At 38.5% G+C, this 72,089-nt stretch overlaps 3 protein-coding genes, 1 long non-coding RNA gene and 1 pseudogene across 5 annotated transcripts; all 5 read left to right on the top strand.

Moving 5' to 3' along the window:
* Positions 1-44,706: 44,706 nt before the first annotated feature.
* LOC143556763 (uncharacterized) lies at positions 44,707-47,989 on the top strand. 2 transcript variants are annotated; one of them, XM_077046013.1, is made up of 3 exons: positions 44,707-44,861; positions 45,512-47,523; positions 47,606-47,989. In XM_077046013.1, the coding sequence occupies exon 2, from the start codon at positions 45,551-45,553 to the stop codon at positions 47,486-47,488; it is 1,938 nt and encodes a 645-aa protein (XP_076902128.1). In that variant the 5' UTR covers positions 44,707-44,861; positions 45,512-45,550; the 3' UTR covers positions 47,489-47,523; positions 47,606-47,989. The 2 variants fall into 2 exon arrangements, with proteins under 2 accessions (XP_076902128.1, XP_076902127.1); XM_077046012.1 differs by having other exon boundaries at positions 45,512-47,989.
* LOC143556749 (akuammiline synthase 1-like) lies at positions 47,923-48,898 on the top strand (annotated as a pseudogene).
* A 3,394-nt stretch (positions 48,899-52,292) lies between these two features.
* LOC143556762 (putative monogalactosyldiacylglycerol synthase, chloroplastic) lies at positions 52,293-56,005 on the top strand. Its single transcript, XM_077046010.1, has 7 exons — positions 52,293-53,130; positions 53,212-53,384; positions 53,922-54,083; positions 54,170-54,311; positions 54,401-54,688; positions 54,802-54,876; positions 55,490-56,005. The coding sequence occupies exons 1-7, from the start codon at positions 52,603-52,605 to the stop codon at positions 55,724-55,726; spliced, it is 1,605 nt and encodes a 534-aa protein (XP_076902125.1). The 5' UTR covers positions 52,293-52,602; the 3' UTR covers positions 55,727-56,005.
* Positions 56,006-57,842: 1,837 nt separating this feature from the next.
* LOC143556747 (uncharacterized) lies at positions 57,843-60,923 on the top strand. The gene is made up of 3 exons (XR_013139433.1): positions 57,843-58,023; positions 59,909-60,058; positions 60,710-60,923. It is a non-coding gene; the product is annotated as an uncharacterized LOC143556747 (long non-coding RNA).
* Positions 60,924-64,640: 3,717 nt separating this feature from the next.
* On the top strand, positions 64,641-71,739 carry LOC143556761 (zinc finger CCCH domain-containing protein 22-like). Its single transcript, XM_077046009.1, has 4 exons — positions 64,641-64,815; positions 69,366-69,725; positions 70,432-70,492; positions 70,615-71,739. The coding sequence occupies exons 1-4, from the start codon at positions 64,684-64,686 to the stop codon at positions 71,607-71,609; spliced, it is 1,548 nt and encodes a 515-aa protein (XP_076902124.1). The 5' UTR covers positions 64,641-64,683; the 3' UTR covers positions 71,610-71,739.
* The last annotated feature ends 350 nt before the right edge of the window (positions 71,740-72,089 follow it).

The following is a 72,089-nucleotide window of genomic DNA, read 5'->3' as shown; positions in this document are numbered from 1 at the left end:
TGTTTTCAAATATGGTGGGGCCAGTGCCACACATCATACTCCCAATCACATAACCTTTCGATACAAACTGGACGGGGAGACGGACATTTCTACTTCATGCATTCCGCATGTCTCGAAGGATGATGGATGGGCGGAGAGTGAGCTATACCAGTTTACTAGCCAGGACAGACAACAAAAATTTGGTATCAAGTTCTTGCTGAAGGAGCGAATTCCTTTTCTGGACGAATTTGCGTTTGAAGGAATTGAATTTCGACCCTTTGGAGGGTGTAAGTAAAATTTAAATTATTAGTTTGTTCACGTTGATGCTGAAATTTCTGTATAGTTATAGTTAACCAAATTCGATAATGGTTTATACATTGTACAGGAGACATGTGAAAAACAAGGTGAGGAACAATATAAGGTGGACATAAATTTGGAGCAACTATTACCAAGTGATATTACAGATGTAATCAAGTTGTCAACAGAAGTTATGCGATGGACAACCAATAAGGAACTTTACATTCTTCTTCGTAAAGGGTTCCTTATCCATGGTGAAAAGGTAGTCATATTCCTTTCCTAGGCCATGTTTTTGAGCTTTTTTAAAGGAGGGAAAGGAAAACTAAGGATAGTTAAAAAATGGATGTTTTTGAGTTTTTTTAGGATGGAAAGGAAAGGAGTAGAAGGAGTTAGGAATGATTAAATTAATGTATTTTCCCAATAAGTTATCCTCCCAAAAATGGGATGATTACTAAGGATAACTATTTTTTAACATAGTTATCCTTTCATTACCTCTAATTTCCTTCCAACTCAAGAACACACCTAATTAAAAAAATTTTCCTTTCTTTCCCTTTCCTTTCTTATCCTTCCATCTCCTTTCATTTTCTTTCCTTGATTAAAAAACTCAAGAACAAGGAATGTTAATTAGTTAGGCTTAGGAGTTTTGATAAGTTGGATTTGGGGTGTTGTTCGGGTTTCAGGTTTTTTTGGGTTGAGCCGTTTTGGTTTTTCCCCCATAAAAATTCGGATTGGTCAGGTTCGGGTTCAAGTCGAGTTGTTTGGCGGGTTGATATGTAAAATGAAAAACAATATTTTTATTCACAAAATATGATCATGCTACCAAATAAATATCATAATTAGGGGTGTGCATTATTAGGTCCGGACCGAAAAAAACCCGAAGAACCGGCCCGAAAAAACCCGATCCTGAACCGACCCTAATTTTAGGGTATTAGATTCGGTCTTTAAAATCTAGTCAAATCGGTTTCGGGTCAGGTCGGTCTTTTGCCCGTGCAAATCTATATAAAACCCGAAGACCGATATTATTATCCCTAAAAAATTGTAACGTGGGATCATGGGCCATAATCCTAAAAGCCCATGCCGCTGTAACTTGTAAAATCCAATTTAACCTTCTATTGCAATCTGTTCAATCATTAGTTTGGTTCTCCATTCTATCAAAATCAAAATGCTACTGTATCAAATCACCATGTAACAATATTGATCGATCAAACAAATAATTACCAAGGAAGTTCATTCAGTCAATTCATCAAACAGTTGATGGGCAAATTGAATCATACGGTAAGTCTAAGCTTTTACTGATCAATTAAATCCCAAAATTGAACAATCGAATTATACTAATCAATTAAATAAGAAGATTCGTGGATCTTAATGAACATACACTTCAAAATTACACTGACATGCTAATCAAGCATGAAAACAATTGCATTAAAACTATGAAAATTTATTGTGTTGTTTGTGGATTAATCTGTTATCGTTCATAGATGAATTTGAATTGTATCCAAAACGTTTCCCGCATGGTTTAGACAGTATCATACCTTGCAATTTTGACCTTTGGAAGATGGAATATCGGTCTCGGTTATATGATATAAAATCGATGAACCAACCACATGTAAGACCGAACCCGATTATTCACAACTGGTCCAATAGTCGGTCTTCATATTTCAGATGCGTCGGTCCTCGGGTCGGTCTTCTCTCATGCCGGGTCGGGTTTTGCACTCTATGCACCCCTAGTCATAATATCCCCCATTTGTGACCTAGTAGTAGAAAGGCTTGGGTTCTCCAATGGAGACCCAAGTTCGATCCCGTCACACCCGGACTCAGGGCTCAGACGTATGATCAATAGTTGGTACTTGTTTTGTAAATATATCATAGTTACATTCTTTTAATGGAAGTCTTTAAAATATTATTTCTTAAAATGTCGGGACTTAAATACCCGTATGATAATACAAAACATATATGAGAAAATATAATTGACATTAGTTATAATTTTAAATATCTGAACATATATCTCCAATCTCCTATCATACCTTGTTTGTCTGGTCTAACCTTTCCGATTTCCTATAAAATGGGTTGGAAAATATGTAAGCGATATGCTGGTGAATCATTAAATCCAATTCATTTTTATGAAATATTGCTAAAACACAAAAATATAGTTTTCTCTACAGCTCGGCAGTCCTGCTATATTCTTGGGGCATACCACAAACATACACACATAAGTCAACAGTAACTCCGGGATATGCGCCTATCTAGAGATATGGTTTGAGACTGACGCATAGCATACCTAATACTTATCAATTATGTTTGAATCCAGACACATGTGCAATTAGTTTGATTACTTTTTATTTTCTATCTTGTGTTATAACGTTTTATAAATGTTTTCAGACCCAGTAAAATAAATAGTGTATATGTCTTTTCAGCTTTAAGACAAATACCATATTTATCCTTTCAAAGTAAAATCAGCTTTAAGAAAACTAAGAAGACAATCAGTTCAATGATTATTTTCCAAAGTGAGACACAAGATACAACTCTTTTAGCATAGGATACAAACTGTCAAAGCTCTTTGTTTGAGTTTTAAACCTTTTAATCTGAAAAACTGTATTTATATTATATTTATTTGAAAAATAATTAAATAACTTTATACGTGTAAGACACTCTTTATGAAAAAGTTTGATTTATGCTTTGTCATTATCCTATGTTACTATTAGGTTACTATTTATTAGAGCATTCTCATCCCATTCTCCATCCATATCTCTATAATTACACTAAAAAACACTACATTTCTCTCTCCTGTTCAATTAAGTAATATTTTTTATACCTTTATCATTACAGTTTTCTCTCTCTTCTACTCACAACCAATCTAACAAATATTAAAAAATAAATAGGGGCAAACAATGTTCCCCAAATGTTTCCCCAAATTTACAAAAAAATCACTACATTTCTCTCTCCACCCTATAATTTACACTCACAATCACTCACAACCCCACCTATAATTTGCAAACTCCCCACACATAATTATAGGGGATGGGATGTGAATGCTCTTATTAATTTAGAGCATTCTCATCCGATTCCCTATATTATGTGTGGGGAGTTTGCAAATTATAGGGTGGGGTTGTGAGTGATTGTGAGTGTAAATTATAGGGTGAAGGGAGATGTGTAGTGATTTTTTGTAAATTTGGGGAAACATTTGGGGAACAGTGTTTGCCCCTATTTATTTTTTAACAATTGTTGAATTGGTTGTGAGTAGAGGAGAGAGAAAACTGTAATAATAAAGGTATAAAAAATATTATTTAATTGAACATGAGAGAGAAATGTAGTGTTTTTAATGTAATTATAGAGATAGGGATGGAGAATGAGATGAGAATGCTCTTATTCAATGACCATCGTCTTCATTTTCTCCGTAATACATCTCAAACACCACACCACCTGTTGCAAATATCAACAGTGGCTACCAGAATAAATTCTGGCATATATATTTTCACTCTTTTCCTTTTATCTTAACGTCTCTTTTGCAACAATTTAAGAGGACCAAATCTCTTTACCGCGCCGCTGCTGCTTTTTTTGGCCGGAGTTTTTCCGATTACTTACTTCAATTTTCTCTCCTTTATTTAAACTCGGTTCGGATATAACACGAAAACCGACGTACCAAAACCCGGGCCGGCCGAAACTGAATGGGCCATCAGAGGTCCTGTCGTCGGTCTTAGTTTTTAAAGAAATTAGGTTCTCGGGCCGGGTCAGGTTTATACCGGGTCGGTCCGGTTAATTCACAATGATCACCCCTAGGTATATTTATCTTTTCAGCTTTAAAACAAATAACATGTTTGTCTTTTCATAGCATAATCAATTTGTTAAACAATTAAACATATTCACTTTTCGGCTTAGCGGTGAATCTATTTAAAGGTTTTCATGTTTGTAAATCTGTTTTGACTCTTATGAGGAGAACATCGATTTGTTCCATAAGAGTATGACCATTTGATAAGGGGAAACATATTCACCTTTCTGCTCTGTTGGTGCTCCGTTGGTGAACTGATTTTGGTAATATTTATTTTTCATATGCTTAACCTATCATAAATAGATCTACATAAATACATGGTAATCTTCTGCCATGATCCAGCTGCAGACCATACCGGTCTGGTTTTATTGTTTGAAACCTCTCTTATAAATACTAATTCAGTTTATAGATTCAATATTTAATTTTCTCTGAAATAATAAATTTTAGCTTGAGACATACCATATCATAATGAGACGTTCCGTATAAGTGTGACAGGCCGTCACAAGTTGAGCCTTTTGACCCATATCAAAATTTGGGATGAGACTGGTCGTCACATGATTAGACGGTCTGTCAAATCGTTCTTTTTGGCCTAATAAGGCTAAAAATTATTTTGGCATTATTCCAACGTTTGTTTATATGTTATAAGACTTTATACATGCTTAAAACACTTATAATTTCTATGATTTGCCATGCTTGAGGTTTGATCGATAATTTACTGGATACTCGCTTAAATATGATAAACAAGCTTAAACGAGTGTTAGAACGTGCCTACCTTACTTCCAAGCTTATACACGACCTGGTGATGACTTGTTATATCTTCTTGCACGACTGGAAACACTAGGTCAAGGCCTTGCTTGATCAGATTCTTCTTTTGTTTGAACACCACCAAGAACATCAACAACATGCACATAATTTTGTGTAAACCTAACTGGTCTGTGAAATGATTACGGGAGTGTTGGTACATGATTATGGGAGTGTTGGTACTCACTTTTTCTACAGTACATATCACACTCGATGTCACACCCCAATCTAATGTGGAAATGTCGGGGTGTAAGCTGATTGCTCACAGCTCTCAAGGTACTGTCATGCAATAATTAAAAATGGCAATATCTATTTATTAAATTTAAATATTTAACAAATTCAAATAAAACAAAGTACATCATTCATAAATAAAGCAAAAAAGATAATAAGTAGTTCAAATTTAAATGAGTCTTGACAATCTCTTCTCTAACATAGCAAATCCTAAGTCCGTCGGTAATTCTTGATAATCAGTTCACATAATGACCTGCATATACGTATAAAATACAAATAATTTTATCAATGAAAGGTTGAGTGAGTAAAACACCAGTTAAGTGAGATACAATATAATATATAAAAGAAAATGAAAATTTTTTCTGTGAGATAAACAATTTAACCAATGAGCAAATAATAAATGTTGGTACAGACCATAAATGGGATTAGTTTAACCAATGAGCCAGGTATGTGATAAGTTTTGAAAATTTTTCACGGGTACGGGCCATAAATGGGATTTAGTGATATCTATCTCGATTACCCGAAAACACATGCCCATTCACCCGAACTATATACCCGAATTATAAACCCGGAAATTTTTAATTATTAAATTTATGTTTCTTTACCTTTGAATAATAACACTTTATTTTTGTAGGTTCATTATACGAAATAAAAATTATTTTGCATTTAAGATATGTATTTAAAAAATATTATTTATATTTTATATGATATCAAGTTTATGCATAAAGTTATATAAAAAAGGAAAATTGAATTTTAATAATCCAAACTATTAGTCATTGGCCAATAATAATCCCAACTAACAATCTAGCCGATAATAACCTCAACTATCAGTTTTGTTACCAATAACAATCTCAGTCTAATAAATTGTTAACTATGTTAGTTATAATCGTTTAGTTTGTGATAAATGACTGAAATACCCACAAGCACCATTCCGGTCACCATCTCCGGCCACTGATTCCTTCACCATCTCCGGCAGCGCACGTTTTCCGGCCCCCATTTCCGGCCGAACCACCGTCATCCACATCGGAAAACCAAAGCCGCCACTGGGTACGGGTGTAACCCTAACGCCGGCACCTACTACATCCTTCAGATTAGGCTGTGACAATCTTAAGACACCAGAAATATACCAGATCTGGACTTGACAACCGTTACTGCCTCGGTCGCATGAACCAATAAAACCCACCCTAGCCACTGATCTTTGCTTGTCTATTGTTCAAAAACCACCGCTACGACCTTGTAACCACCATCGATCAGAATCTTCACTGGTAAATCGTGGTGGTGATGGGCGAAGAAGGTGGTGGTAGACCGGAAACGGGTAGTAGAGGCATGAGATGATGATGGAGATGGTTGTTGACAGTGGCGGAGATGATGAAGGCGGCGGTGGCAGGCCAGAGAAGCTGACCGGAACGTGTTTTAATAAATAGATGGTAAATTTTATTTATTTGTCGGTGGGCATTTCGGTCATTTAACACAAACTTAACGATCATAACTAGCAGAGTTCACAGCTTATTAGATTGAGATTATTATTGGTAACAAAACTGAAAGTTAGGATTATTACCGGTTAGATTGTTAGTTGGGATTATTATTAACCAATGACTAATAGTTTGGATTATTAATATCCAATTTTCCTATAAAAAATCAAGTTAAAGTTACTTATTTATGATATATATATACATAGGGTGCAGTTACCGAGGTGGGGTTAAAATAAGAAGTGAGTTATTTGAAAGAAGTGTGAGAAGTAATATCGGGCGTTGGATGTGATCATCTGATGGTGGATATTGTTAGTGTGTTTTTTGCTCGGTGTGTTTTATTTTGTTAGTTCGGTGTGTTTTTTGTTCGGTGTGTTTTATTTTTTTAAGGGTAAAAACCACTACTTAGGATAGTTTTACTTCTTATTTTAACCTTGCTTCAGTTACCGTACGCTAATGCCTTAACGTACGGTAGGTACGTGAGACGCTCAAATGCAAAAACCTAAAACGCTCAAAAAACGGTCTTCGTGAAAAATTGATCGATTAACTATCCAAAACTGTTTTTTTCGGAGAACAAATGATTGATTGGATATGTATTGACGATTCTGAGATGTTTGGATGTGATTTCATAGATCGATTCGTGAGAAAATGGATTCACGTACGTTAATGTATGTTAAGGATTAGTGTATTGGATATTTTCACTATATATATATATATATATATAGAAAATGGTTCAAATAAGAATAAGGAGTTTCTTAGCAATGGTAAGAACCAAATTTTTTTACATTTGGCATTATAAATTATGGTGAAAGAATAAATCTAGGCTACTATGTCGGTTATAATGATAAAAGAGTAATTATAGGAAACTATGTCGGTTATTGGTAATTTACTAATTTTAAATCTCAACCATTGATTAACATGATCCAATGGCTATTATTTATTCCTAATCTTCCTAGGAAATTACTTATTTTTAGGATAACCCTCACATATATATATATAATGTGTCATATTTTAATTTGTAATAGTTCATATATAAATAAAAAAATATATACGATAATTATAATGGTAAAAAATGATACTTGGAAATCCTAAAGGAATTTTTTTAACAAACTAACATGTATACCTGATACTCGACACATACCGGATGGGTAACGGGCCGAGTATGAGACTGAATTTTACAACCGGTAAAGGTATGAGATTAGCAATACCCAACCCATTGCCATCCTTTGATGAGGGTGATATAAATGGGGGTTGGGGTTGATATAAATGAGGGAAAAAGGGGAGGGTAGGGGAAAAGACTAATCTACCCTCATGTGACTTGCAAATGATCTCATTTAACGTTTAAAATAAACTGAGTTAGGGCCAAATGCAAAATGTGTAACATTTATAAACATTAATTACAAAAAAGTCGTCAATTTTAAACGCATACGACCAATGTTGAAATTATAACTATATAAAATTTAAAAGTTTGGTGCCGCAAGTAGCTTATTGGGCCACTTGGCGGCACCGTATTGGTCGGCGAGTTTTGTATTTTTTTTAGATTAGTTACCACAATAAACGTGATGGATATTGATCAAACGTCAATTTTTTTAGTTCTGGTACCATAACAAATCTGAAAGATACCGACCGAGTTCACGCAAACTCGCGGCTTTATTTAAAGCCCATGGCCGACAACGTTACCGACCGACCCCCCCCCCCCCAAATTGGCCGTTGGTCCACCTCAAGTTTTTTATTTTTTTCGTTTTTTAATTCCGGTATCGTAAGGTACGTAATCAAAACCGACCAAATTCGTGTCAAGTTACCGTCTCAATGCTCGGGACCAACAATGCTTTGGTTTTACCACCACGTGGGTTTGTCTACCAACTAAACATCGTCTCCAATATTGTTTTTTTATATGTTAATTTGACGAATTAATATTTTGGGTTTTAACCCTCAAATTTTATCAATGGTGTCTATATTGTTATGAGCGCAGCCGGTACTGACCGAATTCGTGTCGACGCGTCGTCGTAACGTTCGGGTTTTACCAATGCCCGGGTTTCAACTTTTAGGTTTTGTCAAGTTGCGCGGGGATGAAAATCTAGTTTGGTATAAAGAAAGATGACAATTTTGAAATTTACTCTTAATTAATTAACAAGTTCTAATCTTTAACCCATGCAAGTTTGTTAGACCCAATGCTATGGGGCGCGGTGGAGGAGGTTTTTTGGGCGTCGGGGGCGATGAACACCATAGAGGGGCGCGGTTGGGGGTGGGCGCCGTGGTGCCCGGTCATTGCAACGGCTGGCGCGGATGTTCAAATTCTGGTGGGGCTCCTCTCCAACGGCTATTTCAACAGTTATTTGAAAAAAAACAAATTATTTTCTATATAAATACAAACCATTTTATCAATTTTTATTCAAACAATATCAAATTTCACTCAAATAAGCTCTCAAATTTCACTATCAAAATCTCTCAACTCTCTACCATGGATCATTTCTCAAATTTCATAAGCTCGAGCTCAAACCCGAACCCGAACCCAAACCCGTGGGATCCGGCTCAAATGTGGTGGGCTAGTATGCTCGCCAACAACAATGACCCTACTAACCCTTTCTATGCCAACCAACATCTACCCGTAATGCCTCCCAACGATATGTTGTATCGAATTCCAACTCTGCCATCCCAAATCCAAACACCCCAAACCCCAATACCCGAAACCCAAGTAGACGAACCGCAAGTTCGTCGCAAACGAAGTCATAAAAAGAAGGTTGATGCCGATCAAACACCCACCGAAAAGGCTTAAAGGAAAAAGTGGGAAGACGATGAGGAAGCGGCGTTGGTGCAAGCGTGGATCGACTCATCCGAAGACTCAATCATAGGTGACGGTAAACGCAGTGCGTTATTTTGGGCAGAATGGGTCGATGTCGCTACCGTGGGGATGATTCCGTCTCCAATAAATGGAAGGCAATGGTTACAAAAAAGAACCACTTCTCCACAATTCACGCTCGCCTTACGAACAACAGAGGAAGCGGCACGAACGACGCCAACCTCCTTGAGGCTTGCTTGAAACAATACAAGGGCCTTCATCATCACGACTTCAGCATGGGAATGTTTGAAATTTGGAGGAAATGTACGAGCTCGCCAAAGTGGCATCCGATCCCTACATCTTCACCCCGACCGTCCAAACGATAAAACACAACGTCTACTTCGGCCAATCAATCGCCGTCTCAAGCGGGGTCGGATGCTCGTTCTCAATTTAAGTAAACGAGATTCGTCCCGATTTTCTTTTTGATGAACCGGATGAGTTGTCACGTCTGGTAGGAAGAGACAAGGCCAAGGCGGCGGCTAGAGGTGGGGGATCTTCATCTAGAACGACATCCTCGATGAGTTTCGACGTGAGCGCACGGTTTGACAACTTGGAACTTGCACTTAAAGAGTTTCGCGAGGACAAAAAACACTCGAAATATGAACTCAAGATAATACACAAAGAAAGAAAAGCGATGCATGCGGAATACAAAGCCATGCATGAAGAAAGAAGGCTAAATCGGAGCGACAATGAGAGAAGGATTTCAATCTCCTCGCAAAGGATCTCTCGTATCTAGATCCGGCCACGCGGGCGTTTTTGGAGAAAAAAAAAAGCAAAGATAATGGCAAAATACGCAAACGAGGACGCCGAATATTAGTTATACCTTTCTTGTTTTTCTATTTGTACGTTTTTTTTATGTTGTTTAGTTTAATTTTTATTATATTTTAAGTTTAATAAATTTGTGGGTTTTTTAGTTTTATAAAAAAAATAAAAAATTAAAGGCGCTTCGAAGCCCCTTCACCATATAGGGGCATCTTTGGGGTGGAGCTTCGAAGCCCCCAGTACCCACGTGGCGCTGATTCAAAGTGGTCACCAGGTCTCCTATTGGTTTCCAGTTTACTATATATCTTAATCTTACTGAGACTGTGAAAATGTTAGTACCTCGTTCAGGATACTCCTGTCACCTCATATACAAACTATCTGATAACTACTCTTCATCTGAGGGTCCCATGGTAATACGAATTGTTGATTGTATTAGGACTTCTGTGATTCCATTTTCGTTGTCTGTGTGTTTAAACCCCCGTTGTCGTCCACCCATTATTGGAGCCAAGGATGATCAAACTAAATCTCCAGTGTAGGGGTATGGTACTAAACCCGGTTTTACGATCCTAAATTTATTATGTTTGGCTTATTTTATTATATGGACTAATACAATGTTATTGGGCTGAGGGGGTTTTGTTCGTTACGAAATGAAATCTGACCTGATCCATGACGATGTTCCCACGGATTTTTGAGATGAACGAACCATGTCTTGATCTTCTTCTTCAGCTGCTTGAGACCTGCAATGGTTTTTCGGGGGTGTGGAGGTGACTGCTAAGAAATCCTGAGGAATCTCTTGTTTACAGACACAAAAAAGTGGTGGTGGCTCTTATTGAGCATGACCCTTAATAAGGAGGTGGAGACCTCCTTATATAGAGAGTCTCATGGCCACCATCATGGTACCCTAATGGGCCTAGCCCAATTAGGGTTACCTCCACAAAACCCCCTCAGCCCAATAACATTGTATTAGTCCATATAATAAAATAAGCCAAACATAATAAATTTAGGATCGTAAAACCGGGTTTAGTACCATACCCCTACATCCAGGAAAAATGAAAGACCATGCAAAGCAAAGGAATGATGGTTGGATGGAAGTTCAATTTGAACAACTTCCAATGGAAAAGAAAAAATTTATAGTTTCTGTAGAAGAAAGTTTTAAAGACACAAATTGTTTTGGCATTGTTATTGAAGGAATTGAATACAGATCCTTGTAAATGTATGTCCTAAATTTATTTTGCTTCTTTATGCAATATATATTTGGTTAGGGGTGTTAACTATTGATTTTGAAATAAGTATTGGGTAAAATTGTCATGGGCGGATCCAATAGGGGCTCACCGGGTTTATGGGAATCCACTGACTTTAAATTTATGTCAAAACGATATATAAAAAGTTTTTTTTTTAAATAAACTGATTACAAAAGGTTTAAAATAGTGTAATCTATATTGCATTATAATACATATAGGCAACCTTTCACCTACCTTACACTCTCTCTCTTGAGACGCAATAGTTTTTATTAGGTTTCACCGTCGGCAACTTCAAACTTCAGTTTCAGGCGAACATCAATTCACTCTGGCCTCCATTTATTGCAACCCACCCTCGATTTATCTTTAGCTTGCTACCTTCAATTGCAATCAATATGCCATCAATTAAATTAAACCACCGTTATAGTACCTAATCAACCCTTGCCGATGGTTTTATCATTGAAGACGACATCGAATGGAATTCCACCACTTCTCTCTCAAATGCCTTCTACAAACAGAATTATACCTATAAAACAAAAATCACAAGGATGATTGATGCAATTCAAGAAACAACCACCCACCGGAACCTGCAACAATGACCATATGTGACAATGATAAACCAGTGCTGATTATTACTTCTATTCCTACTCTCACTTCAGTAATTAGACCACTAATCACTCTATTTCATCTCTCCGATTCAGTGATTTTTGTAGCAGATTTTGGAAATCAGTTCGTGTTATTGTTACCATGGCATAGTAAAATAACAAAGGTAGTAGATATGATTCAACTCTTTAAATATTATTTTAATTGGTGCTTTAACTCTTTAATTTTGTGGTTGAAGGTATTCACGAAGTAAGTTGATAATGTCCTGATGCAAAGAGGGGAAGGCCGATGAAGTACAAGCCGACGATGGTGTTGTCTCTCCCACCAATTTTAGCATCGATTCCCAATTTTCCATAATCGGATATTACCCCAGCTGAAGCACGATCAACAGGAGTTCTGCACTATTGCGGGGGTGTTTGGGATACCTTTTTAAACCCCACTTGTAACATCGTGAAAATTTTGAGTCCAAAATGTCAACTTTCCAAAGTCTAGGGACTAAAATTGCCAAATTCCAAACCTGAGGGTTAAAAACGAAAAATCTGATTTTCTGACCCATCGCGCTACGTGATGGATCAACTGAGAGACCCATCGCGATACGCGATGGGGTGTCTGACAGCGAGACGCGTGGCACGCCACGTGTCCACACGTGGCACATTGGTCGCCACGTGTCCCGACACGTGGCTACATGTGGCACGACGTCCGCCACGTGTCAACACGTGGCACAACGTTTGCCACGTGGTGACACGTGGAAGACCTACGTTGTGACTCACTTGGGCTACGTCGCGGTACGCGACAGGTGCCCAGTAGCCCATCGCGTACCGCGATGGGACACCAGATTTTGTCTATAAATAGCAAGGTCGGGATCTCATTTTTGGCACACCAAAACCTGCTCTCCTTTCTCTCTCTAACATCTCACTAGAATTCCAAGTTCATATAAATGAATTGCCTCGATAAGCGTGCCCCGATCCTTTGTTTGTGTACAACGTTTCCTCGAAGTCCGTGCCACCCTCCACCCACACTTAATCAAGAAAGCGTTGTTATAATGGCGAGAACTCCCGAAAGACGTGCCGACGAGTGTTGAAATTGGCATACCAAAGTTGAGCAAGAAGTAAAGCGGCGTCGGAGTGCTGCTCGATTTCGTAGGGTTTCTAATACGCCAATAAGGTTAGGCGTAACGACAAATTCAATATAATTCAATATTATATTAAACGCTTAAGCCTTAAGTCGAGGTTATACTCGATACCTTGATAAAAGAAAAGAAAACATAACAAAGAAATGAATGAAAATATGATTATTGAATATTGTTAAATACATATGTGTGTAAGTATGTATGTATATTCTTTGTTATGAAATATTATTTAATGAATAATGAGTATTCTTAAATAATAAAAGAAAATGATTACGTTTCTTAGAGAAGAAGAAACGTCGGGTTTCTATTATAAACTAAAGGTTTATAATTTACTTTTAAACTAAAGGTTTTCAAGTAAAAGAAAATGACTAAAGGTTCATCGAGGTTGAGATATAAAATAAGACTAAAGGTCTTAAGCCGGATCGTATATCCGACTAACAAATATTTATACTCGTACTATAGGTGCGAGATAAAGAATGGAAAGACCCTTGGACGGTGAGTGAAGCCGATCCTAAAGCGATAAGGTGAATACGCCCCCAAACTTTTAAACTTGTTTTCAAATGAGTCAAACTTGTTATATGAAATTGTTTACAATGAACTATGTGTTCCTAAAACCGTTATAAATAAGGGTATAAACCTAGCCCTCAGGCTGTGGTATACGTGTGTTTGGATCCTTACATAGGTGGTACTATGCGATGAATGGGCACGTCGCACCACCCTTGGTCGTAGGACGCTCTCCTGCAGGGAGTACGACCGTTGTGTATATTTACGGGTACTTAACTAAGTCAAACGCTGCGGTGTTTGCTGAGGTGACCTAGAGTAGAGACTCGAATTTATAATGTGTTGTTTGACTTTGTTATTCCTAAGCCACGATGGGCCGAGGCAGGCGTAGTCTCGAGGGGTAATAAAGTAAAAGAAAATATTTTTGCGTCAGCGTGTTCACCAGCATTGTTGCTGACGTATTTTCTTACATTTTGCAGGTGAACAAGATTAGCGCTTGGATGTGTCGAAGTGCTATGTTTAAATCCGATGGCTCGGATCTTTTGTTAAAACTATAATATTTAATGGTGGTGGTTTTGTAAATGTAAAACAAGAAATCTTTTGAACTAGTTCGAGAATCTTTTATAATCTCGACTTTTTTATTGTAAATATTTATATATTAAATCCACAAGTTATATAAGTCTTCTGCTAATTGATTGCAACTCTGATTTGTTTACAATTGTGGGTACCAATGGTTGGATCACATTCCTAGGCCTAAGATGGGGGTGTGACAGGTTGGTATCAGAGCCATCGATCTTAGCGAATTGGGTATCATAAAATAATACCCAAGCTTCGATCCAAGTATAGGAAATAATTGTTTATGTGTTTTAGGGATAAGATAGGCTGGTAACCTTTCTTTCCCACTCCACAATCTAAACCACCCATAATATTATATGTCATTCAAAGCTCATATCGAAGAATTTGTACGCAAGGCCAAGGAAGCCGGAATTGTCGAACCCTACCCCGAAGACAACATAAGTGATGGATACTATGAAGCATACTTTGACCAAGATGTGGAAAGAGATTTGTCCAAACCCGTGTACTACCCCAGAAGTAGACACTACCCGATAGACGTTCCCAAAAGTCCACCAAAACCAAATATTGAACCACCAAGATGCTCAAGCTATCATCCACCAACAAATCAACCTACCGAAGTACCCACGTACCAACCATCGGAGGTACCGCAATACTACCCAACTGGATATTTACCAAATCCTCACCTATCCTATGCTTTCCTTTCCAACATACCCATAAAGGAGGAACCAATATCCCCATCTTCCGACTGGATGAAATGTCACTCCGATCCATGCCGATGGTATACTGGAAGCTCCACTTTCAATGAAGTCAACTCCCAACCAACCAATAATGAAGGGCCATCCCGTAGGCCCAATATGAGGATAATAATGCCTTCCAAGAGTTTCCAGATGTCCCCAATAAACATTAAAACCACACAACCCATGGAAGAAGATGAACCATAAGAGGAGGAAGCGGGAGAGGAAGAGGAACTAGAAGAGGAGGATCCCGATGAAGAGGAGGATCCCGAAGAAGATGAGTACCCTGAGGAAGAATTTGAGTAAGAACCGGAAGAAGAGCATCCTGAGAATCCCAGCGAGATGTCAAGCCCAATGGAAGGATCACTCACTTCCCAAAATGCAAGCTATGGTTCTGTGGATCCGTATGTCCAATATCTTGAGAAACTTAGGAATCAAGCTTCGTCAAGCTTCCCACCATTCCAAGGAGAAATTCCATCAATCCAAGAGCAAGCCGATGAGATCCGAGAGCAGAACCGAGCTGCCAAGACTTACCTCTACCTTGCATCTGACATGAACTACGTTCCGTATCCAGAACCAAGGAATCACTACGAGATGGTGATACTGGGTTACCGCGACCCACCTCCACAGTATGGATACCCCAACGTAGTCCCACAATCGTATGAAGAGCATTTGGATCGTGCCTTACACGAAACTGACGACTGGAGGAAGAAGGTAGACGAAGAAGGAAAGAAAAAGAAGAAGGTGGGAGAAACACTCCTTCGTAAGTGTACTAAACTAACGAAGATTGTGAAGAATTTCATGAAGGACTGAAGATGGTGGCCATAATAAGTTACGTATATAATGTAAATTATCTGTGTATGTGATGAATAAAGGAACGTATGAAACGTTCTTATGTAATGATAGGACAAACTATATATATATATATATATATATATATATATATATATATATCGTTGGAACGATATATATATGTATGTGTAATATAAAATATACATATCCTTTTGTGATATGTATATATGAAATAAGACGTGTGTTTAATATAAGAAACTTACTAAATTTCAGTTAAAAGACATATTGAGAGAAAATGTCTGAACAAAGTAACAACGAAAAATGCTCGAAAAGAAAAAGAAATAAAAGACAAGGGGAAAGGCCCCGAGAACGAGGGAGAGGAAGAAATTCCCGAAAAATACATGAATAAAATACAAATGATGATTAAGAAAGCTGTTAGGGAAGAATCCGAGTTTAGATCTCAATCTAGACAATCCAAACATTCCCGATCTGTTAATCCTTCTGTTCATCCTTCAAAATCTGTAAAATCCCATCCAAAACCCTCTCATGACGAGGGTAGTGTTCACGAGTCTAACGTCGATGGTGGAGTTAGACGTGAATTCAAGAAACTCAAGATAAGTGGGTGTTCGTTTAAAGATTTCAAATACTATGGACCGAAAGAGTTCCATGGTGACAAAGGAGCCATCACAACCGTGAGGTGGCTCGAGGAAATGGAAACAATCGTTATAACAAGCAAATGCTCCGAGGAGGAAAATATCCAATATTCCGCCCTAATGTTTAAGGGAGAAGCGCACGAGTGGTGGAATGCGTTGTTGATGAGTAAGGGAAGAGATGTGATGTATGTCTGACATGGGATGAGTTTAAGGCCATGGTGATGGGAAAGTTTTATCCCATGCACGAAACCGACAAAATCCAAACGAAATTACTCAATCATAAAGTCGTAGGGACAAATCTTTGTGAGTACAATACTAAATTCCTTGAGTATTGTCGTCTAGTTCCCCAGCTGGTTAACCCTGAGTCCAGCAAAGTCACAAGATACATATGGGGATTGCCGCGGGAAATCCGCGACATGGTGAGGTCACACTTGCCACAAACCGTTGACTCTGCAATGGAGTTAGCCGGTTACTTGATGGGCGGCATGGTCCGCAACAAAGAAGAGGACAAGAAGGTGACAACAACAGCTGCTCAAGGAAGGACTGGAGGAGGGTTTATAATTTACTTTTAAACTAAAGGTTTTCAAGTAAAAGAAAATGACTAAAGGTTCATCGAGGTTGAGATATAAAATAAGACTAAAGGTCTTAAGCCGGATCGTATATCCGACTAACAAATATTTATACTCGTACTATAGGTGCGAGATAAAGAATGGAAAGACCCTTGGACGGTGAGTGAAGCCGATCCTAAAGCGATAAGGTGAATACGCCCCGAAACTTTTAAACTTGTTTTCAAATGAGTCAAACTTGTTATATGAAATTGTTTACAATGAACTATGTGTTCCTAAAACCGTTATAAATAAGGGTATAAACCTAGCCCTCAGGCTGCGGTATACGTGTGTTTGGATCCTTACATAGGTGGTACTATGCGATGAATGGGCACGTCGCACCACCCTTGGTCGTAGGACGCTCTCCTGCAGGGAGTACGACCGTTGTGTATATTTACGGGTACTTAACTAAGTCAAACGCTGCGGTGTTTGCTGAGGTGACCTAGAGTAGAGACTCGAATTTATAATGTGTTGTTTGACTTTGTTATTCCTAAGCCACGATGGGCCGAGGCAGGCGTAGTCTCGAGGGGTAATAAAGTAAAAGAAAATATTTTTGCGTCAGCGTGTTCACCAGCATTCGTTGCTGACGTATTTTCTTACATTTTGCAGGTGAACAAGATTAGCGCTTGGATGTGTCGAAGTGCTATGTTTAAATCCGATGGCTCGGATCTTTTGTTAAAACTATAATATTTAATGGTGGTGGTTTTGTAAATGTAAAACAAGAAATCTTTTGAACTAGTTCGAGAATCTTTTATAATCCCGACTTTTGTATTGTAAATATTTATATATTAAATCCACAAGTTTTATAAGTCTTCCGCTAATTGATTGCAACTCTGATTTATTTACACTTGTGGTACCAACTGTTGGATCACACTCCTAGGCCTAAGTTGGGGGGTGTGACACTACTTTTGCTATTTTAACTTTTAGAAAAAGTAAAAGGAGGTTATAAGGTGTTTGGTAGTGAAAAGTTAACACTACTAGAAAATTGAGCAATTGCGACCAAAATTTGATACCAAAAAAAACGGTAGCAAATTTAGCGACCGATTTAGCCAATTTGCTACCGAAAATGCAAATCAATTGATACGGTAGCTAAGCGGTCGGAGTTTTTGCAACCATTTATATTTGGTGGCTAGACGGTCGGAGTTTTTATAACCGGTGGCTAGGGGGTCGGATTTTTTGCAACGGGTGGCTACGGTCGGAGTTTTTTTTTTTTTGCAACCGAATTGCTAGGCGGTCGGATTGTTTGCAACTGGTGGCTAGGCGGTCAGATTTTTTGCAGCCAGTGGCTAAGGCTAAGTCGATTCCATGGGTCTTACACTTTACTTGCATGGGCCTACTCAAAAGACCCAATGTTTATAACTCGTTAAACATCTGTCACAGCCCGTTAAACGCATTATTATATACCATAGGCTCGTTTACAACTCACATATAACTTGTTTATTATAGCCCGCTTATAGTTTGACTTTTCAGTTTATTACAGCCCGTTTTTATTTTGACAGTTTGACTTTTAAAAGTCAAACTATCACTTTAATTTTCACAATAATCAGTTTAGGATCAAACGTGCTTAGTAACTAGTTGTTGAAATTACAAGTCTTTTTGGACAAGTTGCAAACGGGTTAGTTAGATATTATTTTGACATGGGTCAACAATTTTGATGTTTATTTCTGACCCTTTATCAATTGTTTTGTAGATTGAAAAATTGCATTTGGTTATCAAGGAGCTTGTGAAGGAAAAAGAAGAAGATAAAGAAAGATTAAATGGAATTATTAAGGAGTTGACGGCTGAAAAGGAAAAGGATAAGGCGGAGAAAGATGCAATTCTTAGTAGGATGACTAGCATTGAAGTTTTGTTAAAATCTATGGTTCGATAAGCAATGTCAATATTTTGAAGCCACGTTAACACATCTTATTTTGAATATTTTGAACATTTGGATGTGCGTTTGGATTGTATATTAAACACTTTAATTTGGGTTATTTTTGGATGTTTTTATATAAATACTTTTTTTATTAAATGACTAACTGGTCCAAATTAAATTGACAGCATAGCATTTGCATAATTGCGACCGCAGGGTGGTTGCATGATTTGCGACCGCAGCGGTGGTTGCATGAATTGCGATCGCTCTTGGAAAATGGTCACAACAGAGCAATTGTGACATGCGTTTTTCCCACCGCATTTTCAGTTGCAAAACGGTCGCAATAGGGCAGTTGCGACCGTTTTCCGACCGAAAAGATGGTCTCAAATGCATAATTTTCTAGTAGTGTAAGTGGAGAAAACTATATTTTTAGTAATGAAAATTGTAAAAGTTTCAAAAGTCACAACATTATAACTTTTCCAACTTTGCCCAAAAGTAAAAAAACAAATTTTTAGTAATGAGAATTGTAAAAGTTCCAAAAGTCACAATATTGTGACTTTTCCAACTTTTGCCCAAAAAGTAAAAGGAGCTTCAAAAAGGAATCCCAAACACCCTGATACTAGGTGTTCGTTCATTTTTATGTTCACTTCAATTTGGTTTTGTAGATAACAGTTATAGATTCCTTTAAAACGATTTCAAATTTTTACTATATCGGTTGTCTTATCTATCTGGTATTATTCTCTAGATAGTGAAACCTTTTGTTGAATATCGTCTGTCTTTGTAATCATGCGTGCTGATTTGATTTGGCATTTTGTATCTATGTATGACTGATTCATTCGTTCACTACAACAAAAAGGGCTTCTTAGGACATTTTGTGTGGGACACTTGTAAATTAGGGTCCTAAAATCTATTTAATAGGACAAATGAACATTTGAGGTCCTTTTACAATATACGCTACAGAACCCGTGTCCTAAAATATTTAATAGGATGGATGATTTTTTGGGGTCGTATTATCATATAACTTAATAAGACACTTAAAATCTAAATTCTAATAAAATAGCCTATAAGACATGTAGTTGTTGGTGTTCCATTATGTAGTAATGTAATAGGACACTTGATCACTGGAGGTCTTATTATAACATAAGTTAATAGGATATTTTGTAGTTAAGTCATAAATGTTCTGTGTTATAGGACCATTTCTAGTCGATGTCATATAAGAACATAACTTAATAGGACATTTTACACGATGGTCATATAACTTTAACCTTTATAAGACGCTTAATCATTGTGGTGTTATTATAATACACCGTAGTAGGACATTTGATATTTGAGTCAAAAACATCTGTTTTATAGGACGCTTATTCGCTATAGTTTTATTATAACATAACTTAATAGGACACCTGACTTGAATCTTATAACTTTAACCTTTATAGGATGCTTAATTATTGTGGTGTTATTATAATATGCCGTTATAGGACACTTGATATTGTAGTCATAAAACATTTGTTTTATAGGACGCTTATTCATTAGAGTTTTATTATATTATCTATTACTATATATAATACATATAAGAGAAAGAGTGTTGAATTAAGAGTTTTACAAGTGTGTATGCATATATTACAACCTTTATCGCACATAAAGACATGAATGTTGAAACTCATAAACTAGCGGTTGCAACCTAGATTACATTTTTTTAAATAAAGTAAAGTGCCAAAATCGTCCCTGAAGTTTGGTCAATAATGTGAATTTAGTCCAAAAAGTTTATTTTGTGCGTACAAACCATTGAGGTTTCCTACTTTTGGCCAATTACGTCCAAATCATTAACTTCATCTAACTTTGTCGTTAAACCAAGGGCAAATAAGTCTTTTCAATTTATCCCTATATCAGTTTAATATCAGTAACAATAACAATAATAATAACAACTAATATAAAAATGATAACAATCATCGCAGCACCCCCAGTTCTTCCCATACTCTTCCGTCAGTCTACCAAATCTATTCAAAAACTGAGAGTCAACAGGTATCACCTCCGTTGGATTAGCAGCCACCACCACCGCTGGACTAACCACTGCCGTCGCGTTTGAAGATCTCATTATCAGCCAAGGTTTGTTGTGATTTCTGGTCAAATCTCATCTATATAGGGTTTCAAATCATTTGCAGATTTTGTCCGAAGATGGCAGCTGATCGAGTTGATTTCTCCGACGACGTGCTCTTTTGTTTGTCACAACTACACCACCACCCATCGGAATCTGACCAGATCCAATTTTTTCAGTATAATATGCTTACAAAATTACTAAACGTATTTCAAAATCCTAATTATTTGTTTCAACCTTAATTAACTCATAATTACACGAAACGAACATCCGATGGGGGACTCTGTTTTCCGGTGGAAGATTGTGGGAACGATGAGACTCAGGGATTCTTCGTTTCGATTTTCTGGATTTGTTCGTAGTTGTGTTCAACGAAAGGGGTTGTATCTTGGGAGGTTTGGTGGTGGTTATCTAATTTGCTTATGAATCTGAGTCTGATAGTGATCGGAGAAGGGATTGGTGGTGGTTGTCATTTTGAAATTAGAAGATGGAGAAGAATGCAGTTGCACTTCTCGGTGGTAGGTGTCATCGGGGATGGAGTCTGGGAAAGTGAGCAGGTTGTCGTCGGGGTTCGAGCAGGCGATGTGATTGATATATATTGATAAAAGATTTCTTTTTTATATAAGTTTATAGTATTTAATAATGTTTCAACAAAATGTTGACAGGTCATGCCTCTTGATTCTGAGGAGGAGATGATGTCTCAATGTGTGGGATTACTTTGGAAGTTTATAATGGTTTGTGAGCCGAAGGTGGAAGCAGCGGATGCACAGTTATGACATTAAGTACAAAAAGTTGTGTGAGTTTTTAAGTCGTAAATTTCGTTGCCATCTACCAATGTTAACGAAGCTCCGTCTTCACAAAAAAGAGATCGTACAGCTTCAGTTTCTGATACGCAATCAGTGAACGCTTCACGCTTCTGATTTAGAAGCTCATGATGAGACGGTCAGCAATCGTAGGAGTACTGTTCTGGGTTAGTGTGCAAATAAGTTCTTTGTTTATTTTTGTTTATTTACAACTAAAACTAAATATTTGTGTTATTTTTTTTTTTGCAGTATAAGGAAAATGAACACCTAAATGGTTGCTGAGATACGTAACAGATCTAACGGACCAGCACTTAATATCATTACAAATTGGCAGCCATTTAGACGCCCAGAATCATGCTTCTTATTAGTTGACGTCAATGTAAGTACAGTTTACTTTATCAGCAACTATCACTGCCTACTTCACATTAAATCACCGAGACTTTTTAGTAATATTGCCATCTTACTTATAAAATTACTTTTAGGGAGATGCAATTGTAGCAATCGTGTCTGCAAAAAACACACAACCACTCATCGGCTTGCTTCATGTTGGGCAATGCTATTGCATACAGATTTACATTGGCACTAATAAACGGTCAGAAGCAAGAAATTCCAGTATATCATTTTAACTTTTGGCCATACGAGCTGCTTAGTGCCCGCAAGAATAATAACAATCTACTAACAGAGTAACAGGTACTACACATTGCAATTTTTTAATTCTTATTACGTGCTCCAGCTTATTTACACCGATAATATATCGGATATACGAGTTGTTTAATAGGCATAAATGACTTTGAGTTGAAGTTCGGTGTATAACATTTAAATCTGTTATGCATTCAACTCCAGATCTGATTACTAAAGTATATTTTAGTAAATGGTTTTGATAAACGGCTAACTTTGGCGCAACTTCTTATGTCGGTTTTTAATTCGTTTCTGACTATACTTTCAAAGAAACCCGTTAAATACTAGAACTGCGCATGCACATAATTTTTCTCTCACCCGTAAGATAAGCTTCGACCTTCGCAGATTACCTTTAAACCAAAGACAATAATGCCCACTTGCAACTAATTGGCCATGCCCTGTTTATAGCCAATTTATGCTTTTTTATTTTGACTGTTAAAAGTCAAATATCATAGGTTGTCGAAGGGTATGATGGTCAATCACATAAAGCTTATAGAACTACAATGTTAAAATCAATTAAACTGTATACAATATTTAAGCTAAAAATATACTACACTTTCATTCAAAATCACTGATGGTTGACAGGTCTTTATTGCTAGCATCTTGTTTGAAATTGGATTGCCGAGCTTTGGGTATTTGTTTTATTTGAACTGTGTAAAATTCGATGCCTCGTATTTGTTTATTTAGTTGGATATTATTAAGTTTTTTATGCTTTCTTGGGTATATACTGATTTGGTTATACAGTTTGTTGATTAGGACGGTTATCATGATGCTAATGGTTGTATTTTAGTTTATGGGAATAACATATTTTGCTAGCATCATAATGTCATATGCTGCCAATGGGGAATAAATATTAAAAAGTTACATTTTAATCCATTGCATTTTTAGATAGAAATGTAAAGAACTGGATTGTAATTTGTCAACAATGTCTATTGATGTTTTTTTCAGATTATTTTTTCTATAAAATGTTAGCCTGCTAGTGTAAAACCTTTTTTGTTAAATGATTTTTGCATTATAATGACTCGAGTTTAATATATAACTGTTTTTTGAAAACTAAAATCTAGGTCGGGGATGAAGTTTACCTCAGAAGCATTCTAAACCATACTGAGCCTGTAGCAAGAGGATGTGTGAAGAGCATGGACCCAAATGAGCTAGTTGGTGGTAAAAAGATTGGACCAAAATGGTGTGAGGTAAATGTTCAAGTACCAATAAAAATAGATGAAAAGTTGGTGAGACCATATAGGTTATTTTCCACAATAACAAGATTGTATTGGTGCATCCATCGCATGGCCTTGTCCATTCATCTCGGTATGTATGTGTTAAACTTGTGATACGAATAATTTTAATAAGATGGAACTTGATGCTTATACATGGATGGTTTATTTGTAGGTAGTCTGTGAGGATTGAGGACGCATGATGACTCGGGATTTTATGGTGTTTGTTTCTTTTATTGCTTTTAATTTTTTTGTTGAATGTTACAAGAGTTTATGTTGGATAATGTTATAACTTATTTATATTTAGTGTTTTCGTTATGAACAAGTTTATTTAATATAATGAAGTTTTATTTCTTTCAATATTTAGATGTCCATAAACGTATCGTAAAATTGTGTGTGTGGACGTTTAAAAAGGGGTTGTATAATATGATTTGTTAGGACTTCAAATTTTTGTCTTATTAAACGTTAGAACATTGTAAAAGTGTCATATTATGTTTTTTAGGACGTTGTTTAAGTTGTTCATAGACATATTGCGACCATAAAATTTAGTTTTATAATATTGTTTGGGATATTAGGACCCTTTTCTTGGTACAATAATGTTTCATCATAAGAGTCATATAAATTAATTTTTAAGGACACTTGTATGTGTGTCAAAAGTTTACAATTATGTAAGCCCATGTCAAAACATTGTAAAAGTGTCTTAATATGTATTTACTGGAACGCTTTTTGAGTTATTAATGGATATTTTATGCGACCATAAAATTGGTTTCATAATCTTATTTGGGATATCAGGACGTTTTTTGGGTTCTAAGACTTATTACGACCCCTTTACATGAAACGCTTTTCTCGTTGGTCCTATTAAATGAAAGGTCCTATAAAATAGCATATTAGGACGCTTTTGTGCGTACTAAAAAGCCCTTTTTGTTGTAGTGGTTACACTTTTAAAAATTGTTCATGTTTAATGCCGTGTTTTTGGTAAATGCTCTTCAGATTCAGCATGCTACTCTTAAAGTAAGTAGTTTTAATGTCAATTTATCTTATATATGTATTCAGGTATTGTTACCACTGCTTTTTATATGTATAAATTCATGTTATAACATACCAAATATCAACTTTTCTGTTACATCTTATAACTAACCGTTTTTGTTTATATATGTTATAGCCATAAGCCTATAAGCAGACCTTCGTGATTGAAAATGGAGACTTTTGCAAAACCAAAAAATGCTTTGAAATGAGCTGAAGGTAAGTGACGTGGCATTTACCTTTTTATTTGGCTTTAAAGTTTCTTTAGACTCAACAATGCGATGGCTGCAAAAGTGTCTTTAGCGGAAGGTAAGCGGTCTGCAAGTATTCCTAATATTTGTTATGATTAAACAAAATATACTGTGGAATTTGTTACAAAATAGATGTTTATATATTCCAATTAAATCTTATGATCTATCAAGCTCATCAACGAGCTCTGCAATTAGCTGCTCGGTTTAATGGTGTTATCAAGCTCATCGTCGGATTCGAGCTGTTCCAACAATTGGTGTGTTACAAGTTTAAATACAGAGATGGTAGTGGAACTTCAAGTTAATATGTGTCGGATGTTATTCATTTGAACACAATTGGTGTTGGTTTAACCTCCGCTAATGTGGTATTTTGGTGAGTTAGTTATTAATTAGTAATGAAGAGGTATGTACCCGCCTCAACACCGAGCAAGGCGGGTCAACCCACAAGATATAGACGAGACTTGAAATCAAGACATTACGAAGGCACAAAGCCAAAACCTATGCGCATGGCGCATATCACACATGCTCAGGCATCATATGCCCAGGCACCACACATGCTCAGACATCATATGCCCAGGCACCACAGATGCTCAGGCATCACATATGCTCACGCATATCACATATGCGCGCGGCGCATCCGCGCGTGGCGCATATCACATGCTCGTGCATATCACATCTGCGCATGAAATATCTGCGCGTGAGAATAAAGAGAAGACCTCGCGCATCCTCAGGATAGGCGCGTATCACACATGCACATAATCAACCTCATCCTTATCCAAATCAGGATTAGGGCAACCTTGATTGTGCACGTCAGACAACCTTCCAGAAGGTATCTTTTTAAGGAATAAGAATATGCTGATGTTGACAGCTGCCAAATGAAAGGTGGACAACTCAGCATGACACATGTGCTACCACGTGATTACAACCAATGAGAAAGCACCAGGTGTCCCAGAGGACACGTGGCGCAGAGCAATTGGAGGAGGCCAACAAGGCTGAGCCCAATCAGTGGAAACCCTAGCACTATAAATACAGCATCAACTCCACAAGGAGAGATATTCATTCATTCACATTCAAGCAGATTCAATTACATTCACTCACAGACAGTTACAGTCAGTAACACTCACAATCACAGCAAATTACAGAGTATTCAGCTATTAAGCAATACTCTTCAGATTTCCTTACTCTCATAACATTATCTTCTCCTACAAATACTTATTCTCACACCGGAGGGTTACCCCAAAGAGGACCCCTCTGTCCCTTTCTGAGGGGTAAGTTGACGGTGCTGTTCATTTTGTAGGTGGAAGAACACAGATCCAAGAAAACCATCGGTGAAATAGTATAATCACACCCGAGGAAAGTAGATCGTCTACCAGTGAGTCGATCCACGCTTCTTCATTGGCGCCATCCACTGTTACAACGGCAATCAGATCTCATCAGATCTATATATAAAAAAAAATCACCATGGTTTCTGGCGTTCATAACGTTGATCAAGTTCTGGAGGATATTGAACGTGAGGATGTTAATGAGGGACAACAGTTTCTGAGGGTGCCGCGTGATTCTACGCGCACCACCAGTAACCGTCCCTTCATCACAACTCCTCACGGCCAGACTGAAACTCCTCCAGACGATCTCACGTTACAAAATCTTGCCGGCGCGAAACAAAAAGGACCAATGGGTCCAGAAGATGAAACAAATGATCCTAAAGAATGGCTCATAAACGAGCAGCGGCGTCTAATGGACAAGTATAATGAGATGGTCAAACAGAAAAAGTTAGCCGACTTAACACAAAGGCAAGCGTTTGATAAGCAAACTGTTCATGGAACAAAAAGGGCGCGTGCGCCGGAAGAAGGACATTCTGTTCACACTGCACACACTGAGTTCAGTGATGAAGAAGTGCACAGCATGAGGAAGACGCTAGTTACTCATGCAGGAGGCTCACAGCTCCGCGCGCCTGTGAACATGGCGCCTGGAGCCAGAGCCGATCTGGATCTGCACATGCCGTACAGCCCACCAGTTAGAGGGCAAGTGGACGTAACCACACCGTATAGACCAGCCATCTTGGTGAAACATTCAAAGTTCACTGCGCGCATCGCGCAGGCTCCCATCCAGCACAAAACAAAGATGCCAAGTGGTTTGGGTAAATATGACGGCACAACAGATCCAGACGATTTCTTGCAAGGTTTTTACAACACGGGAAACCTAGAGAGCTGGACGATGCCAACATGGTGTCACATGTTTGCTCGTTGCCTCACGGGCGCGGCGCGTGTCTGGTTCGAGAGCTTGCCGACTGGGCAAATTGATGGGTTCGAGGAACTATTGGAAAAGTTCCAAGCCCACTTCGTACAGCAGCGCAGACACACGCGCGACCCTGATGACATCATGCACTGCGTGCGCAGGAATGATGAAACGATTGAAGACTACATCACTCGTTTCAATCAGGAGTCTCTGGCAATCGGAGGTATAACTGAGCAACTCCTGCGCGTGGCCTTTATACAAGGCGCGCGCAGTGATCAACTCCGCCGAGCTCTCGTAAGCAGAGATGGCATGCCCACCACGTGGGCCAAGTTAATGGAAGCATCGCGAGTTTTCGCGAGGAATGAAAAACAAATTGCCCAAGATAGGGCAAGAGAAAGAGCGCATCAAGCTGAGTCACCGCGCAGCAAAGAAAAGAGGGGCAAGCAGAACTCTGTATGGTCCAGGTTGCAACCAACCAGTTTTTCTTCCGCAGAAAAGCAGGCGCAACCAAGCTCACCCCAGCCCCAAAAAGATGTTCGTAATCGCGGGGAGGGTGACAGGAGGGAGGGCGGCAGAGATCCTAACAGACCTCTGCCAAGAATATGGACTCCCCTCACTAAAACGCCTTCACAGGTGTTAAGCACTGAGAACGTCCAGTTCAAAAGCCCCAAGCCACTACATTACAAGGGACCATCAGACAGTGGCAAGTACTGTGAGTTTCACAAGTCCACAGGACACAACACTGATGCATGCCACCACTTGAAGGATGCAATTGAAAAGGATGTGAAATCAGGCAAGCTGGCTCACCTGGTAAAAAACTCAAGACCAGAAAATGAACAACCAGAAGGAGCCTCTGCCAGCAAAAAGTACAAAAGAATCTGTGTAGCCGAGGGAGGAAGGCAAGGGCAAATATCAAGAAAGAGAAGCGCGCAAATCCAAGGAGATTGGCGCGAGCAACAAGTCATCTTCCCGAGAATCAGGGGAGGCCCTTCCATCAGCAGTCCTCTTGTCATCACTACACACATTGCTCATTACGAAGTGTCAAAAGTCCTGGTGGACACTGGCAGCGAATCAGACATAATGTATGAGCAATGTTTCAGGAAACTGGATCCGGCAGACCAAGCAAGGCTTGAAATTGTGAATGCACCGATCTCTGGTGTTTCCAATGAAATCATTCATCCCCTAGGTCAAATACAATTTGAACTAACCATGGGGGATGAGAAACACAAGCGAGCCGAAGTTGTCAACTTCTTGGTCTTGCCCACCACTTCTTGCCACAATATGATCTTGGGTAGAGGAACGATTGCCCAATTTAACGCCATACCGTCGCCAGCGCACGGCGCGTTGGGGTTCCCAACACCAACAGGTGTAACTTTTGTATACCGGGATCATTTGTGTGCAGTGACAAGTACTCCGCGGGAGGGGAGAATGAAACTTCCAATGGCAGACAACGCGCCAGAGGAATGGATTCTCAACCCAAAATTCCCGGAGCAGAAAATCACAATTGGCGCAACGATATCAGACGACACGAGGTTGAGAATGAAAAGGTTGCTCACAGCATATATGTCGGTCTTCGCGTGGCAACACTCTGATATGACTGGGGTTCCGCGAGACCTGGCGCAGCATTCTCTAAACACCTTCAAGTCTGTAGAGCCAATTGCTCAAAAGAAGAGAATCATGGGGGATGAAAAGGCGAGGGCCATGAATGAACAGGTTGAGGATCTATTGCGCGCAAACATCATCCGCCCGATACGATACCAGACATGGGTAGCCAATCCTGTGATGGTAAAGAAAAGTAACGGGTCATGGAGGATGTGCATTGACTTCAAGGACCTCAACAAAGCGTGCCCAAAGGATTGTTACCCACTACCAAACATCGATGCAAAGGTGGACTCCATGGCGCCATTCAAGCTAAAATGTTTCCTGGATGCATACAAAGGCTATCACTAGATTCAAATGGCACCACAAGATGAGGACAAGACCGCCTTCAGAACCGACAAGGGTGTTTTTTGTTACACAAAAATGCCCTTTGGTTTGAAGAATGCGGGCGCCACCTACCAAAGACTTATGGATGCCGTTTTCAGCGAGCAAATCGGAAGAAACCTAGAAGTCTATGTGGATGATTTGGTGATCAAGAGCAGGGAGGAAAAACAAATGCTCAAAGACATCGAAGAAACCCTTGGGCGCCTAAAGGAAGTTAACATGAAGCTCAATCCGAGCAAATGTACTTTCGGCGTACTAGAGGGAAAATTTCTAGGTGTAATGGTCACCAAGGATGGTTTCAAGGTGAACCCTGAGAAGGTGGAGGCCATCCTTGACATGCCCTCGCCATCCACCATGAAAGAAGTCCAGAAGCTGAATGGTAGATTGGTTTCAATCAACAGGTTCCTAGCGAACCATGCAAGCAAATCTACCCCATTCGTCAACACATTGAGGAATTGCTTAAAGAAAAGCCAATTCAAATGGACTCCTGAGGCCGAGCAAGCTTTCAGGGAGATAAAAGAATGTTTGATAAATCTGCCCGCGCTCACAGCTCCACTTCCTGGTGAAACTTTGACATTATACCTATCAGCAGGAGAGCGCGCCATCGGCGCAGTATTATTAGTGGATCGCAAGGGAATCCAAACGCCAATATACTATGTGAGTCGGGTGCTGACAGATCCTGAGACGCGCTACTCCATCATGGAAAAGTTAGTTTTATCACTAACACACGCGTCGCGCAAGCTTCATAGATATTTCAATGGTCATCCCATTGAAGTTCTGACTGGTTACAATATCCAGCAAGTTTTGCGGCGCCCCGCGCTCTCAGGAAGGCTGACAAAGTGGGCGCTGGAATTAGGCGAGCACACGATCGCCTATAAGCCCCGTCCAGCAATAAAGGGACAAGTCTTGGCCGATTTCATTGCCGAGGTCCCCGAAGGAAAAATTGAAGAGGCTCAACGCGAGGTAGATCCTCCGCGAGCCAATGACGAAGAAAATGTGTGGAGATTGTTCACTGACGGAGCTTCAAACAACGAAGGGTCCGGCGCAGGCCTAAAACTGGTGGATCCAGAGAATCATGAATATACTTACGCCATCAGGTTGGAGTTCAAAAGCACCAACAATGAGGCTGAGTATGAAGCCCTGCTGGCTGGCCTGCGCATCGCGCAAAAATTCGGAGTTAAAAAGCTAGAAGCCCATGTTGATTCATACTTGGTAGCAGCACAGGTCAATGGCCTTTATGATGCCAAGGAGAACACCATGCCTCTATATCTAGAGCAGGCGAAAAAGCTCATCGAGCAATTTGACAGCTTCAGAATCATTCATATTCCGCGCAGTGAAAACAAATCTGCAGACGCGCTGAGTAAGATGGCATCAACCAGTTTTGATCACTTTGGCAAAGATGTCAGGGTAGAAGTTATGAGCAACCCGTCGGTGGTAGCGAAGTCTGTCCTGGTAACTCATACAACCCCTTCATCATGGATAACTCCAATAATGGAATTCTTGAAGGAGGGAAAGGTACCAGATGATCGCGCACAAGCGAGGAAGATAAGACACAAGGCGTAGAACTATGAACTGCTTGACGGTACATTATATCGACGCTCTTATCTTGGGCCGCTCATGAAATGCCTAGATGCTGAGCAAGCAAGCTATGTGATCAGAGAGATACACGAAGGAATCTGTGGAATTCATGCTGGCCCGCGCATGGTGGTTGCCAAGGCAATGAGCGCAGGCTACTATTGGCCTGGCATGTACTTGGACGCTCTAAAAGAGATCCAAAATGCAAAGCATGTCAGAGCTATGCGCCAAACACCATGCGGCCAAAGAACAACTTGATTCCGGTGACCTCCGCATGGCCTTTCCACAAATGGGCAATCGACATTGTGGGTCCCCTACCGCAAGCGCCTGGGCGAGTAAAATTTTTGGTAGTGGCAGTAGACTATTTTACAAAATGGGTCGAAGCCAAGCCACTAGCAAAAATCACAGCCGAAGCGATGAAGCAGTTTATCTGGAGCCACATCATATGCCGTATTGGCTTGCCCATGGAAATTGTGAGCGATAATGGCAAGCAATTCACTGACAAGAAGATATCCAGCTGGCTCAGGGAATTGCGCATCAACCAAATTTTCACTTCAGTTTATCACCCTCAGGGGAATGGACAAGTGGAACGCGCTAACCAAAGCTTGCTGAATGGACTAAAGAAAAGGTTAGAGGGAGAATCCCATTCTTGGGTTGAAGAGCTACCTAATGTCCTGTGGGCACACAGGACATTAAGCAAAACCAGCAATGGCGAATCACCGTTCAGCCTAACCTATGGAACAGAGGCAATGATCCCAGCAGAAATTGGGTGCCCATCCCATAGAGTGCTCATGATGAGCAAGATTGATAACGAGTGCGAAAGAAGGTTGGATCTCAACTTACTTGAAGGGCGCAGAGAGGCGGCTATCATCAGTGAAGCCAAATACAAGAAAAAACTGGAAAAATATTACAACCAGCGCGTGAAAGAATGCCACTTCAAGAAAAATGACTTTGTCCTTCGAAACAATGAAGCGAGCCGCGCGATACCCCTGGGAAAAATGTCCCCCAATTGGGAGGGACCTTATCAAGTCTTGGAAGAATTGGGAAAAGGCGCATACGCCTTAAAAGATTTGAATGGAAAGAAGATCCCGCGCGCATGGAACGCAGCACAACTTAGAAAATGTTTCATGTAAAAAATGTCAAGTTTGTAATCAAGGCTTTTTAAGCCATTATGAATAATGATACGCGCTATCTTCTCTTAATGTGGATTCTATTACCTTTTGCATACATGTTTCACACTTCCCTTTATTAAGTTTTGAGCAATATGACAACATTGTATTGACATCAAAATGAAATAAAACGAAGTAAAACATACATGCGCGAGCTTCAAGCTCAAACGCGTTAACGAGTCTTAACTCTAAAACGTCAGGGCCTTAGCCCAATTCTACTACCTTTTGCATACATGTTTCACACTTCCCTTTATTAATTTTGAGCAATATGGACATCAAAATGAAATAAAACGAAGTAAAACATACATGCGCGAGCTTCAAGCTCAAACGCGTTAACGAGTCTTAACTCTAAAATGTTAGGGCCTTAGCCCAATAATGTGAGCCTTAGCTCAAATCACTCACAACATCCATCCTACATACTGCGCAGCCTGACCATAAAACACCTAAACACAACTAAGGCAAAGCATATGCCAAAACATAGTTGTTAAGGTCTCAGGTTGGGGTCGCGCATGAAATTGTAGTGGATATCTAACACATTGACGCGTAAAGGCTAAAAAACTCATAATTCCATAAACGCGCGATAACGTCGCGCAAAAGAGGAATAATGAAAGCGCCAAGACACGTGTCAACATAATCAAGATATGGCAAAATCACTTACAATATGACAAGGGTTAAGTATAATAAATTCCTTACAACCTTGTTCTTATTCCAACGTGCAAGCATATCTTATATTCAACAAGCAAACATGCGATATAAAGAGATGAATGGGAATGCGCAAGATGCGAAGAAGGGAAAAACAAAATTTCATTCCAAAGCATTGAAATTTACAAGTTTACAAGATGAGATACAAACTACAAATAAAAATAAATAAAAAAACATGAAGGGCTTCTCAAGTCTCCACGTTGACATCAGCCTCTTCATCATCGCCCTCAGCATCTGGCGCAGCCTGCTCCTCATCATCTCCAAACTGACCATAGTCAAGTTGTTCATCTTGAATGGAGTCTTCTAGCACAACAGTGTCAGGAGCGGATCCTTTAGCCACGCCAGAGCCGCTTGCAGGAGCAGTATTCCCCGCGCCATCATCGCCGCCGCCAGCCCCCTCGCACTCGTCAAGTAATTTCTTTAGCGCGACGAGATCGGGCTGGTCAGCAAGCGCGGATATCTGCAAATCATAAGCGAAAATATGAGTACAAAGATACTTGGAAAATAAATCAAAGTAATCTCATTAAAGTTAAAATACCTGCGCAAGGATGGGAATGGGAGTATTCATATACTTCTCCCCCATCGCGGCCATGTCCGCGCAGGCAACGGAGCTCTGATAAGGGTACTCGGATGGGTTCTTTTTCAGCATGCCATATTCATAGCCATCCGTAAACCCTTCAGCTTGCCCCACCAAGCGCGCGGCAGCGTTGCAGTCCATCACAAGGGCCTGAAACTCGTCTGAGTATTTCATCGCGAAAGCGCAACGAGTCATGCCCTGTGAGATTAGCCAGTGGCGATCCTGCGCGAGGCCAGCAACAGACGTCTCGAGGGCAGGAACCTGAGAGTTTAATAACTCAACAGTTTCCTTACTCTTTCTCAGCTCCTCTTTGTCGGACGCTGCTGCCGCCAAGGTTTCTTCTTTTTCCGCCCGCGCAGCATCAAGTGCTTCCTGACTAGACGCTGCCGTCGCCAAGGCTTCGTCTTTATCGGCCTGCGCGGCCGCCAGCTCCCTCTTCAGGCGCGCAACCTCACTCTCCAGTGATGATTTTTCAGTGATAGACTGGACAAGAGCTTGGTCACGCGCCTCCGCCTCCAGCTCCAAGTCGCGAGCTCTGCGCGCGTACTTGGCCGCGTCCGCCTCTGCCGCCTGCAGCTTCTCCCGCGCCGCCTGAAGCTCATGCCCGCGCTTCACGAAGGCGCTGTTGGCACTTGCTCTGTTCTCACTGAGCTCGGCTTGGAGCTTTTCAGCTCTCTCGCGAGCATCAGAAAGATGCCAAGCAGACACCTTAGCCTCTTGCTTGGCTTCAGCAAGAGCATCACGTACTTTTACGTAATCAGAGCGAAGCTCTTGGGAGGCAGCAATGAAGGCCGACCCAGCAAACATATGATCATTGAGCAGGTCGTCGCGAGCGCGGTCCTCCTGAAACCTCCTTTCAGATGGAGGCACAGCATGAGCCCAGAATTCCGCACACACCCCCATGGACTGAAATGTGCTATCTTCAGTATTATTCCATCTCGGGCGGTAAGTGTGATCGGCTTCCTGCAAAAACAAAGAAATTATCTAAGTCATCAAAACATTAAGATGGAAGTCCGCGCAGCGAAGCAAAAAAGAACTTATACCTGTGGGGATGAAGCAGAAAAGTCAGCGCCAGCCCCACGAGAAGGCTCCGCCGCGAAACCTCGTGGCGCTGCAGGGCTGGCGCGGGCGGCATCGGAATCTTCAACTGCAAACTCCTCATCCTCCTCTGAAATAGGCCTCTTCTCCTGCGACCAGAATCAAAATCGGTCTCGCGAGGAGGGCTGTGCGCAGGAGGAGGTGAGGGAGGTCTCGGCGCCGCCAGGTCGGCGCGCAAAACGGCCTCCTGCTCCTTAATAATCCCAATGAGGGGAGATTCATCGCTTGCAGGAGCAGGAGCAGAGCCAGCGGCGCTGGCGCCGCCAGGAGTGCCGCCAGAAGCTTGTACGCCAGCTACGGCTTCTATGAAAAAATCAACAACAACAAATGGTTAATGACTTGATCTAAAAGAAAGTCAGAAAAAAAGAGCGCAATACGTACCTTGGCGCAACTCCGTTCGCGAAGCAAACATCGCCATGAAGTCCATTCTACCCTTCTTTGAGGGTAAAACAGGGGACTTCGAAGCGACCTCCGGCGCAGCCTCGGCATCTTGTTGCGCGGTCGCCGGCTCTACAAACATTTGAGTGAGCAAGGATTCATTAGTAATTCTATCAGAATCGCGCTCATAGAACCATAAAAGATAAGCAAAAGATAAGGAAAGTATACCTGTCGAGGGCGCAACACCGCTTCCCTTTTCCGCCGCGGGAAGGGAGGAGGTAGCGCCACCATACCTCAAGTGGACAGGAGGTCTGCCCACTTTTTGAGGCAGGGAAGACAAGGAAACCTTGGTGGTAAACCCCTGGGTTTTCCCAAATCCCCCCGCCTGGGTAGGAGGATCCTGAACAACAGGGGCATCATCCTTCTTCTGTTTCTTACTGGCCCCTGCGCCAGTTTTCCCCTTAGCTTTACGCTTTAGTTGGGGCGGCTCCTCTTCCTCTTCCTCTTCAGCGAGCTCCAGCTCGTAATTTTCAAGCGCATCTACAATACATGCAACAGAAGTGTTAGCCAAATTTGGTATTATAAAGGCAAATGCATAAGTACAGAGGCTTACCAGGCGCATCGCTGTCAAACAGAAATCCCATATCAACAGGGATGAACATGTCATCAAAGCGATCGGGGAAGCCAACCAACCCAGCGCCCAGCGCGACGGATCCACCCTCCATGTGCTCATCATAGGCGGCATGGATATACTCCTTGGTGACTGCACAAAACAAGTCAAATGATATCAGCAAAAAGAATTATATTCGCGCAGAAGTAAAGCAATGAGATTAACTTACATAACCCGTCGACTTGGATAACGGGCTCAAGCGCGCTGTCCGCCCACCTCTTGCTCATACCAACCCCCACCAGCGCCTCCTCACAAATATTCTTGGCGGGGGATGGTTCAGCGGTCAGCTTATTAACCCATGCGCCAGTTGGGTTCTTGAGGACACCCACATCCGCAGGCGCAGATGTGATCGCGCGCATGGTCATACGGATGGGGATCACGCCAGCCCTGATATAAAAAAACCTCTCAGACCAGTCATGAAGGCTCTTGAATGAAACAGTGGAGCACTTCACCTTCTGACTGCGAGGAATGAAGGAGAACCAAGAATCTTGGATCTTGGGCTTATAAAAAAATTGAAAGCGCCGAGGGGTGGGCTCCTCGCGCTGGGATTTGCACATGAACTCAAAGTGAGTCATGCGCACAAGTCCAAACGGATGGACTTGGGATATATGAATCCCATAAAATTTAAGCACCGCACCCACAAACCTTGTCATCGGAAGACGAAGGTTGCAGTGGGTGAAAAAATGGCTATACAGGGATATATAGCCGGCAGGCGGGTCCGCCGCCGTTTGCCCGGCCGCAGGCAACATGCAGCCAAACACAGGGAGAAACCCCTGAGAGGCGATAAGGCTGTCAAGATCAGCCTGCCTCAGTTTGCAGGGGATTTCATTCCACCTCTTCACGGCCTTGGTCCTCCCTACCTCCTCCGATGAGCCCTCAGCAGCCTTCTTCCCCTTGCCGGTCTTCTTCAATGTAGACATTACTAACGATTTTCTACGGCAATGGATGGGGGAGATTGTGTTGTCTGAGCTATCAGACATACAACTGTGACAACAAACAAACGATGATTCTGAACAACAGAAATCTGGAAGCAGAAGAAAAGTAATAGAATGAAAGAAAGAGCTCTGAATGATAAACAAGAAGATGAAGGATAAAAAAAACTCTAAGGGCTGGCTTTTATAGGCCCAGGAGAGAGAAATATGGGTGCTGATCGGACTTCACGCGCCCCCACTCGCAGGTGTAAGCCAATGCGAGCGCGACACGTGTCCCTGACACTGTGTGAGGGGACACGAAAAGAAACTCTACAGCTGTTGCCAGAGTTCACGCGCCGCCACTCGCAGGAATGACCAATGCGAGCGCGACACGTGTTCCTGACACTCTGTGAGGGGACACGAAAGGCAACTGTAGCACCTCGAGCACACGAAAGGTCTGACACGTCTCCATCACGTACATAGACGATTCGTTTTCAACCAAAAGGATAGAATTCCGCGCAATGACGAGTAATAAGAAGAAAAAGACAAAACCCCTACTAATAAGAGCAAACTGTTAAGTCTAACATCTATCTTGCCTTGCTCGCGCGAGACAAGACACACATTAGACTGGGGGGGCTTGAAGAGGTATGTACCCGCCTCAACACCGAGCAAGGCGGGTCAACCCACAAGATATAGACGAGGCTTGAAATCAAGACATTACGAAGGCACAAAGCCAAAACCTATGCGCATGGCGCATATCACACATGCTCAGGCATCATATGCCCAGGCACCACACATGCTCAGGCATCATATGCCCAGGCACCACAGATGCTCAGGCATCACATATGCTCACGCATATCACATATGCGCGCGGCGCATCCGCGCGTGGCGCATATCACATGCTCGTGCATATAACATCTGCGCATGAAACATCTGCGCGTGAGAATAAAGAGAAGACCTCGCGCATCTTCAGGATAGGCGCGTATCACACATGCACATAATCAACCTCATCCTTATCCAAATCAGGATTAGGGCAACCTTGATTGTGCACGTCAGACAACCTTCCAGAAGGTATCTTTTTAAGGAATAAGAATATGCTGATGTTGACAGCTGCCAAATGAAAGGTGGACAACTCAGCATGACACATGTGCTACCACGTGATTACAACCAATGAGAAAACACCAGGTGTCCCAGAGGACACGTGGCGCAGAGCAATTGGAGGAGGCCAACAAGGCTGAGCCCAATCAGTGGAAACCCTAGCACTATAAATACAGCATCAACTCCACAAGGAGAGATATTCATTCATTCACATTCAAGCAGATTCAATTACATTCACTCACAGACAGTTACAGTCAGTAACACTCACAATCACAGCAAATTACAGAGTATTCAGCTATTAAGCAATACTCTTCAGATTTCCTTACTCTCATAACATTATCTTCTCCTACAAATACTTATTCTCACACCGGAGGGTTACCCCAAAGAGGACCCCTCTGTCCCTTTCTGAGGGGTAAGTTGACGGTGCTGTTCATTTTGTAGGTGGAAGAACACAGATCCAAGAAAACCATCGGTGAAATAGTATAATCACACCCGAGGAAAGTAGATCGTCTACCAGTGAGTCGATCCACGTTTCTTCAAGTAACAAGTGTGATAGATTTATAATGTTAGACGAAGAATATACATGTTATTTTAGTATACTGAAGAAACACGGATCTACTTCCCTAGACGGGTCTTTGATCCAATGAGTCCACATGGTAGGATACGGATAACAACCAGTACGATACAAGCTCAATTCCCTGAAGTCCAGTGACCGGAACCTGCAAAACTGACACCGTGAGCTCGTTACGGGAAGGACAAGAGGGGGGGGGTCTTCCCGTAACCACCCTCCGGCGTGAGAATAAGTACAGTTCCGACGAAGATAAAGTATTTAAGTAAATAGTGAGAGTACAGTGGGAGTGAATGAATACCTCATGAAGGTTGAGAGAGTGTTTATAGCCAAAGGATGTGAGAAGATGATTGAGCCAGCTGTCCTTTTTAGAAGATGCTCTCGTAACCACCTGGACACGTGTCCTCATATGATCGGTTCAGTTATACGTTGCATGTGCATGCATAACAACCTGGGCACACGTCCTTACGAGATAGGTTGATAAATAACCCCTGGCCATGTGCACGGTTATAACGGCCTTGCCAGGTGTCCTTCATTGGTTGGCCGAGAGATCACGTATTTCTCAAGAAAACATCTTGGTAAATCTTCTAGAATGTAATTAGTTAATGACAGCTGTCCCGAGGCATTGCCTCTTGGCCATTTTGTGCGGATGGGTATTCTGTCTTGCGGATGACTCTTGAGGGTGCAAGGATGCTTTCGCATGTGTCATGTAGGTTTTCCTTCCTTAGACGGTTAAGCGGGTGATCCGTATGTTCCGCGGGTGTCTTGTGAGGGGCTCTTGGTCGACCCGCGGGTGATACTTAAGGGTATTTGGGTCTTTTTGGTACCCTACCTCTATATATACTGATTATGCAATAGTAGTAACATGTCTCAAACATGGGCTTTGACTACATGTGATAAAGCGGTTAATGGGATCTTTGGTTTTGATCAAAGCGGGTTGTCGGTAATTTCATGTTTTCTTCATAAGGAACTGCTCCTGATGCATTCTCTCTCTGTCTTATTGGAAGTGATAATGGTGGGGTATTTTGGTTGTTGGTCAAATAATGAAACCACTTATTGATATTTTACAATTACCTAAGCGCCACTGTAATCAAAAGAAAAATCACCGTGATTGAATAAATGGAGACCATTGGCCATAAAACACGTTCATGGCTTCTTTATGGAAATGCAACAATATCAATAAGTCCATTGTTGAAGGGAAGTTACTCATAGTTTCTCATAATTAACTTACACGAATCAAATGGCTAAAAGACAAACCCTGGCAAAGTTTGAAGATGCACTGTGACATCTTATTTAAAAAGTCGAGCTTGATGATCTCATCCAAGTTTATCTAAAGCTTTTTTGTTAAAATGATAAACATAGAAGAGTAACTACTGATCTTTATTATATGTAACCAACAAAAACACACCAATCCAGTGAAAGATTACAAGATCTTGATTACTTACAAAATCATCAACACAAAGATTTTAATTCCGGACGTTTAAAGATCTAACCAGCTATGATCTCGAACAACTCGAACATAAATCAAACCCTAGATCTATCTGCTCATCTAACAACTTGAAAGTGAGAATACAAAATACATCTGGTAAAAATAAATCCTGTTTTTAAGTCTTTATATAAACTTGGACAGCAACACTTCAAGCCCAACTGCTTCAGCCCACTTTGGCCCATTAGCTTCCAGCCACTTAAAACAAAGCCCACATGTATCCAGCCCAATATTATCCAGATTTTACCTCACAAATAAAACATTGAATTGATATTAAAAACGAGTATAAATTTTATTCTTTCAACATTTCTACAACTGGGAAGTATTTAGTGAGGCTAATGTCGATTACCTCAGTACCTGCAGTAGAAGGTTTGAAGCCACTGGTTGGTAGTGAGTTAGAGGAAGTCGAGGTATGCTTTCTTCTTAGCCCATGGTTTGCAGTGAGTTAGAGGTGGCCCTTTCTTCATAATGATTTCAATTATGTGGAACAGGTTCAAACTCATCAATACTACTTATGTTGTACTGTTTACAGGTCGATCGAGATGTTATCATGCTTTTATATTTGTATTTGAAAAATAATTCAAACTTGTAATAAATTTGAAGTGCTCCATCACAACGTGCGTAATAAATCTTTCAATGCGTTCTCGAGTTTTTAATTAAAAGAAAGGAAAGTATAAGATTGGATAGGATGAGAGAAGAAAAGAAAGTACATGCATATAATGCATTCTCAAGTTTAATGAAAAACGAAACAAAGAGGAAGAAAAGAAATGGTTAATTACATTTAGTTTAAATGAAAGGAAAGGAAAAGAAAAAAATGTATAGTTTTACAAATATAGTCTTTTTAAAACAATTATTTGATGTAGATTGAATGGTAAAGTGGTAATTTTAAATATTTATCATTTTCTTTCTTTCCAAATCATGCCAAATTGGCAAGAAAACTTTGGGACTTAAAACACCCAAGTTTTCCTATCATTTCTTTTATAAAAAAAACTCAAGAATGAAGATTCAAACTAAAATCTTATCATTTCCTTTCTTATCTCATGGAAAAAAACTCAAGAATACAGTAGTTTTACTACAAATGAAGTTTCTTGTATTTATTTTAGTTAATGATTCATCAATATTAGTTTATATATATACTAATTAACAAACAATATATAACTAATCTGGTTCTTGAATGGAACCAATCTAACTGGTCTTATGGATATATCAAGTAATTCATACCTCATCGCCAACACCCTCATACGATCCCGCCGCAAAGTGCGGGCTCTTTCACTAGTGGTATCTAATTTTGATTAATTGAAAGGTCTCAAGTTCATTTCTCTTTAAAACTAATTTTGTTAATTTTTTTCTTCATTTTAGTAAACCATTACCGTGTTATTAATAGGAGTTTATTATGATTCTCCAGCCCAACTGGCCCAAAAAATTTAACGTTTGGTTGTGCGAAATTTGAACACTTAGGTGAACCCGTAAGAAAAAAATCCTAAATCTATCATATATCTACAGTTTTGAAGAAAGACAAACCAAACTGGTTGCATAGAATTTAAACCGTGTTTTTCAAACCATTAATTATTAATTTCTTATACAAAATTGAAAATGATAAAGATTGTTCATTACAAAAATTAATGTAAACTACAGATTTTGATTTTTAAACTATGAATTTTTTTTTGAGAAAGAGTTAAATTATATTAAAAATAGTTCTAATTACAATAAAGAGGTAGGTAAGCGGGCAACAAGCTGCGCCGCCACCCCCTTTTGAATGGCAAAACCGATCCTACTGAAAACAAAGTTATCGTTCTTCGGCGTCGATGAGTTACTGTGCACAACCCGCTGAACTCTTTTTAGAAACGCAACAGCATCGGGGGCAAGAGACCCAACTATGAATCGTATCACTAAACCTAACTTTCAGACCGTGAATCATGAGCTAAAATATAAACCTCAAATCGACTAGTAGATATGGTCATCAGTGGCGTAGTCATAAATTTTTTCTAAGGGTTTGGAAAATTTCAAGGGACGGATGACCGATTGCAAAATATAAACCTCAAACCGACTAGTAGATTGTTTTTTTCCTACGAAGTCGTTTATCAACTAGTGATAGAATTAAAACCCATTATAAAAGAAAAAAAAAACAATACATCAAAACATCAATATATAACCAAATGCATAATTATATTTATGTAAGAAAGATTGAAGAATATTAACAATAAATTGTGTAACCAACTGCGCAAATATTGATTTATCAGAGGGCTGAATTGCTTATAAGAGAGAGTCCAGAGGCCAAACATTTAACTTCTATTTTGGTTTACAAGCATAATAATAAAACAACTGAGGTATTTTTTGGTAGGTAGGATTGAGAGAAGGAATGGAGTAATGTGGCACCGCATCATCGGATTCACTCTTCACTAATCACTGCGTCCAATTATAGGTAAAAAAAGAAACTTTTTTTTTTTCATGAGTAACCAAATAATGTGCAGCTGGTTTAATGTTATGTGTTATAAGCTAGCTTCTGTGTGTTGATTGTTGGGTTACTGTGGTTTTATTTTAATATGCGTATGTAAGTAATTGTTTTAATATGTATTATGAGCTAGCTGCTGTGTGTTAAATGTTGTGGTTGCTGTGATTTTAATCAATCTGCATATATTGATGGTTTTGATATTTTGATAGTGCTTTTGTTTGCTCTTTAGTCGTTTAAGAGAATATATATGTTATATTATGTGACCTTTGTAAATGTTTAATTTTGATGATATTGGATTGTGGAAGATGGAGAGCAAAGTTTGTAAAACACTACATTTTTTTTTATATTTTTTTGAATTGTATGATTAATCTTATTTAAAAACTGAATATTGCAAATCGTAACCTTGGTTTAGAAAGGCGTTTACAAGTTGCTATGAAACTGCATCATTCACGTAGAAAGGCGTTTGGAGAGCAAAGTTTGTAAAACACTACATATATCGGTTTGGTTATTCCACTCCATCAAAACCGAAAACCGAAATTCGGTTTTTGCAAAATCGTCCACTGAAACTGATAACCCAAGTTTGTCGGTTTTCGGCTCGGTTAACCGAGGGTAAACCAAAAAAAAAAAAGATTTCCGGTTAATTGGTTTTCGGATACTTTTGGTTCGGTTTAACGGTCTGGTTATTGCTTACCCAAAAGGCGGTGTAGTTTTGGACTTTTTGGGTCTTAAGTTTTCTTAAATTTAGGGTCTTTAGGATGTTTACATGTAAGAACAACAAAATATATGAATAGGTTGAGTGGACTAATTTTTTTTTTTTTGCTTCAGTTTTAGCCTGAAGCTGTGGACGCTTGAGCTGTCGTAACAATGGCATCACGTGCAAACATTCGTTTGATTACTTATTCAAACGAGCTTGTAAATGGAGAAGCAGTTTACATCTCTTCAAATTGTCTTCCAATAAAGGCTTCACATTTTGAACCTGCTGGACATTAACTAAGCTTCGTGGCTATTTTGAAGAAGAAAACGTTCCTGATGATGATGACAACATTTCAAAAGACAAAGAAACCAAACTATATGCAATCATCAGATTCATATAGCAGCAAAGGTAAAAAGAAATCCAGTGACAAAGCGGCCCAACAAGATCATTATGCTTTATTAGGTTTGGGTCATTTGAGGTATCTTGCAACCGAGGAGCAAATTAGAAAAGGTTATCGTGAAACCGCTTTAAAACATCATCCCAACAAACAGCCACACAATAACCTAACACAAATAATCAATATCCATTTAGCCATCTTTTTTAATCAAATAATCAATCTAGTGTATTTGAGCCAGAATCAAGGTTCTCTCTCTATATATGTTAATCTCTTGTTTCCAAGTCTCTTATTGGTTATCAGTTTACTATATATCTTAATCTTACCGAGACTGTGAAGACGTTAATACCTCGTTCAGGATACTCATGTCACCTCATATACAAACTATCTGATAACTACTCTTCGTTTGATGGTCCAATGGTAATGGAAATTGTTGATTGCCTTAGAACTCCTGTGGTTCCATTATCAATCTGTTTAAACCCCCGTTGTCGTCCACCGATTATTGGAGCCAAGGATGATCAAACTAAATCTCTTGAAAAATGAAAGCCCTCGCAAAGCAAAGGAAGGATGGTTGGATGGAAGTTCAATTTGAAGTTTTGCCAATGAACAAGGAAAAAATTAAATTTACTGTACAAGAAGAAAGGTTTAAAGACAAAGTGTTTTGGCATTGTTATAGAAGGAATTGAATATAGACCTTTGTAAATGCATGTCCTATTATTTTGCTTCTTTATGCAATATATATTTGGTTAGAGGTATTAATTGTTGGTCGTGACATAAGTTTTGGGTAAAACTGGTAACTACAGTTTTGAAGAAAGACAAACCAAACTGATCATTTTGCTTAATTAGGTCAACTAAACAGCAAAATCGATTTGGTTTGGCGATTTGGGTAGAGTTTGAACCGTGTTTTTCCTAATGATTAATTTGTATAAAAATTTGGAAATGATAAAGATTGTTGATGAATATTCAAAATTGCCTATTACAAAAATGAAAATTTAAAGTAAACAACATATTCTGATTTTTAACTGTGAATCGTATCACTAAACCCAATTTTCAAACCATAAACGGTGAGTTAAACCGTATGAACTTTAAACCGATTAGTAGATTTCATTAAAACCATAATCATACCCAAAAAAAAAAAATTTCAACTGAGTTTAAAATCTAATGTCACCTGTTAATTGTACATATGATTAATTATAGAAAACTTGCCTAATATAGGTAATTGTTTTCGTATTCGTAATTGATTTAATGTAATCATACAAATTTATATGGGAGTTTTGAGAAGAATTGTGAAAGAATGTAAATGCTCGGGTGGAGTGTGCGTTTACTAAACTCACTAGAGAGATTTGCGACTTTCAAGTTCCAAAATCAGTTTATTTTCTTTTTCACTACAAGAAAAATGGGGTATCAATGTATCACCCAACTTCATTTAGTCATTTTTACACATTATGAGAAAAAAAAACAATACATCAAAACATCAGTATATAACCAAATACATAATTATATCAGATAGATTGAAGAATATAATTATCAGATAATTATAACAAATTTATGGTCGTTAAAAAACAAACCAAATAGATTCAAGGTTTTTTGTATAATAAAAGATAACGGGTTATAACAATCTATTTAGCGGTTATGTATAATAAACAAACCAATGTGTTTAAAGTCAGACACACCTTCGATTTGGATGATGATTGTAGACGACGGATAGTGGGGTTATAAGAATGAATTTTATACCGTATCCAATCAGGTGAGGCCCATGCGTAAAAATATTGAGCTGAATTGCTTATAAGAGATAGTCCAAGGGCCAAAGAATAAAACAACCGAATGTATGTGCTTCAAGTTTAGCCCAACACACAGTAGTTATTGTTAACCCTGAACCCCCAAATCTCTTTACGCCTCATCATCATCAAAACCACAAAAGCTCGAGTCTTTATCAATCTCAGAGCCTCATCATTTCATAGATCGATCGCTCTTTACGGCGTCCAATAGGTAAAAAACAGTTTTTTTTCATGGCTAATTAAATAATGTGTAGCTGGGTTAATGTTATATGTTATAAGCTAGCTTCTGTGTGTTGATTGTTGGGTTATTGTGGTTTTATTCAAATTTGTTTGTTGGAAGTTGTGGTGTGTGATAGAATAGATTGATTGTAATTAATTGGATTTGATCTTGTGATAATGCTTTTGTTTGCTATTTAGTCGTTTAAATGGATATGTTATGTGACCTTTGTAAATGTTTAATTCTGATGATATTGGATTGTTAAACACTACATTTTTAAAAAGGCGTTTACAAGTTGATATGAAAATGCATCACTGTAGGGGTGAGCGTATATCGGTTCGGTTATTCCACTCTATCTAAACCGAAATTCCGTGTTTGCACAATCGTTCTCCGAAATCGATAACCGGAATGAGTTCGGTTAATGGTTAGTTTGTTAGTTTTCAGCTTGGTTAACTGAGGGTAAACAAAAAAGAAGATTTTCGGTTAATTGGTTTTCGGATACTTTTGGTTCGGTTTCGGTTTAACGGTTCGGTTATTGCTCACCCAAAAGGCGCTGCAGTTTTAGGATGCTTACATGTAAGAACAACAAAATATATGAAGAAATTATTGACTGTACTAATTTTTTAATTTTTTTTGTGCTTCAGTTTTAGCCTGAAGCTGTGGGTGTTTGAGCTGTCATAATAATGGCATCACGTGCAAACATCCGTTTGATTACTTATTCAAACGAGCTTGTAAATGGAGAAACAGTTTATTTTTCTTCAAATTGTCTCCCGATAAAGGCTTCACATTTTGAACCTGCTGGGCATTCTTTTCATGATGTTGCACTTAAGCTTCGTGGCTATTTTGAAGAAGAAAATGTTCCTGATGATGACGACAACGTTTCAAAAGACAAAGAAACCGACTATATGCAATCATCAGATTCATATAGCAGCAAAGGTAAAAAGAAATCTGGTGACAAAGCAGCTCAACAAGATCATTACACTTTATTAGGTTTGGGTCATTTAAGGTATCTTGCAACCGAGGAGCAAATTAGAAAAAGTTATCGTGAAACCGCTTTAAAACATCATCCCGACAAACAGGCGGCACTTCTTCTAGGTGAAGAAACTGAAGCTGCTAAACAAGCGAAAAAAGATGAAATTGAAAACCGGTTCAAAGCGATTCAAGAAGCGTATGAAGTGTTAATGGACCCCACAAGGAGGCGGATATACGACTCTACTGACGAGTTTGATGATGAGATTCCAACCGATTGCTCTCCACAAGACTTTTTTAAGGTGTTCGGGCCTGCGTTTATGAGAAATGGGCGGTGGTCGGTTAGTCAGCCAATCCCGATGCTAGGAGATGACAATACTCCACTTAAAGAAGTTGACGCGTTTTATGATTTTTGGTTTGCTTTTAAAAGCTGGAGAGAATTCCCACATGAAGACGAGTTTGATCTCGAACAAGCGGAATCTCGTGACCATAAAAGATGGATGGAGAGACAAAACGCAAAGCTTTCAGAGAAGGCGAGAAAGGAAGAACATGCGAGAATACGCTCGTTAGTAGACAACGCTTATAAGCGGGACCCACGTGTTTTAAAAAGGAAAGAAACATTAAAAGCCGAAAAACAGAAGAAAAAAGAAGCCAAATTTATGGCTAAGAAGCTACAAGAAGAAGAAGCTGCAAGAATTGCTGAAGAAAATAGGAAAAAGAAAGAAGAAGAGGAGAAACAGGCGGCTGAGGCTGCTTCAAATCAAAAGAAAATAAAAGAAAAAGAAAAGAAGTTATTGCGTAAAGAACGAACCCGTCTTCGAACTGTTTCAACAACCGTCGTGTCTAACAAATTGCTTAGTCTTAACCAAGATGATATTGAAAATTTATGCATGTCACTTGATATGTTACAGTTAAGAAACTTATGTGACAATTTGGAACAAAAAGAAGGCGATAGTCAAAGTCAAGCTGAGCTTCTAAAGCATGCTATGACCTCGGGCCATACCGAGAAAGATGGTGTGGTTAATAAAAGCCAACAAAACAGCCAAGAAAACGGGACGGTGAAAGTCAAAGTCAACGGGAGTGTTTTGAATAGTAATATTGAGAAAAAAGAGAAACCGTGGGGGAAAGAAGAGATTGAGCTTTTGAGGAAAGGAATTGTGAAGTACCCGAAAGGAACTTCTAGAAGGTGGGAGGTGATATCTGAGTATATAGGCACGGGTCGGTCCGTTGAGGAGATTCTGAAAGCAACAAAAACCGTTCTTTTACAAAAACCTGATTCTGCTAAAGCTTTCGATTCGTTTCTTGAAAAACGAAAACCGACGGTTGCGATTTCATCTCCGCTTACAACTAGGGAAGATGTAGTGGGAGTTTCTAGTTCTAGGTCTACATCCGCACCTGCACAGCCTGATGTGACTCAACCGAAACCGAAACCGAGTCAGAGTGCAGACAAAGTGGAACCGGTTAGTTCAAGTTCAGACCAGGATGTATGGTCTGCCGTGCAGGAAACAGCACTGGTTCAAGCTTTAAAGACGTTTCCAAAAGAAACGAACCAGCGATGGGAACGTGTTGCTGCTGCTGTCCCCGGAAAAACAGTTAACCAATGTAAGAAGCAGTTTGCGTTACTCAAGGAGAGATTTCGAAGCAAGAAGTAATTAAACCGGTCATTATCATGTGAGATTGTTCATGGGTATGGCTTAAATTCATTATTTTTGCCACTAGCTTTGAGGTTTGAAGGATCATATGACGAAGACGGGTGTTCTGAAGCGCAGATGTGAGGAGATTTGGCTGGACGCGTTGCGGACATAGGTATGGATGTTTCATATTTCTAGCAGTAGCTGTTAAAGTAAGTCAGCGATGAAGCGTTATTTTTTGAAATTGGCTATACTGTTTATGAGTAAGATTAGACGTATGTTGAGTATGCTACTATATTCTTTACTCGCATTTGAAAACCGTTTTTGGGATACAAATATGTGTTTACAACATTACTCTCAATAATCTGCTTCTGGGTGTGGCGGGTAAGGTCCCGTTAACCTTTTCTTGTATGATCACAAAGCACATCAACACAAATATTGTGAATCTTTGAACAATGAGCGAAAGTGAGTTGCGTTCGTCTTAGGTGTGACGCTTAATATGTTTTTAGTTTATATTTATATACAAAAATAATTGATCTACACAAGCCCCAACACTTCCTCCCCTTAAAATACAAAGCTTCATTGATTGAGGACTTTGCTCAACACATTCACATGCCATTGATTTTCTTCTACCAAAACGACAAAATTGATGATACCAACATATCTTAAAAAGTCATCATCACAATGTTTAGCACAATACTATCCATTCGCGGGTAGGTTCGTATCACCTTCTGGGCATCATATCAAGTGCAACGATCAAGGTGTCGAGTTCTTGGAAGCTTCCATCGACAGTTGATTAGATAACTTCATTCACAAGAAAGAGCAAGACAAAGACCTAGACCAACTCATTCTCAACACTAGTCTATGATGCAGGTGCAACTTAACCTTTTCACCTGTGGTGGAGCACTGGAGCCGCACTAAGTGTCTCCATATCGCACGAATCGCTGATGGGTTCACCATGCTCAACTTGTGCAACCAATGGGCTGATCTTACACATGGCGGATTGCCGATAAACCCTACATTTACCAATAAGTAACATTAAAATGATCCCAGACTACCAACTCCATATGGAAACATCCAGACATCATTATTATGCAAATAGAAAATTTGTGTTTCCTAATTCAAAACTTAAGGAACTAAAGAAGACGATTAACATGATGGATAGAGTCTACGACTCCAGTTAATCCTACTCGGGTTGAATCATTGACGTCACTACTCTTTAAATGTGCAGTGAATGCAGCCACAACAAAAACAGGTTATTTACCGCCATCAAACTTGATTCAAGCAGTGAACTTGAGGAATAAAGTTAGTAAAGATTTTCCTATATTAATGGAAGCTGGCAACTTTACTGTAATGGTGTTTGTGAAGATGATTGATTATTAGGGTCGAATCAAGTTGAACCAGGTGATTATTAGTTTGAGAAAAGGCTAAATTTTTGGAAAATTCAGTTTTGGCAATTTTTTAACAGACGTCCATTATATATGTTTACGAGCGTGTGTAGGTTAATCCATTTAATAAACGAGTTATATTATCAACCCAACTCTAATTATTTTTGTAATTTGTTAGGATATCTTTTGGGTTGTGTAAAAAAGTGTTGCCTCTAGTTATGAATATAAACCGACTGACTAAGAACTTTTTAAAAAACAATCGGGACACAAACAAATGATCATTTGTTTAATCCAAACAATGAAGAACTTTACCAGGAGTGAGGTTAATAACCACATTTACCTAAGAGCATCCACAATGTGAAACCCTCACAAACCGTCATCTCAGCTATCACATCATATTCCAAACCTTCTTAAAAAACATTCATTTCTCTCATAACACTATAAAATTTAAAACCCTCTCATACTTTCCCTACAACGCATGAGGTCCGTAGCATGTGGGTTTGTGGAATGCAGACGTTGCCACCTAGGCAGCGTTGTGGATGCTCTGATATATAACTGTGTGATTAAATTACAAAAATATGATTACAAAAAGGATTAAGGAGTATACATTTGCATTCTGTAAGTAGATGACTTTGCATTACACAACTTGAAAGCCTTGCATGTTTGGTGACAATCAACTATAAGACAAACATGTTGTTTTGTCCAATGACAATGTGATATCATATTAAGTGACATGTTAATTTTATCTAACTCTTTTTTTAGATGTTAAACAATGTTCTTAATTAATCACTTTTGACGTAAGATGTTATTTTAGGAAGCAATGTTTATTTTAGTTTACTGTAACATTCTTATGTTATATCTAACTCTCTATAACATGTGACTCAAATTGTTATGTCTTTTTACGACGTGGACGGCTATACAAAGTATCGACATAAAATAAAATTTGAATTTGAGCTTTCATGAATCGAAAGAATTGTCGGTTTTAAATTGATATTGAAAGCTAGGTTTCAAAATGATGGAATGAAGTATTATAGTGATGGAGGCCCAAGTATTGAAGAACAGACCATGTTATATTTGGAGGCTCATGATCGCGCCTCCAAATGTGGCCTACGAAAACGGGCATAACTTGGCTCACGAAGCTCCGTTTCAGGCCCATTACCAGTCAAATCGAAGCTTGAGACGAGGAGCACCCTACAGTGGTTTGGCCCTGTCCGAAGCCCAAAAACGCCTTCTAAATAAAGTTATTGACCTTTTTATGTTTTTTCAGCACTTTTTATGTTATTGTTTTTGGGTTTGTGTTTGGCCCATGGGTTTTTTAGGCCCATTTCATATTAGAACCTTTATTTATATGTTGGGCATGTAATTTGGGGAGACATACTTGAATTTTTAATAATAACTATTTTTCTCTTCAAATTTCCCTAACCTTTGGGTAGAATTTGGGGGTTTCTGGAAGTTCATCACGGGAATTCGTAGAATCAACGTGATTTGATCTTCGTTATCATTTTTACCGCTGCATCATATAGTGTTGACCAACACGTTTGTTATAATTATAGTTCCATTATACTATCCCACTTTATGTTACTTTATCATCTATGTTGACTCTTTTTTGCTTCAACTTTTAGGTTAAAGTTTTTATTGGATACCATAATCGTTCGAACTTTATTTACCAAATTCATTAGTACACTAGTCTTCTATTGATAGATTTCATTACTTGTTAAAAAAATGCAAATAATAAGTTAAAATTTATAATGTAGGGAACTAACAATTCTTTTTTGCTCCTATTCATAAGCTTTTCTCCACCTCAAAACCTTTATTGATATTTAAAATGTTTAAGAAAGTGAGCAACTCATATAGTTTTTGCTTAGATGACATTCTATGTAGGCTACCATATCTTGATTATTCAATCCCAACCTTTTTTTTATAGGTTGATCATATTATAATGATAAGTTTGCGTATTAAAAGTCTTGTTTGCTTACAAAATTATCATCACTTCTAAACTCCAAAATATATTTATGACAAACCGACAACTTTAGTTAACTTTCCTAACATGTAAGAAAACCCATAGACGCAAAAAGTGTGTTTGATCCATTATATAATTTTTTGATTTCGAACAACCTCCGATTTCAACATATTTACCTTAATATGAAACATATAATGGCAAAAACTAATTGAATGAACATGCAATAACCCATCCATCACATCACATCACATCATTTCAAAATAACTCGTGAGAAAAACTGACCTACCAATACACTGGTTTGACGTATATACATCGCCTCACATGTAAACTAATTAATAGACTCATCGCAGATCGGTGAGCGATACGCTAGTTGAAGTATTAGGTTGTTCGGGGCGTCTATTAGCTTTGTGCCAGGTTGGTCAGCTACACTGTTGCCAACCCTTTGGGTACCTAAATCGGGGTCGCATTTTATGTTGGGGAAGCCGGACAACGTGAGAGTGTATCCGTTAGTCAACAATCATATGAGCATTAAAATAAATAAATAAATAAATAAATAAAGTTAAACAAATTTTTTTAAATCTTATAAAATAACACTCTTTTTCAATTTTTTACACCAAGCAAACACTCATTTCTCCTACATTTCTATAAACATACATCTCCATACTCAACAAACAATTTTCACTTGATGGAATAACCAAATCACATTCCCAAATCGAGAATTAGAAGAAGGCCACAACCATGGAGCTACCAAGAAGAAGTGGTGTTGCCAAAAGCTTGGATCCATGTTTCCAAAGACTTGGACAATATAAACCAACAAATCTTGAGTTTTTCGAAACGACTGTTCAATTGTTTTGTGCAAGAGCGTGGGTCTAGAGATATTCACATGCATCAAATGTATTCGAAAAGGCAAATATGTTGATAAAAATTGAAATTAATGATGAAGACACGCTATAAAGTGAAAACGAGAGTCAAAAGTCGTTTGAAGTTGAGAATAGTATATTTTTTTTTCAATGAATAAGTTTTGTTTAAATATTTGTGTAACATTTTAATAAAACTTATTCACTTTTTATTATTATTTGTTTTTTAATATATAAATTTAGATATATATTTAAAAATAATAAAACGAAAAGTTCCTCCATAATTCTTCATGAGTCTCCATCACCTCTAATAAATCTCCAAAAACACTGTTAGGTAGCTCAAGCCCACTATCTCCTATTCAGGTAAGACTGTCGACCGAAAGCCCACAACAATAAAACCCGATTGATATCGTATTTAAACTTGACATTTTTGGACCCCTTATATGTCACCTATTTGATAAATATAAACTTTTAACACTAAAGTTCAAAACCCGACTTTAAAAATAACGAAATTAACATTATCTTGATAAGTAGTGTTCTCTTCTAACTTCCATTAAGTATAAACCCTAATTGAATGAAAATAAACAGTAGGAAAACAAAACAGTAAAACAAACAAACAAACAAACAAACAAAGAAAGTAACAAACCCACCCGGGCGTGATCGACATGACCACCACTTTCCGATTGGCTCATTATTAACGCATCTCCTCTCCTCCCTCAATCAATATTATTATTATTTACATGTGGCTGCAAACCCCTCTTCATATTTTCTTGAAAAAAAAAAACAAAACTTTATCCATTCTAATTAGGGATTTTCTCAATTTCACTATCAACTTCTAATCTTTTCCCAAAAAGATTACAACCCATGTCTTTGTTTCCATTCTTATACATGAATTAGAAGAATTGGAAGATATTATTAATAATAATAAATATGCAGTCATCATCTTCCTCTTCATCAGCTGTAACAATAGAACCCAATAATGTGTTCAGTTTTTTATCCAAGTTGAATAACTTTTCATTTGATTCGGTCCCGAACCGGCTGAATTTAGACGGGTATTCTTCGATTTTGTCGAATGTTCATCCGGATAGAAAGTTTGTGGATTTTTGGGTTAGTGGGAGGCCTAAGTCATCCAAGATTGTTGGGTCTTTGAGTTCAGGGGGTAAAGGGGGTGGTTCTAGTGTTAGTAAGTTTTTTAGTGAGTTTAATAGGTTTGTTAGGTTTCATTGCGATAAGATTCCGCTCGGGTTCGCTTCGGTTAAGGTTAATTCGGGGAGTGATTGTGTGTTAGGAGGTGGGAAAGATGGTGTTTTTGAGGGTGAATCATTGGCATTAAGTGGTTATGGGAGTAATAATAAGAAAAAGGTGTTGATTTTGATGAGTGATACAGGTGGCGGGCATAGGGCGTCTGCGGAAGCAATAAAATGGGCGTTTAATGAGAAGTTTGGGGATGATTATGAGGTTGGTTTCTTGAATTGTTTTTTTGTTAAGTTGGTGTGATGAGGTTGAAATTTGATGGAATTTGTGTTTGACTGTTTTTAGGTGTTTGTGACTGATTTATGGACGGATCATACACCGTGGCCGTTTAATCAGTTGCCAAGAAGTTATAACTTTTTGGTTAAACATGGATCATTGTGGCGGATGACGTATTATGCTTCTGCTCCTCGGTTGATTCACCAATCGAATTTTGCTGCCACCTCAACGTTTATAGCACGGTGAAGATTCTAGTTTTCTTTTGTTGGTATTCAAAATGATTATCTTTTAATATGTTGTTTAGATGTTTTCATATTATCTAGATAATTTGTGCATGTTGTATTAAGTTTAAGCGCTTATTATGATAGCTAAATAATAGTTTAATCTTTTTATGTACTCTTTAATTTTCAATATTTAGGAGCATGTGTAAGGTGTTTTGATGTGTGTTTAGGAGTTTTGTTAACTAATAATTACACTTTTAATGATGTTGAGTGATCGATTAGCTAAACTTTAAAAACTGATTATTTCTTGGGTAACTTTACACGACAGTAACCAAAATGTTAGATGCTCCAATCAGCAATCTTACTTAAGTTTTTCATAAATGCTAAAAAAGTTTACAATTAAGTGAGGTAAAGAAACATATATGAATCTTGGTTGCTATTTAGTGATTATTTTGGTCGAATTTGACTTACATTTAACGATTATGAAGTTTGGTCCAAATGAAACATTCAAAGACTTACTGTATGATAATCCGCGTATCATCTAATGTCTTGTGACAGAGAGGTTGCAAAGGGTCTAATGAAGTACCAGCCAGATATAATCATCAGCGTACATCCTCTAATGCAACATGTACCACTTCGTATCTTGAGGTCAAAGGGTCTTCTAGACAAGATCGTATTTACTACCGTTGTTACAGATTTAAGCACGTGTCATCCCACATGGTATTTTTTGCACTCAAACTTGTTACTTAACTTAACCTATGTTTCAGGTCTCAAAACCGAGCTGATTATTATTGTTTACGCCATAGGTTTCATAAGCTTGTAACAAGATGCTATTGCCCCACAGATGAGGTGGCAAAACGGGCCTTAAAAGCCGGTCTCAAACCTTCTCAAATAAAAGTTTATGGCCTCCCTGTTCGACCCTCTTTTGTTAAACCTCTTCGCCCCAAGGTTTGGATCTTTTCTAAAAACGGGTCGGATTGAAACAGTTTGACTTTTTCGGTCAACATTGATGGCTGTACGTGTATGTGTATGTATAGGTTGAATTGAGGCGGGAGCTTGGCATGGATGAAGATCTCCCGGCTGTGTTACTGATGGGTGGTGGAGAGGGGATGGGGCCCATTGAGGCGACAGCTAAGGCGCTCGGGGATGCATTATATGATGAGAATCTTGGTGAGCCGATCGGTCAGGTGCTTGTAATTTGTGGACGGAACAAAAAGCTTGCTAATAAGTTGCTTTCGGCCGAGTGGAAGATTCCTATTCAAGTGAAGGGGTTTGTGACTAAGATGGAAGAATATATGGGTGCTTGTGATTGTATTATTACCAAGGTAAATACTAAATAGATTCCTTATATTTACTTATTTGACTCTTAAAAGTCAAATATCTCATTTTTTTCTTGCAAAGTTATTTAATTAGTTTTTTTTATTATTATTTCTGGCAGGCTGGTCCCGGAACCATTGCAGAATCTATGATATGTGGACTTCCCATAATTCTAAACGATTACATTGCTGGGCAGGTAATTTTGTTATAAAAATATATTTTCCTTTCATATAGTGTTTATTTTCTAGCCCTGCTTGCGGTGCGCACATATGATGTATATATGTGTGAACCCTCGGGTGGGCAACAGTGAAATTGCACTAATTTTGACGTTATTTTACTAATCTCGTGAAAATAACGTTAAAAGTGACGGACGGTTAATCAGGCATCATGTAGTGGCTTTGATAGCCGAAAGACAAGGGTACATGCACCGATCAGCCGGTCCCGATGATTGAGTGCTATGTGCCTTATGTCCAAGGCTTGATGCAAAACTACTATCGAGCCGGGGGTCTCACCGGAAGCAGCCTCTCTATCCTTATGGGGTAGAGGTAAGGCTGTCTACATCTTACCCTCCTCAGACCCTACCATAGCTTTGCTATTGGTGGGATATACTGAGTACGATGATGATGATGATGATGATGATGATGATAGTGTTTATTTTCAAAAATTGCCAGTTTTTCATGTTTTTTCAAGATTTTTTTGGCATTTTATTCATAATTTTCAGTTTTAGCTCATTGGCTGTTAAGTTTGCTGTTAAATTTTTATGAATTGACCAAAATGCCCTCATGATTACCTCATTTATGATTTTGCAGGAAGTTGGGAACGTGCCATATGTGGTGGAAAATGGGTGCGGGAAATTTTCAAAATCACCAAAAGAGATTGCAAATATTGTTGGTCAATGGTTCGGTCCAAAAGCACACGAGCTCAAAGCTATGTCGCAAAATGCACTGAGGCTAGCAAGGGCTGATTCGGTTTTCAAAATCGTTCAAGATCTTCATGAGCTAGTTAAACAAAGAAGTTTAACAATGCAATATTCGGCTGCAACTTAGGTGAGATTGGTTTTATGTAACCAAGATAAATTTTGACGTTTGTTGTAGCAAGTTATGGTCTCTGATTAATATTATGCCACAAGTTTATAAGTGGACATTGCACAGAATGGTGCTCGGTAAACATTAAATTTGCATGTCTTCTAGCATGTTACTAGCGTTATATGTAGGATTTGAGTGACTGTCGCTGGAAATTTGTAAACATTGTTATTCGAGTGATTTATAAAATCTTTTATTTGAATGATTTTGTGTGTACATTGTTTTGGCAAAATGAGTGCTTCCTTTTTGGAAAAGGAAGTGTGAAAGTGGAATTGGTATTTGGTAAAACAACTAAATGCTTTTTCACATTTTCTTTGTTAGGCTATGTGTAGTGGGCGCAAGGAAGGGGCGATTTTTGACAATTTGGAGCGCGAACACCGCCTCCTGGGCGAAATGGGCGGGGGTGTGGGATAATTGTCGCCGGAGGAGATGAAGTTTATTATTATTATATTATATGTTATTATTATATTACTATTGTGTATATATGTATATGTATATGGATATATGTTGTGTGTGATATATATATATGTATATGTATATATGTTGTGTGTGATATATATATGTATATATGTTGTGTGTGTGTATATATATGTATATGCAAAATGAATCCTAGAAACAATCCGAACCACCCATTCCCTCCTTTCGGTCAACACCATGGTTCGCAAAACCAACCGAACGTGAACTTACAATGGAACCTGATGAACCTAAACCAACCGAGCTATCCGTTTCAATTCCCCGACCCGAACCGAAACATGTACGCCAACCGAGCTATATGTTTTTTTATATTTTTAGTTATGTATTTTTTTAGTTATGTATTTTTTTATTTCTTTTTAATTTTAATGCATTTTTATTTAATTATGTATTTTTTTAGTTATGTATTTTTTTATTTCTTTTTAATTTTAATGCATTTTTATTTAATTATTTGAAGAAATTGGTTTTTATTTGATTAGTTTAATTATAAAAAGAAAATAATAAAAAAAGACACTGTGAGCCCAACTTGTAGCCCCTATACCATTACACCCCAAAAACAAATTTCCACTCCATACTTACTGGACGCCACGTGTCACAATTCGCCCTCAATTATAGCCACTCCAGTACACATGTCCTTAGCATATAAGTAATGCAATTTGACTTTGGGCCTGACTTTGACTTTGTTAATAAGAAAAGCTGCATGACCCGTTCACATTATTTGACAGATATGAGGAAAGAAACTTTGGAAGGGACACATTTACATTAATTTTATTAGATTGATATAATTATCTATAATCATACTTTAAATTATTTTAAAATTTATATCATACTTTAAATTATCTCAATATTGCATTGTTAATATATTATACCCATTCAATGTAATTTACACTTATGTTAATAAATTCTAGAAATATGAATAACAAAACTTGTTGTAGTCTCTTAGAAGCTATTTAAAATTTAGGTTACGTTAAATATATATAATAAAAGCTAATTGAATTTTAATATTCAAACTATCATAAATTAACTGATAATAATTTCTATACAAGTAATTAACGAGTAACACTTATAACTTTTATTTATTGTTGTTGTTCATGATCATCCAAGTGAACGAAAAAGGATGAAAAGCAAGTATAAATATGTGATAATTGTGCAAGTGAGATTTTTATTGATAACGAATTAAAGTTAGACATGTCACTAGTCAAATTATTATTATTATTAAGATTGTTGTTTTCATTAAGTTATGATTGATTATTAAAATACAATTCTTCTGACAATAAGCTTTAGCTCAACTAGCAATGGAGAGGAAACGAAACACTTGGATCGAAGGCTGCAAGGTCTGGAGTTAGTTGATTGTTAAAAAAAAGAAAGAAAAAGAAAAATACAATTCTTGTAAACCTCTAAATCCAATAACTAACGAACTTATTAATGGTAAGAAATGTATAAATATAAGGTCGGTGGACCAGCGGTGTATAGAAAGAAAAAGAAAGCCACAAGAAACAGCTACCGTCCTCATCTACGACCTTTCTTCTGTTCTTTCGCATTCATCAATACTTACTCTTTCAGACTAAAAATCAAACCTTGAATCGATGATTTCGACTACTTGTTCCGGTAATCCATTGTTGATTTCCATCAAATCATCAATTACTTATCACGGCGGTGCAAGTCTAATCAATAAACGGATCAACGGCGGCGGTAGAGTTTGTGTCGTCAGAGCTTCAATGGTGGAGTCTTCACCTGATAACTCTTCCAATTTCCTTAAACGTACGGAACAAGCTTGGTTAATCTCTCAGGTAGTATACATTACATACTTCAATTACAATTATTATTTATTAGGATTCTAGGGTTTCTGTTAGCACTGGAAAACGGGTCGGGTTAGGTTGGGCAGGAACAGGTTGATTCAGAAAAGGGGCTGTTTAAAGGGTCGGGTTAGAACGGGTTTGGGTCAGAATGAGTTTCAGGTCAAACGGGTTGGTTTCAAAAATGTTTTTTTTGTTTTCGAAATTACTATGCGTTTGAGTTTTGCATCTGGTTATTACTTATTACGCGTGTAACATGGTATTAAATAATACAAATCAATGAATCATACGTGTTTAAGTCATTAAGTTGTATTTGATATTTCACATATGAATGGTTGAGCAAGGGACGGAGTGACAAGCCAATAATAGAAACTTTCTGTTATTTGTTCGTCCGTTGCTCAATCATTTGTATGTGAAATAACAAATTCAACTTAATTACTTAAACACGCATGATTCATTGGTTTGTTATTTGTAATTGTTGTTAAGGATTTCATTTTCTTGAAATTCATTTGATTGGGTGGAATTTGTATCCTTTGTTTATCGTTAACTTGGATGTTTACTTTCATACTGACAAAATTAGTGATCAGAATATGAGTTTTGCCTAACCATGTTTACTATTGAACACGACACTAGGCATTCCATGTTGGATTCCAATCAATATTTTAGTGACCAGGATATGAGGTTTACCTAATCAAATAGAATTCCATGTTGGGTTTTAGTTAATTGCTGATCGATATGGTGATGACGCCACTGTCAAGGAGATCAAATTACCTAAACCGTGTTATTCAAGTTAAAACTATAATTAGGGGTGTGCATGTGTCGGTTCAGTCAGGTTCTGTTTTGGGTTAAAACTCAACCAAAAACCGAAATGTTGGATTTTGAGTTTTTGAAAACCGTTCGGTTTTGGTTTTTTTGGTTTTGGTTTTTTTGGTTTGGGGTTTGATTTCGGATTTTTTTTTTCAGATTTGCCATTTTGGCTTGAAAATTTCAGGCCGAAAAAGAAATTTTGGAAAATTATTAATTTTGGGCCTAAATTTTTGTGTTGGTTAATAATTAATTGATTGTTATACATTTGGACTAAAATATAATTATTAAACTATTATAAATTTCTTAAAGTTGGAAAATATAAAATAAATAACCATAAGTTCAGTTTGCTTTGGGTTTTTTGGTTTTAGTTGCATGAAAAACTGAAATCGACCTGAAAGTTTGGTTTTTACGAAAACATAAAACCAAACCGTCAGTTTTCGTTTCAGTTTGGTTTTTTCGGTTGAGGATCGGTTTTTCCAGTTTCATGCACACCCCTAACTATAATGGCCAAATTTTTTAATTAGTTAATAACATAACCAAAATATGTCCTTTCAAGAATCAATATGATAGGTTTTTAATCTGATGTAATCTTGCTGAAATTATTTCATGCACGTTTATTTGGTTGGCCAAAATTAGGTGTCACTTAGCTGATATAGATACTATCAAGGAAATTAATGTGTGGCTTTATAGATCTAAGAAAATTTGTTTCTGTGTTGATTTTTGGATCTTTGTTTAGACCACAAATTTGTAACTGATAGGAATTGAAACTAAATCGAAGCTCAAAACGAACAACAATGGTGGAATTGAAATATTATTATGGAGAAGATGATGATCACAAGGATCTACAAGATAAGTAACCACCTAAGTGGTCCCGGGCTATGCCCTTCTCATGCACATGGCAATGAGCCTAACAACTAACCAATTCTATTCCCTCCCCTCCACTAGGAACTAATGCCTTATTTATAGAACTACTAATTACACTAACCCCCCTCTATTAATAGACAATGACAATTAGAGCAGACTTAGGATATGATTCTTATCAGTAACTTTCTGGTAATGGTGGTTGTTGCAGCAACCAAGGCCTGTTGCTTGTTCATCATGTGAATCAAATGGGATTGTAGAGTGTAAATGGTGTGGTGGCACAGGATTCTTCATTCTTGGTGATAACATGCTGTGTGAAGTACCATCTAGAAACTCGAGCTGTGTCATCTGTGCTGGAAAGGTGGATTTTTTATTCAATATCTCTTTTACGTTTAACTGCAACACCGTGCTATAAATATCTCCTCTTCTTTGCATTTAAATAGTAGAGGTGGAAACGCAGCCGGGTCAAAATGGTATTAATGATTTAGGGTGTGCTATATAATTCAAAAGGCTATGTAGTTCAATAATAGTCTAAGGTTGTTAGTAAATGATTTAGGATGTTTTATGCAATAAAAAGCTAAAAGTACACTTTGGACGGCGTGTGACCCATATGGCGTTTTAGAGATAATACATGACCCAAATATGTCCCATTTCAAAGTAAATGTTCCAAAATTTCTCATTATCTCATATATCAACTAGTTCTACAAAGTTTTGGTTCAAGTTGGTTTAATAAATACTTCAAACAGAAAAATAGATCATAAAGAGTGAAAATTTACAGTGTGTGTGTAGAATTTAAAAATATGTTGAAAACCAGTTCACTATAAAATGAGTTTGGGTCAAAATCATTATTTTGTAGTTTGGTTGAAATAGCTTGGTTGATTGACCCGTTGGCACCTTTTTGTCAACTTTTACATTCTTGTAATTAAATGTATAAATTTGATTACAGATGTTATAGTATTACAAGTAATAATGTTTCTTTTTCTTTCTAATGGCATTAATCTAATTGTTTCAGGGATCAGCGTGTTGCAGCGATTGTAAGGGGACCGGGTTTCGTGCAAAATGGCTGGACTAGCCTCCCATCACCAGTAGAAAGGAGTCGAAGGACCCATGTATTCGTTCGTACATATATTCATTTAGGCATATTCCATGTAGCACTTGTATCTTAATAGCTTGGGATATTTCCACCTGAATATATGGGTGATTGATTAAATATATATTTTTCTTTTGGAAAATTGGTTTTAAATAATCCAAACTATGCCTTTTTGGTAAATATCAGTCTCAACTTTACACTTGTCTGCTGGCGGTATCAACTATTTGTGTATTTGTTTTTAACGGGCCGCGACTAACGAATGTTAACTCTGTTAGTCTTTGTCTGACGTGGCCATCCCAGCTGTCAAAAATCATCCTACGTGGAACAATACGTGACGGCTGACTGTGTATTTAAGATTTATGTATAAAATTAAATATAAATATTCTTTTATCTTTCTCTCTCTCCATCACAACCGGCCACCACCAACACCACCCACCCTCACCATCGACTCATCACCATCCCCATCAACATCGACATAACTCGGTAACTTAACCTGACCCAAATCAATCTGGACCAAATCATGCACCATGACCTCGTAATGAGCTCTGACTTGCTCCGGCGTCTTTCCGGGAACTGCTCCGGCGAACTTCTGCCACCACCCGATGACGTCGTCCAGGTACATCACCAACGCCTCTTCGAACAGCTTGTCTTCGTCAGTTTTCCGGGTTGTTGATACATTGAAATCGGATAAACTGGATCGATTTGGTGGGTGAAAATTGGGGGTTTTGGGGTTTTTGGAATCAGGGGGTTTGAATTGGTTCTGGGTGAGTGTTAATTTTGATGAATTTGAAGATGAACTGATTGAAATTGGAGTGAAATTGGATGGATTTGGTGGGTGAAAATTAATCAATTAAACCTAGCAGAAACTAAAACATCACAATCGATCCTGTAACCGTCACATTCACTACGTTAACCTCTTCGGTTAAACTTATCAAATCTTCGGCTGCAACTAAACATGTAAAACAGAAGAAGAAGAAGAAGAAGAATAAGAGATGAGGAAGTTGTTTTAGTGACATTGTGACGTCGCCGACGGTGGCGGTTGCCGGCGGTGTATGACAGCAGTGTGTTTTGTGTGTTGTGAATGGTGATGAGTCGGTGGTGAAAGTGGGTGGTGTTGGTGGTGGCCGGTTGTGATGGAGAGAGAGAGAGAGAGAGAGAGATAAAAGAATATTTATATTTAATTTTATACATAAACCTTAAATACACAGTCAGCCGTCACGTATTGTTCCACGTATGATGATTTTTGATTGCTGGGATGACCACGTCAGACAAAGACTAACGGAGTTAACATCCGTTAGTCGCGGCCCGTTAAAAACAAATACACAAATAGTTGATACTGCCAACAGGCAAGTGTAAAGTTGGGACTGATATTTACCAATAGGGCATAGTTTGGATTATTTAAAACCAATTTTTCTTTTCTTTTCATATGTTCTACTTTCTGTTATCTTACAAAAATACAAAGTACAAAATATGTTGTTTTGGATTGGTTACTTGCTAGCAGGCTCATGGCCGGTGAATATGCCCAATCGGTTGTCGGTTCAGAGCAGCCTTGATTGAGCCCATTCATCTCAGTCCAAGGGACGACCTTTATAGGGGCGAGGATGGGTCGAGGCCCCCCTGTTTTCCGACCAAGACTTTCATTAGTATCGGTTTTTAATAGAAGTTGGTATTCTAGGGTTTGATCTTTGACCCCTTGAATCGTTGTGTTTTAGGTAACTAATAGTAAAAATAGTATAATAAAAAGAACATGAATTGTTTTCTTACAAGGAACTAGAGGTGCACAAAAAACCCGTACCCGGAACCGGACCCGAAAAAAATACCCAGAACTGGTTTTTTTATACCCGGGTATTCAATACCCGAAACCGGAACCGACCCTACCCGTAGGGTATGGATAGGGTATGCTTTTTGAGCTCAATACCCGTACCCGGAACCGTACCCGATTTATACCCGTAAATACCCGGAACCGGTCATACCCTATACCCATACCCGATAGTAGGCTGATACCAATTTTCTAATACCCGAAATAATACATGAGTTTTTATATTATTATTTTTATGTTTACTTCACGACTTTTATGTCTAAGTTTTTTTAAAATGCATATTATTAAGAAAATAATTTGTACTTAAGTGAATTTATGGTTTTTGTAATATAGTTTAATTTTTTTTTATAAATTACAAAGCAAACTTCAGTTTTAAACTATTTAAAATGAATAAAAAAATTACAAATTCAAAACCGGGTATTAATACCCGGTCGTACCCGAACACATACCTGGTTCCAATACCCGAATCCGAACATACCTTACCCGGGTGCATAGGGTTGAGTTTTTCTCCCCGGTACCCTACCTGAACCCTACCTGATTTCTCTCAATACCCGATCATACCCAAAACCGGTTCATACTCGAACCCGGGCATTAGAAAAAACCCGATTTGTGCACCTCTACAAGGAACAAGAACATCCATGATTGAGAGATGTAGTTGCAGGATGTGAAGATGAAATAATAAGGAAATACAAGATTATTATTTTGAATTTAAAAAATACAGAGATAAGTCTCATAAAAGTCAAACAAAATGATGTTTTACTATAGTAAAATGATTAATGTCTTTGTAGTCTTTCAAAAAGTATTATAATTTTTTTATTTTACTTTGTCATATATATATAATGCACAGTAAAAAAAATTAACTTATTTTAATGTTTATTGAATTTGTTTTCAAACAATTTTTAAAAAAAATGTAATTATGCTAACATTTTAGAGAAAAATATAGCATATGCCTTTTATGAACGTGAAGCATTTGAATTTTAATGATTTTCGGCCCCCACAATTTCATGGTTCAAGTTCTGCCACTGTCTCAGTCCTAGATACTTGCAAAACGTATGTTACTCGCGTATGATGTGAACTTTATCATGAAAATGTATGTTTTACAATTAGATGTTCTACGTCGCGCAACACCTAACTATGGCGATGATTTCTTTTTCGACTTTAGTATACTACTTAGTTCTATTGTGTACTTAATTTATTTTATTAAGTATAAATCAAAACAGAAAGCGAAGATATACTCATTTTCCATCAAGACAAACTTGTTGCATGTTTATCATGATATTGTTTTGTATATTATATATTACTATTTATTTAAGTTACATTTTAAATTTTTTTGGGTTATTTTTCTACGTGTAAAAAGGAGCCGTTGTAACCAAACATTTGTGTATATCATTTTGACCATATTACGAATTTTTGGGTTCCATTTTCAGTTGCTAAAACATATAACTGGTACCATAAAAACAAACTTACATCGTAACGAATCGAACCGATATCAATCGAGTTTCTGTCTTGATTATCGAATTAGTCATTAAAAAAAACATTTTGATGAATATCCTTTCCAATATATTGGGAAGACACGAGTGACTCAATGAAGGAAGACTGGGTTCTTTGTGATCTCCAGTTTGATTCAGAGGACGTCCGGGTTTTAGCATCCAAAATTGGAGATAACTTGGAGTCGCTTAACGGGGTTGGGTCACCCCATATTAGGGGGTTCCATGTAACTATTTTAACTTTGACGAACACACAAGATGAGACTTTACTACCATGAAGCGGCTTTTTTCAAAAAGATGAGGGGTAACGCCAGTAAGATGTCGGAGAAACAAATAACTTCGATTAGACCAGACCGACCCAGAGAGGAACGTGGACACCATCAGATGTTGTAGATGAACCTACTAAAGACAAAATTGAGTATATCGTAGCGTAAGAAGTACCTAGCCGATTCCTTGTTTCCGGTGAGTTAGAAAAAAAATAGAAAAAGAAAAAAGAAAAGAAAAAAAAAACCCTTTTGATGAATAAACACTAGCGACCTAAAAGGAAATCAAAAGCTAAGGTTTTTGTTAACTAATTATAAAGCTTATCAATGGCGGATGATGATGCGGAAAGAAGGGTTCTAGAAGATCAACTGGAGGTTCAATTACAAGAACAAAGAGAGTCAGTCGCAGCCCTTGATGAAGCCCTAGCTTCTGACCCCCAAAATCCAGAAATCCTAGAGGTAGTAGTATTATTATTATTATTATTATTATTATTATTATTATTATTATTATTATTATTATTATTATTATTATTATCATACAGACAGACACTTGTTGATTGCTAGTCAGTCACTTATTCATTGTTATTTCAACTATGCTCATTTTAACATCATCAACATTTCAATTTTCTTCACCTAACTATAAACAATACTTATATATATCAGTGTTGTTTTAGAACTCACTAGGCGCTAATCGCCGACTAGCGATCGATTAATTCCCATTTTTACTAGGGATGAGATCGGTACATTACCCGTATCCGTACCTGTACCTGATTGTAACTGCACAGGAAATCAATAAAAACAATTACCAATACTCGTACCGAATTTATTGGTACGGTATCTGCTTTTATACAGTTTTTTTTGTTTTTTTTCAAATCTCTAATGATGTTGGTACCGGTACGAGTAACAAATAAGTTGAATTGGTATGGGTACGAGTACGTGACGGGTACCAAACTAGCTGAATTGGTACAGGTACACCACAATCTAAACCAAAGGTAAAACCAATAAACCATAACACCAAAGTAAACCATAATATTTGATATAATGACACGTTCGGTACTTCGTAAATCGTAATACATTCAATGATGATACGGTTTGAGGACTTATTTTAGATATTAAATATGGATAATCTCAATAAAAATCTCTACATATTACAAACGGGTACAAAATGCCAAACGTACCAGTACCGTTCTTGTACCTGATCGTATAATTTTTGAATTTTCATTCATAATAATTATGCACAACATGTATAACTTAAAAATGCAGTATTATGTTACCTTTAACAATGCATGGGCTCATTTTTGAGTATTGCCTATACGTTTGTTGATATATTAGAGTTAACTTATTGCTCTTATTCAAGATACTTTGCTAGCTGACACTTCCTCTGACAAATTTGAAATATGTATTCGCAAGTGCTGTTGGAATGTTGTGGCTGCAATACATTTATATTCTGAAGTGTATTGAAATTTTTAATTCACAAGGTTATATGGAAATCTTTGGCATTGTGCTATGTTGAATTGTTAGGTTCTTGTTTGTTGACAATTCTTAACAATAACCAACTCCTGAACTAAGTCATGACTCATGAGCAATTTCAACTTTATCATTTCACAATTTATATTAGTTGGTTTGCCTACAGCCTGTTAGGATTAAACGCACACACGAAACCGAACACGACACGAAAGCAATAAACGAACACGAGGATTTAACGTGGTTCGGTCTAAACTGACCTACGTCCACGGGTGGCAACTAGGTATATCTTTATTGAGTGACAAATATTACAAGTACATAATGTTGTTTATATAGAGACTGAACTAGGGTTAGTAAATTATTATGCAAGAAATCTAAACCGGGCCGGGCTTGGGCCTGACCGCCCACACCCGTCTCCTCTTTTGACTTCATATAATAAACCAGGCCAACAAGGCCTACGAACGCAACAATCTCCCACTCGGAGGCCTTGAGTACTCTCGTCTGCACTCCTGATTGTACTTCTGTAATCTGAACATTAAACTTCTTCTAGTTGCCACCGCCTTCTCATCAATTAACCTAAAGGCCCGTTGAAGCTCCCCGGAGCTCCAACACGTCAGTCATGGCTGAAACTGCCCCTGACCCGTTCTCTATTTCTACCGGCTCCCACTGTAACGAACTACCGGATCCTGAGATAACCTGAGAACAAACACTCTCCATATTCAGCAAGTAATTCATTGGAGAGACTTTTACAGCTGGAATACTGGTTTTCTTAATCCACTGTCGACCTGGAACTGTAACTGAAACACGACCTGTGCTCCCACTGTCACGATGTCCCCCAACTGATTTAACCTTCCTAGCTCGTTCATCCTGAATCTTCACTTTGGCTCTGGGTTTGTTACTTGCAAAACGAACCTTCTTCTGCCCACGAGATTCTGTGAGCCGGATTTTGTCTTTCACCAAAACTGGATCCACTCCTTTCGGTGACATATCGACCATATACAACGAACCCATTTTCTTGCCACGAGCAACCACGAGATTCCCTTTGACTACTTTCCACTGCCCATTCCCGAACTTAACATCGTGCCCTTGGTCATCCAACTGCCCAACTGATATCAAACGTTTCTTCAAACTTGGAATAACCCTCACGTCTTTCAAAGTCCAAGAAGTACCGGCTGAAGTTATCAAATCAACGTCTCCCATACCCGTAACCTCTAAAATATCATCATTCGCTAGTCGAACCTTTCCAAAATCCCCAAATTTAAGATTCTTCATCGTTTCACTACAGTGAGTGGCATGAAACGATGCACCAGAATCCATCACCCAAGCATCAACGCTACTCTCAACACTACAAACCAAAGCCTCATCACTACTGACCCCGTCATCTGTGTCGTCTTCTGTAACGTTCACCTCTTTCTTACCATTCGGACACTGATTCCTGAAGTGTCCTTTCTCTTTACAACCCCAACATTCAATATCCTTACGAGTCTTAGACTGACTCCTCTTCCTGCTCCCACTGCCTCGCTGTTTTCCCCTACCTCTACCTTCTGTGACTAGCATATTGCCTGATGATTCACCTGAACTTCTGCGTCTTGAATCTTCTCCCAGAATCAGATCTCGAATCCCATCGAAAGTAATATTTGTAGACGAACTACAAACTGCAGTCACTGTTTGCGACCAACTGTCGGGCAAAGAGGATAATAACAAGAGGCCTTGAACTTCATCATCAAACTTAATGTCAACTGACACTAAGCGGGACAAGATCGAATTAAGATTATTGATATGAGTTGTAACTGACCCACCCTCTTTCATTCTTGTTGTCACTAGCTCTCGGATAAGATAGACTTTATTCGCTGCCGAAGGCTTCTCATACATGTTGGATAGTGCGTCCATCATACCACGGGCTGTGGTTTCTTTCATGACGTTAAACGCCACATCTTCCGACAACGACAATGTAATACAAGCCCTAGCTTTCTTGTCTAACTTCTTCCAATCTGCTTCTGACAACTTTTCTGGTTTTTCATCCTCAAACACTACATCCAAGTCTTTCTGACAAAGTAGTGCCTCAATCTGCATCTTCCACCAACCGAACTTCTGTCCGTCAAACTTCTGTATCGAAAACTTTCCGTCTTCTGCCATAACAATGACTAAAACGAAAAACTGGATAAAAAACAGAGACAGATACAGCAATGGCACGAGCCTGAACTTAACAACTGTTCTACTAAACTCTGTTAAAAAAATCAACCTATTTATACGTGCAGCGGAATAACGAACTGTAAATCAGAAACCGAAACTTTAAACTGAAACGATAAACCTGACAAACGCGGTTGGCACTGGTTCTAAGTTTCTTTAACGCTTCTTCTGACTTAACAACTGTTCTTCAAAAATAGGATCTTGATTCGCTCGTTCTTGACTCGACCTTTGCTTAAATATGATCTCGTCCCAAAGAAAATATATGAATTTTACCCAAATAATTGTTTATTGTCTAAAGTGCTAGGCCCTTTCAAAAAATTAAACAATCTGGATAAAGTTGGTGGCCATTGAACTCCCTTGTCAACAAAATAATATTGTTTTTCCTTGTCTTTTCCTAGTCTGGCATGAATCTCAAGAGAAAAATAATAATACAAACCCTTCTTTTCTTCTCTGTTCAAACGCCACTAGCGGAAACAAAAGAGACAACCTGGAATCGAACAATACGATGCTTACAGCTTTCAAACGGAACCAACAAAAAAACGCAGATCGCGCGGGCTGGGTTTAGTAGCGGCGAAACGACGGCGGAAACCCTAACGGCGATCGGAAAACCGTAGGCGGCGGCGGAACCCTAGCGCAGTAGGGTGGCGGCGGCTGGATGGTTTGGCGGCGACTCGGCTGGTTCAACGTGTTCTTCGCGTGATCTGAACCTAAGCTCTAGATACCACTTGTTAGGATTAAACGCACACACGAAACCGAACACGACACGAAAGCAATAAACGAACACGAGGATTTAACGTGGTTCGGTCTAAATTGACCTACGTCCACGGGTGGCAACTAGGTATATCTTTATTGAGTGACAAATATTACAAGTACATAATGTTGTTTATATAGAGACTGAACTAGGGTTAGTAAATTATTATGCAAGAAATCTAAACCGGGCCGGGCTTGGGCCTGACCGCCCACACCCGTCTCCTCTTTTGACTTCATATAATAAACCGGGCCAACAAGGCCTACGAACCCAACACAGCCAACATCTCCTGGTAGTCACATTGTCACACCAGCGTTATTGTCTCGTATATGGCTTATTAATCAATTTATCATGTGTATATTTACACATTATAATAAAATGCATTTTCATTAGATATGCTTAGAACAATTTTTACACTTTTGAGAAGTAAAACTCCATTTGATCTTGTGAAAGAGTTATCTTGTTTGGCTAGGATGTTTACGAGTTTTAATGGAGAGTGACAGTAGATGTCATTATGAGTTCATATAATTTTATCTTGGGTTAAAAACAGATTATGTTTTTGTTAGATTCTTGACGTCTTGTTATATATTTTTGTTCCTTTAATAAGGTTCATGCGGAGCTTCTTCAAGCAATTAAAGATGCAGAGGAGGGTCTCTTTGTTCTCAAACGGGCTAGGTTATTGCAAGAAGTTGACATGTCTCTACAGATGGCAAAAGATGAAGGTAACGGGACGAATCAAGATTCTCTAAATCCCAAAGATGTTAAAGTGGAACCGTTGAAAGAATCTGAGGATGTGTATCAAGATCCTCTTGATCCCAAACAAACAGAATCAGAATCTTTTTCTGTTGGATCAAAATGTCGATTTCGCCACTCAGATGGACGATGGTATGACGGTTTGATTGTTGCAATTGAAGATTCTAATTGTGCAAAAGTTTCCTTCCTTACTCCAACATCAGAGAACCAATTGGTATGTGTTTTTTAATTATTCCTTCTTACTATCAGTTATATTCTGCAGCGTGTCAAGAGATAACTAGTTATTAACTTGCTATTAGGGGTCTAATTACTCGATGCAACCGATCCAAAAGTTCGGTTATGGTTACGGTTTTGGCATGGGCGGCTCGGGCATAGTACAACGTGGGCGACCGGCCGGGGCACTTAATTTTCGGGGGCACAAATTTATTTATATATATATATATGTTTTTATGAAAAAGAAATATGTATATTAATGTTTTACCCTAATTATACAATAACTGGGTTGGTCTAGTGGTAAAGGGGTATGACTTCCAATCAAAAGGTTGCAAGTTTTAGTCTCACTTGAGACATTTTTAAGTTTATTTTTATACACAAAGTTTTTTAGACAACCTAAATCATAACCAAGTATGTCCATTTAAATATTTAATTGTTTAAACCAAACAAAAAACCAATTTACATAAGGCCTAAAATTTTTATTGCTTATAATATTTCGTTACTCGTTTGAGTTTACGGGCCTTTTTATTTCGGCTCGGCCGAGGCATATAAATTCTCGGAGATGGCCCTGGGTTTTGGGCCAAAACCGACCCATGCAAACCCCTACTTGTAATAGTTTAATATTGTGCCACTTTTTTGTAATGACTGAAGGAATAATTATATGTTTACACGATTAATCAAGTAGTGATATAACTCACTTAATGCAGATTTGCAAGTTCTTCTTACAACAACGGTGTCGATTTGGTACAAAGTGTCGTTCGTCACATGGTAAATGTTTTCTCATATGTAATTCTAATTAGTGAAACTCGAGAATCGGTTTTTAACCTCCCATGCTAAGCAGTAAAATAAATAAAAACAAATTTTAACGTGTTTCTTTTATGATGAATCAAGCATTGATCCGCCATTATCATCACTGAAAAAATATACTCCCACTATTTGGACTCATTCGTTGGTGGGGTCCACTGTGTGGGCCATCTCTGATACTAAAACCGGAATTTGGCGGGAAGCTGAGCTGGAGTCATGGGATGAGAAACTCGGATCGGGCAGGGTTGTTTTCCGAGACGATGGTAGCGTTTTAGACGTTGGAAACGAGTCGTTATCTTTATCTGAATACGCCCAAATGAGTGATGATGATGACAGTGATTCATATTCAGAATCAGAGCAAGATGATCTTTCTGAAAATGAACTTGAAGACGCCTCTGAAGGTTTAGGGTTTCTTGATTCTTCAAATCTTCAAAAAGGAATACAAACCGAGACCGCCATTTTTGCAGAATGGGAGAATCATACGCGGGGAATCACGTCTAAGATGATGGCCAACATGGGTTTTCGTGAAGGAATGGGTTTAGGTGCGAGATTACAAGGACGTGTTGACCCGATTACGGTCAAAGTACTCCTTCCAAAACAGTCTCTTGACCATGCTTTTGAATCTAACGAAAATAAAGATAATAATCGAGAGAAAAAACGAAGCAGAGGCGGGAAACGAAAACGAGATAAGAAATTTGCAGCATTGGCTAAGGCTGCCAAGGTACAAGAGGAACTGAGCTCGGATATATTTAGTCTTATTAACACGCAGTTAGCGATGCACGATGAAGCATTAAAGGTCGGGTCAAACAAGAAACCGCCAAGGAAAGATTTTAATGAATGTAAGAATGGTGAACGACGGGCGTTGGTTGCGTTTGATGATGAGGTGAAGGAGTTGCGGGCCCGGGTTCAGAAGTTGGAAGAGATGGCGACCCGGAATAAGAAAGAGAAGGTGGTTTACGAGGCGGCGGTTAGGAAGCTTAATGAGACTCGGAAACAGTTGGTGGAAGTGGAAGCTGCGCAGGCGTCGGCTTCAAATGCGGTTGCTAGTAAAGAGAAGGAGAAGAGATGGGTTAAGTTTTGATGGGGATTTGATATTGTTTGTAATTCAAATATGTTATAAATATCAAAGTGATCTAGGTTTTAATCATAGTTCATTTTTTAAATTGTGACATTGATATGTTTCACATTCTTCTGAATTTAGACCGTGTTGAAGCAAGTACCATCTCGAGAACTCAAATCGAGTATGATATAGAATAACGAGAGTAAGTTGGTTGAGAGTACGTGTAGTTGACGTTTTTCATACATTTCATGGATCCGTCCTCTTAAGACATGTTTACAATATATATATATATATATACTGTATATATACATAAATCTTGGTTGCATCTACAATGACGTCATATATAGTGGGGACCACTTCACGTCACTATCCTAGTTTCCATAGATAGGGACTAGTAATGTGCTCCCCCGCTTTTGATGGTCAATCCCATGGCTCGCTTGATCTCGTTGATACGATGCGAACGTGATTAGTTTATTATTGGTCATTCTTCATTTGAGGAGT

This window comes from Bidens hawaiensis, unplaced genomic scaffold (assembly GCF_021521415.1).
Source record: "Bidens hawaiensis isolate Kalapana, Puna unplaced genomic scaffold, B.hawaiensis_p1.1 tig00018720_1, whole genome shotgun sequence".
NCBI classification, from domain to species: domain Eukaryota; kingdom Viridiplantae; phylum Streptophyta; class Magnoliopsida; order Asterales; family Asteraceae; genus Bidens; species Bidens hawaiensis.
This window is presented reverse-complemented; position numbering and strand designations above follow the sequence as displayed.

What these genes read in the sequence shown, in the direction of transcription:
- LOC143556761 (XM_077046009.1), top strand. Translation starts at nt 64,684, where the DNA reads ATGGCGGATGATGATGCGGAAAGAAGGGTTCTAGAAGATCAACTGGAG. An exon ending in AAAATCCAGAAATCCTAGAG is followed by an intron (nt 64,816 to 69,365) that starts GTAGTAGTATTA and finishes TCCTTTAATAAG; the next exon opens with GTTCATGCGGAGCTTCTTCA. An exon ending in CAACATCAGAGAACCAATTG is followed by an intron (nt 69,726 to 70,431) that starts GTATGTGTTTTT and finishes CACTTAATGCAG; the next exon opens with ATTTGCAAGTTCTTCTTACA.
- LOC143556762 (XM_077046010.1), top strand. Translation starts at nt 52,603, where the DNA reads ATGCAGTCATCATCTTCCTCTTCATCAGCTGTAACAATAGAACCCAAT. An exon ending in AGCACGTGTCATCCCACATG is followed by an intron (nt 54,084 to 54,169) that starts GTATTTTTTGCA and finishes TTTACGCCATAG; the next exon opens with GTTTCATAAGCTTGTAACAA. An exon ending in ACGATTACATTGCTGGGCAG is followed by an intron (nt 54,877 to 55,489) that starts GTAATTTTGTTA and finishes ATGATTTTGCAG; the next exon opens with GAAGTTGGGAACGTGCCATA.
- LOC143556763 (XM_077046013.1), top strand. Translation starts at nt 45,551, where the DNA reads ATGGCATCACGTGCAAACATCCGTTTGATTACTTATTCAAACGAGCTT.